The sequence below is a fragment of the Eubalaena glacialis genome, chromosome 5 (genome assembly GCF_028564815.1).
Source record: "Eubalaena glacialis isolate mEubGla1 chromosome 5, mEubGla1.1.hap2.+ XY, whole genome shotgun sequence".
NCBI classification, from domain to species: Eukaryota; Metazoa; Chordata; class Mammalia; order Artiodactyla; family Balaenidae; genus Eubalaena; species Eubalaena glacialis.
Window position 1 is genome coordinate 121579997 of NC_083720.1, and position 65857 is coordinate 121645853.

At 39.4% G+C, this 65857-nt stretch overlaps 1 protein-coding gene across 1 annotated transcript; it reads left to right on the forward strand.

Annotated features, from left to right (window-relative positions):
• Positions 1 to 23147: 23147 nt before the first annotated feature.
• OTUD4 (OTU deubiquitinase 4) lies at positions 23148 to 60703 on the forward strand. Its single transcript, XM_061192568.1, has 21 exons — positions 23148 to 23411; positions 27655 to 27738; positions 30573 to 30623; positions 35994 to 36040; positions 36740 to 36812; positions 37947 to 38028; positions 40067 to 40199; positions 42709 to 42766; positions 43017 to 43134; positions 43229 to 43293; positions 45769 to 45863; positions 46927 to 47027; positions 47125 to 47311; positions 51179 to 51341; positions 53626 to 53749; positions 54050 to 54105; positions 54628 to 54702; positions 55655 to 55793; positions 56303 to 56563; positions 57652 to 57692; positions 59175 to 60703. The coding sequence occupies exons 1-21, from the start codon at positions 23253 to 23255 to the stop codon at positions 60384 to 60386; spliced, it is 3324 nt and encodes a 1107-aa protein (XP_061048551.1). The 5' UTR covers positions 23148 to 23252; the 3' UTR covers positions 60387 to 60703.
• The last annotated feature ends 5154 nt before the right edge of the window (positions 60704 to 65857 follow it).

Consider the following 65857-nt stretch of genomic DNA (forward strand, 5'->3'; position numbering starts at 1 on the left):
AAACTCTTTAAAAGAGTTTCATGACCAGCACAAATGGCCTAGGAATTGAGCATACTAATACAAAGAGGAAATGTTTAAAGTTAAGACCCAAATTACTGGTCTGAAGGTCAAGTAAAAGATCTCAAAGCATAGAACAAAAATAAAAGAGATGGAAATCATTAGGGAAATGATGAGATTTGAAAGATAGGTCCAGAAGACCCAACATATGAATAATAGGTATTCCATAGGGGAATAAAAGGAAGTAATAGAATAAATAGAAAAAAGGGAATAATTAAATCTAACGAGGAAAGTTTCCTTGAGCCAAAGAAAGACATGCAGACTGAAAGGGCTCACTGAATTCCAGATGGTTTTAATAAGAAGAGATACATTCCTAGGCATATTCTGGTAGACCTGAAACTCCAAAAATTTAAGAAAATCATAAGCGCTTCCAGTCAGAAAAAATATTTTACTTACAAAGAAAGACAAACTGCTATCTGACTTCAAATCTGTAACATCAGAGGCTAGCAATTAGTAGAATACCATCTACACATTTTTGTATAAAGAACTGAAACTCTGCAGTACTTTACATTGATCAAAAAAAATTGGCTAACTGGGAAAGAAAGTTATAATCAAAGATTCCGAGAATATATCACTCCTGTAGTCAATCTGAGAAAAATACTTGAGAAATAACTCTAACAAAACAATATGCAAATCAGAACAGAGGGCCTCAAGATGGGTGCTGAGCAAAAAGGAAAAAAGACCACGCAGTACACACAGATAGTTGCATTCATAAGGGAAGAATCATGGAACCAGAAGCCTCAGGAGTACAGATCCATGGATAGCCCATCCATTCTAGGGCAGTGCAGAGACTTCTGGTTGAATCAACCTGTGGGAGAGGGACCCCCATCCTTGGGTTATGAGACTTTCAAGCTGCATTATTAGGGAAGCATCAGCCTTTTACCCAACCACTGGGCATGATCAGAGCCTGGGACAATACAGCAGTATGAAACTTGGTTCTAGCTCTATCCGGCTGGTTCAGCATAGTTCCCTTATCTCCTGACATGAAGTGGGGAGTAAAGTCCAAGCCTTGAAGTTCTATGATGTGGTGAGTTGGTTGCGTGACTCAGCCCCTTAACATTCACAGTTGGGGCAGCAGCATTCCACTTCTTGGTGTGATCAGGATGAGGGAGCCCGGGTCCAACCCTTGTCATTAGCCAGGGCCTTTATTCACTAAGCTGTAATCAGTTTCAGTGCAACTTTGCAGAAAGCCAACTCTTTTACTGGAAGACCATTCTGCAAGGGAATCTGTCTTGTACAGGTTAATCCTTGCCTCTTTGTGCCTCCCCCAATAATTACAATCCCCAAGTTTGACCTCTGTGCTTCATTCTCCCAACACTCTGTTTCAACCATTGGGGTAGAGAGGCTGGTCATTGACTTTGTAGGAGACACTAGAGGTAACTAGAATGACCTAGTGTGAACCCCAGAGTACAGATGATGTGTGCTCAAAGTAGAAAGAGGAGGTCATTTGTGAGAACAGCCTGAGAGGTACACATGGTCCAGGGTGGAATATAAAATAAGGCCAGCATTTGTGGCTGCAGTTCAGGGGTAGAGAAGAAGCTAAACAGGACCTAGGACCTTGCTTTCAAGACTTCCAGCGAGAGAGCATCCCATGTGAGCTGCAGAGAGAAACAGCCATCCTGCATGGCTTAATTACCAATTTTTTCCTGCCTTTCATCTATCATCATTGCTTCCTAGCCCATAACTAGAGTCAGATGCCATCATGCCCAAGGGAGGAAATAGCAAGGTCTGTCTGATCCAGGAGGAGATAGAGCTAATATAAAACAACTCAATAAAGTCTGGACTATTATGGAATAAAGGCTTTAGTCCCCCAATCAGGTAAAGAATCCCAACCAGTCAAGGTGAGGGATGAGAACAAGAGGATTATAAAATGGATGGTGAAGGAAGTAATAAATATCACCCTTGACCTTGTGATAGTTACAGAAATAGTGATTGTAGCAGTTATGCCTTTTTAAAACACACACACACACACACACACACACTTGCATAAGATATATAGATATATATACATGTACATAATCTGTATGTATATACATACACCAGATTTTTTCTTTATCTTTCAGATTTTTCCCCTTTCTCTTCCCCACTACATTGAATGAGAGTCCGTAGTGCTTAACTTTGCAATTGAGTTCATAGGACACCAGGGCCACATGGAGCCACACCCAGGGAGGATTGCATATCACCTGGAGAACCTTGAGATGGACACAATGGCTGATAGGACTATGTGTCTTCTGAAGATGTCAGTATCCTTGCTTGCTTGATGGATAGTGGCCTCATGTTAGGCAGAATCAGGAAGTTGCTCTTGAGTTGGTCTAAGGGTAAGAATGGATGCTGAATAGCCAAAAAGCTAAACGCTGGAATCCATTCTCTACCCTTCCTGTGCTCTCCTCTACATCAGAGGGAATTACATCTCCCAGTTCCTTTTTCCCTAGCTTCTGGGTAGGTTCAGCTGATAAGAGGCCCTGGCAAAAGATTGGAGTAGAGGATGGGAAAAGGCAAATTATTTATAACTCTGTCTCAGGCAGCACCTGTAGGGGTGGTTGCGTCACATTCTTGGTGTCAGTTTCTGCCAGGCAGACCATCCTCCCAGCTCTGTGGGAACAGGCCACCCACTCTATCCCATTTTCTAGACTTTAGTAAGTCTGCCTCCTCTGGTTGTATTCCTGATCTAGGCTGGTTGTAGCGTCCTGTGTTGCTAATGCCTGGGTTGCCTCGGTGTCCTATGCTTGCCTTTTCAGCTTTTCCATCACGTGTCTGTGACCATATCATTCTCTGAATTAAAATTCCCTCTGTGAAAGACCTTGAATGGTGTCTGTTTTCTTGCCTGGACTCGGATAGAAACAATATGTATATTTCGTTATAAACTACCTCAAGCTCTTCGGGATGTAAATAGGAGTTTAAAAAAAGATATTAATATCATCTAAATACTTGAAAATTTATCACAATGATCTCTTTCAAAAGTCACAGTTATTCATTTTATAAAATGTAGAAGAAAAAAAACTTTGTCCTTTTGTAAATAACAAAGCTCTTTAATGTAGATGGTGTTATTTTTTACATGAATATTTGAATATTGTTGAGTATTTTTCTTGTAATACGGCAAAGAAATGACCTTTTAAATTTCAGTCTTTTGATTTACTCAATGAATGTAGATAATCTTTTGTTGGAGGAAAGTCTACAAACCTACCCAAAGAAGTCTATTTCCCAAATTTTACATTTGACCAATCCCTCAATATATTTTTCCAGGCATTTAGTTTTTTCCCTTTAAAATTGTATGTGAAGTTGCAAATAATCCAGATGGTACTGATTTGTTTATATATAAGTAATCAGCATTGTTTGGTATAAAACATTTGAAGTCCTATGATACTTTTCAAATACCTTTATCCTTTGAAGACCAAAGTTGAATACTTCCAACGCTAAATGAAACTTGAACCACACAAGACTCAAGTCCAATGAACCTAAGAAATTTTAAGTTTGTACAAACCCAAAGCTAACTGATGTTTTCACATCTGGCTCTTGATACCAAGCCACCAAAGAAGAGTGGTGTTTTTTTAAATGGTTAATTCTACCCTTGTTGAAAGTTCCTATTTAATCACAAATTATATTTAATGACTTATTATTTTGACCAGATGGCTTCAAGATTACACTATATTGGCTTGCAAGAATGCGGCCAGTATATTTGGCCTTTATTCTGGAACAATGTTTTTTTCACTGATCAAATGACACAACCAGTTGCCAAATAATGCCTATACATTTTTTTCTACTTATCCAATTTTAGTGAGTTGATGTACAGCCAAAGGTCTTTGACGAGTTTTAGTATACTGAAAGAAATTAAGACCAACAGCGTGGCAGAGTGATTAAACGCAAGCTTTTGAGTCAGTAAGACTTGGGTGTGGATCGTAGCTGTGTTACATCAGTGTTCTCCTCTGTAACATGAAGATAAGAAGGGTAGCCATCTCATGGAGTTGTGAAAATTAAATGAGAACACATATGTGAAGGGCTGAGTACCCTGCCTGGCACATAGCATATGTTCAATCAGCCAGTATTATTTTAATACATTTTCCAGAACATACTTTTTCCATGTTAGAAAATCTTTTTATACAAAATGAAAGGCAGAGATGTTAAGACATTTCTGAATGTGAGTAGAACCAATGAAACTTTTGTAGGTCAGTGAACAGTTTTGTTCACCTGTGTATATATATGTATATATGTATATGTGTATATATGTATATATACATGTTTGTTTTATTTAAATTTACTTATTTTTCAAATAACGCATTTGCATGGTTCAAATTTCAAATTTCAAAAGGTACTAAAAGGTATACAGTGAAAGGACTCCCTCCCATCCCTGTACCCCCAGTTACCGAGTTCCACTCCTTGTGAGGAAACCAATGTTAGCACTTTCTGGTGAATCCATCCAAAGATATGTTATACATATACAAACAAATAAGTATGAATGTTACCCTTCCCTCGCACACAAACAGTAGCATACTATACACTGTACTTGTTATTTTTCCTTCACAGTATAGCTTGTATATCATTCCATATCAATATGGCTGCATAGTATTCCATACTTTATTTTAACCAGTGCACTATTAATGGAAATGCCATCTGTTTTCAGGCTTTTGCTATCACAAATAATGTTACTATAAATAACCTCATGTATGCATTATTTAGCATATATGTATATGCTATACATATATCTGCAGGATAAATACCTGCTGGGTCAAAGAGTATGTATAATTGTAATTTTGATGATGATCTGCAAATTGTTCCCATAGACGTTACACCATTTTATAACCAACTAACAATGTATGTGGACATTTAAAAATCTATTTTCATTATAAACCAATGTTACTTCAATAAATAAAAACTAAAAAATAAAATTTTAAAACTCCATTTTCAGGGCTAGTAACAGACCAAAGATTCACCTAGCTCAACAGTCCATGAATCTACATACATTTTGAGTTTGACATCCTTTTTTTTTTTTTAGTGATAAGCTCCAGGCAGAAGCATATCTCCGGGAGATTTCTTTTTGTTTCCATGGTGACACTTACATACTTAGAAACCTCAAATTATTGTTCCTAGGTTACAACAGTAAAAACTCTGGATTAAAACGTTCTGCCCACTCCATGTTTTAAATAGGAAAGAGATAAGAAAAATCCACACAGGGAAACAGTGGTACACACACTGCTTCATGGGTCTGGGGATTGTTCGATTTAGACATTTTCTTAGTGTCTATTGCGGGTATATTTTTCTGCTCTCTGAGGCTCTCTTCAATGTTCCCCTCCAGCTTTTGAGAAAGAGACTGATTTGTTTTCTTTATTGGCAGAACATGGAGAGAAGGTAGGGTGGGGGAGGGGAAGTTATAGATTTGCCCTTAATTTTCAGCCCCTCCGAGCAGAAAAGTTTTCTACTTTCTGGTGTGGCCCTTGATGACTTAAATGCATTTGAATTTCTTTCTTGCTACTAAGAGTTAAGATTGTAATAAAGAGTGTTTGCCAAGGACAAAAATGTATCTGCTTGTCTGAATTTCTTTTTCATTTCAGCAGCAATCAGAAAAAAAGAATTCAACTGAGCTATTGGAAAATCTCACAGGACAGAAGTGAACACACGTACAATTCCTTAGTGTTATCAGTCACAGGGGAAAAGTCCCTCTAAGATGTCCTTCAGAAACATCAGAGAGGTATGTAAGTGTGTGTTCCTGTCACTTGGGGTCCATATGTGAAAATCCGCCCAGTTGCAGAAAGGTTTTGATTGAATGTGCGTGTTTGCAACACTGAGCCGTCCACCCATGAATGCGTGCCCATCTGTAGATTAACTGTTTTCTGCATGTGGGCCAAATCATAGGAATGTATCTAAAACAAAAGGCTGCTAAGGGTTTAAGCTTTCACTAGAATCTCCTTTAACAGTGTTGATTCTAAAGTCAGATTCAACATTAAGTGAGGCCTGATTTAATTGGTCCAGCTTTATGATGCTTTTCAGAGGGAAAATTTTATCCTTGCTCCTTCTTAATTGGTACAAAATTAGCCTTTGAATTCTGGATGACTTGTAATTTCAGTTAAAAGAGAGAGAAAAATAAAAGCAAAACTTAGTCTATTGTGTGATAATAACACAGATCAGTTACTTGCCACACTTGAGAACAAAAACTTGACTGATATAACAAATGTTTTGCTTTTCTTCTATCTGTTTTGACATCATAAATAGAGCTACCGAAACATTTTCTGACTGCAAGTAGTCAATACAGCTCCACCAATCTTTTCAAGCTTCTCTCCAGGAACAGATGTAGAACTGAAATGTGAACTACAGCAAATGAATTGCAATTACTTTATTTACATCAACAATAGTCCTTTTTAAAAAACTAGCAATAAAAACTCCAGCAAGTACATTTTTATGGGTAATTGCTCAAAGTAACTTAGGAAAAAAGGGAATTAGTTGGGTCGACTTACCAAAAAAACTCTTTAAAAGTAATTTTGACTATGACTTTAATAAACCCACACCCCAAGATGTGCTAATTATTGAGAAAATGCTGCTCTGTGTATCTTAATCAATGTGTAAACTTAATTTGATATAAAAATTGAAATGGTCTCCTATATAAAAAGAACAATTTAAACAAAAATAAGAGAAGGCAATTTGATCAGGGGATATTAAGGCTAGGCCAACTACAGGCCTATTTGTGTCTGTTTTATAATTTTCTCAGAAGAATAAAACTAGCTGTAAATCGCCACTAGTTTTATTTCAAGACTGTGGTCAGGGTTTCTCTTTACTGCAAAATAGAGTAACATCCAAGGTAAATCAGGCTGATGAAACCACATTCCTAACACTGCCCCATCCCATTGTGTGTACAACATTAAACTGGCAGGTAAATCTTGAGTAGTTCAGAAATTTTAAAGGAAAAAAAGAGTTGTCTTTATGATGTCCAACATTTAGTAATGATTATTTGAGGATTCTCAGGATTACCCTGAGAATACACTTAAACCGTTATTCTTCCTAAACCATTTCCTATAGCTAAAGGTAAAAGTATATGCAATATACATTTAGAGGTCTTTCTTTTAAAATATAGAGAATATACATTACAGGTGAAGCAACACAGCATAGTGGATGAAACTTGGAGTCGATTAAGACCTGGTGAACCTTAACTCTGTCAAGTTAATTTACCTTCAGTATTCTCAGAGTTAAAATGGAAATAATAATACTTCCGAGTGTTTCAACTAAATAAGATAATGTAACAAAACATAGTTTCTTAAATATAACAGAGTCTTAATAGAATCTAACATAATGCACGTGTCTTACTCTGTCTGACTTTATTTCACTAAGCATGATACCCTCCAGGTCCATCCATGCTCTTGCAAATGGCAAAACTTCATTTGATAACAAATATTGTATGTTGTCACATATATGTGGAATCTAAAAAATAAAGCAAATTAGTGAATATAACAAAAAAGAAACAAACTCACAGATATAGAGAAAAAACTAGTGGTTACCAGTGGGGAGAGGGGTGGGAGGAGGGCCAAGATAGGGGTAAGGGATTAAGAGGTACAAACTACTAGGTATAAGATAAATAAGTTAAAAGGCTATATTATACAACACAGGGAATATAGACAATATTTTATAATAACTGTAAATGAAGTATAATCTATAAAAATATTGAATCACTATGTTGTACACCTGAAACTAATATAATATTATAAATCAACTGTATCTCAATAATATATATATCTATAAATAAAACATGTAAATTTTTAAAATAAATAGAGACTACCGTTATCACAGTATGCTATTTGAATATTTCCTACACACTGTTTACCATAATATATAGTTAAACAAGACCCCAAAAGGGAAACAGATAACCACATTTATAGCCCCAGGGAATTCCCATCCATCAGCTAATCAGCAAACCATGTGCATGGCACTGTAAAAGATGTGAAGATTACCATCTAACTGGTAAGAACAGAATGTATATACACAAATATGGCCTTATGTACTATTAGCTAAATGTTAAGTTGTACCATATGGGCAGTTAGGGAAAAAGCACAGTATAAAGTAGTTAGCACAGTAAATAGTACAGATAAAGTACGCTGAAGGAATTAAAGAATGGAAGTAAGAATGTAGTCAGGGGTCTTCAGGAAAGATAACACTTTAGAATTCTTAATTAAAAGTGATGGAAACCTAACTCAAAGTAGCTTAGTGAAAAAATGAACTGGTTGTTTCAACTAACTAAATTGTGGGAAGGACATGGGCACACTTGTGCCTCTGATAATACAAAACCCAAGCACTCTAACTCCAACAATTTTTTTTTCTCTTTCCTCCTATTGTTGCTTTTTTTTTTTCTGTATATCAACTTCATTTTCTTAGATTGACTTTTTCCACAAAGCTGGACCCATAGTTACCACTAGCTCCCAGTTTACATCTTCCTAGCTTGGCCAGAGAGGAAATGACTTCTTTAACTTCCAATCCAGAAAAATCCTAAGCAAAGTCTCTGACTCATGTCCTGTGCCCAATCCTATAACAGGGTGGGTACTTGCAGCCTCCAATAGAATCACACATTTAGAAGAGTCAGTGGGAATGGAAGGGAGCAGACCCATCAAAGAAATGACTGCATTTTCCAAAATGAGAGGGCAGCAGTGCAGGACAGACAGGACAACAGATGTGCAACACAAAACCTGAGGTTTAAAAGCTAGCTAATGTGGAATCTAGAAAAATGGTATAGATGATCTTATTTGCAAAGTAGAAATAGAGACACAGACGTAGATAAAAAACGTATGGATACCAAGGGGGAAAGAGGGGAGGGTGGGATGAATTGGGAGATTGGGATTGACATATATACACTACCGTGTATAAAACACATAACTAATGAGAACCTACTGTACAGCACAGGGAACTCTACTTGGTGCTCTCTGGTGACCTAAATGGGAAGAAAATTAAAAAATACAGGATATATGTATACGTACGGCTGATTCACTTTGCTGTGTAGCAGAAACTGACACAGCAGTGTAGAGCAACTCTACTCCAATAAAAAATAAAACAACAGTAAAATGTGATGGCTTTTCAAAGATACTAGGAACTAATTTTATCATTGAATTAACAGCTACCATCTCATGAGCATTTAAGCACTAATTTAAATATGTATATAAAAGAAACTTAAACGGAATGTTAAAAAAAAAAGCTAGCTAAGTCTATAATTGTCTAATCAAAGCAGGAATGGGATAGGACAAGGGCTAAAAATCTACACTAACATGAATCAAGCCTTTTAAAAACTTCACTTCCCCCTCTAATATGTATTTATGCTGTGATTCCTGAGTTTCACTAGTCATAGAAGATGCTTGATATTTGCGTAGTTTTTTTTTTTTTTACTTTTTTATTTATTTATTTATTTTTGGCTGCGTTGGGTCTTCATTGGTGCGCGTGATCTTTCTCTAGTTGCGGCGAGTGGGGTCTACTCTTTGTTGCGGTGTGCGGGCGTCTCATTGTGGTGGCTTCTCTTATTGCAGAGCACAGGGCTTAGGCATGTGGGCTTCAGTAGTTGTGGCATGTGGGCTCAGTAGTTGTGGCACACGGGCTTACTTGCTCCACAGCATGTGGAATCTTCCCAGACCAGGGCTTGAACCCGTGTCCCCTGCATTGGCAGGCAGATTCTTAACCACTGCGCCACCAGGGAAGCCCATTTGCTTGGTTTTGTATTGGTAACAGATGGAATGAGGCAAAGCATAGCAAATGAGGATGCATCATCAGAGTCCAATCAGGGGAGAGAAACCACATAGTAATCTGAACAGGGAAAGCTCAACATAAAGAATTATTAAATATAACGAGATTGGAGTAAAAAGGGATTGACTGGTAAGAAGTAAAGAGAACTGTAAAGGATACGCGAATAGCAGATTTAGGAAGCGGTCACTCCCCACAAGGCTGAGCTACGGCACCAAGGAAGGGACCCCTTAGTGCGGACATCCGGAGCTCATTGGAAATAGCATGGCCTTTGCTCACCAGATGGCAAAGTTTCCAGTGGTGCCATACTGGTGAAACTTGCTGGAAACCTACCCCCAGAATTGCTGGGAGAACTTGTTCATGGGGAAACACCTTGGCTCCAGCACTCTGCTGTGAAGTCACCCAAGAGGTGTCATGAGAAGCTGCTCATAGGGAGGTGCCATATGCTAAGGGTCCTGGGTGCTGCTAACCACTGCAAGAGCCTGAAGAGAAGACTGGACTTCAACCAGCAAGAGAAACTCCTTTCTCCTCCAGCGTTCTCCCAACCCCCTCTATTGACAAAGCTTAGCATCATGCCAATCGACAAAGGAGGAAGTCCAGCTTCATTATCATAGAGCAGGCAATGAAAGGTGAACTTGGAACTGAGAGACAATGAATCAGTAACTGGCACAGGGTATTTATGGGATTTTCCTAAATACCCATCTTGAAGAAATACCATCAACCTTATTCTGCTGTACTCAAATACACCTTAGCCAGAGCAGGAGGAGGGCATATAGTGTCTCAGGAGGCTCTGCAAATTCTCCAGATGAAAGGAGACTACTTAACAATGTAACAATGTAACAATCACAAGAAGAGATTTTTGGTTCAGAATAGATGACTGATGATGGGAATTTGGTAGTCTCTTACTTTGATCTGGGGAATGGCATGGAAATATATTACTAAGTGACCTTTAGCTCTACAGATGCAATGGAAACTACGTACAGCTAAAGTTAATTTTACTTTTATAAAAATATGTGACATACGTTAAGAAAAAGAAACTCAAATATTTATTTTATATGGGAATTCATTCACTGGTAGAAGAGGCTATACAGGTGGTGTTTAGGCATGTTGAAAAACAAATATGGCATGTTCATACTGAGAGACTTCAAAATTTAATTAGGAAGATGATATGGGTTGAACTAACTAAGGAGCAAAACTTACCAGTTTTTCTTTTCTTTTTCAGTTCAGCCTTTCCATATCTTTGCAAAGGAAGTGTTGGATGCCCTTACATGGTACAGCTAGCAGAGCTTAGTATTGTATCAGTCAGGAAAAGAAAGATAAAAGAAAAAAGCAAAACACTAGGTATTTTAACAGGGGAGATACCCAGAGCTGACAGCAGAAGCAACAGCTGCCTCTAGATCTGGGGAAACGGAAGGAAGGCTATTGGGATTATCATTCGCCTCCTGGGAGGAAGGGCCCTTCTAGAACTGGGTATCCATCTGCCTCTGAGAAGTGCAGGCTGCCTGGATACCTGGAGGTCGGGGGGGGGGGGGGGGGCGGGGGAGGGAGGGAGAAGCTGGGGGTCTTAAAGAAGCTGGGTCAACACAGGCAGGAACAGAAACCTGGAAAGAAGTCCCTCTCTCTTTCTCTGAACTTCTAGTCTCCTTCTAGTGCCTCTTACTGGCAGAATTTAACAGCCAGCCGGCAAAGGAGTCTGGGAAATGTAATTCACAAAGTTCCAGTCCCGGCGTCAATACAGAAGCTATAAAAGGGTCAGTTTGGGATTGAGGGCCTATAGCTAAATAATCAGTCCCGTGAGCTAGCTAAAGGGCATCATTTAAGAATTTTTTTCTTCTTTTATGTTTTGTCTTTTCATATTATAGGGAGGGAAAGAGTGGCCATCACTACATGTCACAGTGGAGCGGGGAATGTGGCTTTTTCTTAGTTCAGCGCCCTCGTTACTCTGGTAGGTGTCCGAAGGCCCTACTGGGACCTTAACAAAACTTAAGCCATTGAGCGAAACCTCTGTACTCAGCTGGTAGTCAGCTGTCAAGCTGGGGGTCTGCCAGCATGCCTGCCAAGGGAGTTGGTGTGTGTAGGGGCCTGGAGTTAACCTCTGTGAAGGCTGGGGGAGCTGGCCAGCCAGTAAGGCCTCCCAGTAATCCTTAGTCCATTCATCTGGCATTTTTTGGGCATGAGGCTCCTACTTTCTCTGACATTTTTTCCTACGTTTATATCCCAAGAATCAGCCCCTATTTCACCTCTCTCCACATGCTGTCAGCCCTATACATATATTTTCTTTTTATATAGTGGCACACAAATCAAATGTCCTATTCTTAAATTTCCTTCACAACAGACCTTGATAGCCTGTTAAAACCCATGCTTAGCTCAATAGTCTATGGGCTAGTGATGAGTCTTTACACAGATTAGGGAAATACTTTATTTGTTCTCAGGAGTGGCAGTGGAAGTGCCTTCTTCCCTAGAATGTGTTTATTGCAAAGAAAGAAAACATATTAAAACAAGTAGAAAGTTCATACCCTGCTACATTTTTCTCATTCTACTGGCATTAAGTTTTAATTTTTCTTGCCACTCTATTTTCCTCTTTTACATCTTAGATTAACTATGGATAAGATTTTCATAAAAACAGATAATTAAAAGACTGAAAGTGTTATTAGTAAAGTTACAGATGTTTTTCCTGGAAGAATAATACCCAATATGCTTATTATATTATGAAACTAATCAGACTAAATATTTTAACTGTTTTTGCTAATTGAGGAAAAGGAAAACAACACTAATTGAATTGATTGAAAACATAGTAGATTTTGGCACAAGAAAATGTACTCACTTTATAAAACTGAACCTTGTAGTAGACTTGAAGGCAAATAGTAAAATGCATTCATTTTTGGCTTTTTAAGTTTATTTCAGATACTTGCAGTCCATTTTATTTACTTTTTATAACAGCTCTACTGAAGTGTAATTCACATGCCATAAAATTCACTCTTTTAAAGTGCACAATTTCATGGTTTTTAGTATAGTCAGAGAGTTGTGCAACCATTACCAAGATCTAATTTTAGAACAGCTCCATCCCCCCTCAAAAATTGTATGTATTAGCAGTTACTCCCCATTTTTTCCATCCCACAGGCTGGGTCAACCATAAATCTGCTTTCTGTCTCTATGAATATGCTTATACTGGACATTTCGTATAAATGGAATTATACATGTGGACTTTTGTGACCGGCTTTCTTCATTTACCATAATGTTTTCAAGGTTCATTCATTTTGTAGTGTATATCAGTACTTCTTTCATTTTTATTTCTGAATGCTATTCCATTAAAGGGCTATACCATATTTTATTTACCCGTCCATCATTTGATGAGCATTTGGGTTGTTTCTACTTTTTGGCTATTATGAGTAATGTTGCTGTGAACGTTAGAATACAAGTTTTTGTGTGGACATGTGTTTTTGTGGTTTTTTTTAACATCTTTATTGGAGTATAATTGCTTTACAGTGTTGTGTTAGTTTCTGCTGTATAACAAAGTGAGTCAGCTATATGCATATGTATATCCCCATATCCCCTCCCTCTTGCGTCTCCCTCCCACCCTCCTTATCCCACCCCTTTAGGTGGTCGCAAAGCACCAAGCTGATCTCCCTGTACTAGGCAGCTGCTTCCCACTAGCTATCTATTTTACATTTGGTAGTGTATGTATGTCCATGCCACTCTCTCACTTCGTCCCAGCTTACCTTTCCCCCTCCCCGTTTTAATTTTTTTGAACATGTACCTTAGACTAGAATTGCTAGATCATATGGTAACTCTATGTTTAACATTTCGAGAAACTGGCAAACTGTTTTTCCAAAGTGGCTGCACCATTTTACAATCCCTTCAGCAATGTGTGAGGGTCCCAATTTCTTCACAACCTCACCAAAATTTGTTGTCTGTCTTTTTTGATTGTAACCATCCTAGTGGGTGTGCAGGGGTATCTCATTGTGCTTTTGATTTACATAACCATAATTAACGAAGAGCATTTTTTTCATGTGCTTATTGGTCATTTGTATATTTTTTGGAGAAACAAATAGGGATTATGTTCAATCTGTAGATTTGTGTAGAATGGCCGTCTTAACATTATTAAGTCTTCTGATCCATGAATATGCAATGTCTGTCCATGTATTTATGTCTTCTTTAATGTCTTTCAACAAGCAATGCAGTTTTGCCCAAGTTCTTGAACTTCTTTTGTTAATTTATTACTGAGATTTTACTCTTTGTGATGCCATTGTATACAGAGTTGTTTTCTTAATGTCATTTTTAGATTGTCCATTGCTATTGTGTAGAAACACAATTTTTTTATTGATCTTGTATCCCACAACCTTGCTGAACTTGTTCACTAATTCTTAAAGTTTTCTGGTGGATTCCATTTTATTTTTTCAGTGAAAATGTATCTTTGCTACGTGTTTCATATATGTACTTCCTTTACTTTTAGAAAAACTTTTCTCTTCATGTATGATTCTATTGTCAGCTTTTGTTTAAACTCTTGCTCCTCTGATAGTACCCCTCTATTTTTGTAACTTGTAAATTTAGCCACTGCAAAGATTTGCTGAACAAACCTTCAAATAAAAGTATATTCACACAAGCAGATTAATAAACCTAGATCAGCATATAAAAGTAATGAGACAAACAGTTTCTCAAAATTAGAATGTTTATGAAGAATGATCTTTGTATATATCAGTTTGTGGTTGTCCATTGCCACATGGTGGGAAGAAGGCACAGGGCATTTTCTAAAGGTTAGATTGACTATCTCAACAAGACATGAGAGATCAAGATACAGAGATGAATGGGATCAGAGAATCTCCAGTAGGAGTCAAGATAGTGCTGCAGACGGCATCAAAATCAGGGCAATCTAGACTTATTTTGTGATCCTAACTGAAAAAAAAAATCTATAAAAACACTCATTATGTTGTTTTGTATTTGTTTTTAAATGATCACTTCAGACTTCTGTTATTCCACTCAAGATGGAATAACAGGGAATTTATTTACCGTCCCTCCTGAAATAACCAAAAATGCAGGCAAAATATATGAAACAATGGTTTTCAAGACAATGGATGTTAGAAAACAAAGGATAGTGATCACTGAAAGATGGGAAACAGATGTCGTGAGTCTATTACCCCAGCTTAATGTCTGGAGAGAGGTTTTAGGCCATGGTACAGAGAGAGAGAGAACCCAGGCAAAGTCTTACAAAGGGCAAGGTATGGGGAGAGGGGCATGGAGCTTCCACCCCCTCTGAGCGCCCCACTCTCCCCGAATCTCCCTGTGTTAACCAATCCAGAAGCTCTCCAAATCTTGTCCTTGTGGGATTTTATGGAGGCTTCATTACATAGGCACGATTGATTAAATCACTGGCCATCCGTGATTGAGCTCAACCTTCAGCCCCTCTCTCCTCTCAGGAAGCTGGGGTAGGACTAAAGGTTCCAACCCTTTATTCATAATTGGTTCCCCAGTCAACCAGCCCATCCTTAGGTTACCGAGGGGTTTTCCAAAAAAGCCGCCTGTGAACAAAGGGGCCTTTATCACTCTCTTCATTTAGGAAATTCCAAGAGCTTAGGAGCTCTGTGCCAGGAACTGAGAGGAACAAAGACTATATATATATATTTCTCATTATAAATCCCAATATCACAGGCAGTTTCTTATGAGGTTATACACACGCCTATCAAATGACCCAGCCATTAGGTAATTTGCCCAAGAGAAATAAAGAGTTCACAGCAGCTTTATTTTTAATAGCTTCAACTTGGAAATAACCCAAATGTCCATCAACAGGTGAATGGATAAACAATGTGTGTGTCCAGACAATGAAATGCCACTCAGGAATGAAAAGAAATGAACTATTGACACATGAATGGATCAATCTCAAGAAAAATATGCTGAGTGAACAAAGTCAGACAAAAAAGAGTTCATTTAGAAAGAGTTCCATTCATATAAAATACTAGAAAATGCAAACTAATCTCCAGTTTCTGTTATGAACTGAATTGGATCCCCCCAAAATTATCTGTTAAAGTCCTAACCTTCAGTACCTCAGAATGTAACTGTTTTGGAAAATAGTGTTTTAAGGGGGTAATTTAAAATAAGGTCATGAGGGTGAGCTCTAATCCAATCTAACTGGCGTCCTTTTTTTTTTTTTTTTTTGGCATCCTTTAAAGAAGACATTTCTACTCAGATGAATACAGAGAGAAAACCATGTGAAGTCATATGGAAAAGATGTCCATCTACAAGCTGAGGAGAGATTACTCAAAGAAATCAATTTTGAGGACACCTTGATCTTGAACTTCTACACTTCAGAATTGTGATAAAATGAATTTCTGTTGTTTAAGCCACCCAGTCTGTGGTATTTTATTATAGCAGCCCTAGCAAACTAATACCGTGACAGAAAACAGCAGTAGTTACATGATGAATTGAGGGTTGGGGAGGGATGGGGTAAAGAGATTATATAATAAAAGGGAATAGGAAACTTAGTGGGGTAATGGATATGTTCATTATCTTGATTGTGGTGATGGTTTCATAGATACAGACATACGTCAAGACTTATCAAATTGTACACTTTAAATATGTACATTTTATTGTGTGTCATTTACATTCTCAATAAAGCTATTAAAATTATTTCACTTAATTTTTACAGTGCTCTTCCATATCTATGTTAGTTTTATGTTCCACATCTATGGAACAGTAGTATGTTCCACATCTATGTTAGTTTTAATTATGATGGTACACTTTTGTATTTTAATTAACAGTGCCTTATTATATGTTCTTACTTTAATTTTAAAGTATTGGTATTTTATATTGCAGTCATCTTAAGCAGTATAATTTTGTCTTTATATGTCTTTGTCTAATGGTATTACAGGCATACCTCATTTTACTGTGCTTTCCTTTATTGCGCTTTACAGATATTGTGTTTTTCACAAATCAAAAATTTGTGGCAACCCAACATTGAGCAAGTTTTTTGGCGTCATTTTTCCAACAATATTTGCTCACTTCATGTCTCTGTGACACATTTTCATAATTCTCACAATATTTCAAATATTTTTGAGGCATGACCCTCCAGCAAAAACTGATTACAACTGACTGAAGGCTCAGGTGATGGTTAGCAGTTTTTAGCAATAAAGTTTTTTTTTTTTTAATTATTTATTTATTTTTGGCTGTGTTGGGTCTTCGTTTCTGTGCGAGGGCTTTTCTTTCTAGTTGCGGCAAGCGGGGGCCACTTTTCATCGCAGTGCGCGGGCCTCTCACTATCGCGGCCTCTCTTGTTGCGGAGCACAGGCTCCAGACGCACAGGCTCAGTAGTTGTGACGCACGGGCTTAGTTGCTCCGTGGCATGTGGGATCTTCCCAGACCAGGGATTGAACCCGTGTCCCCTGCATTGGCAGATGGATTCTTAACCACTGCGCCACCAGGGAAGTCCCCTGTTTGTGCATATTAAAATGTAGTTAATCAATTTGCTAGTGTTGAACATTTACATTCTCTTCAATTCTTTGTTTATAAAGAAAAATATGATGTATAACCTGACACACAGTCTTGGCCAAATATTTATGCCACAACTACAGGTTCCATAATTATACATCTTCATTCTAAATATTTTTCTCATCGAGAGATTTATTGGAAATACATGAAAATATTAAATGAATATTTATTGAATTGCTAATCTGAATACACAAAAGCAAATACATTCTTAGTCACTTGGGAAATACAAGATAATATTAAATTCTATAAACCTACAAAGAGTTTACAATCCCACACTGGGGAGCTAAAGTCAATTCCTTGTAAGGCAACTTTGTGAGTTTTCTCAGGGTGGGAATCAAGAGATGGTAGTGGAAGCAGAGGTAAAAGGCTGGAAATCTGTGGGGTTTATTTGCAGAGATGGCGGATTCTGACTAGCTGTTTGTATAAGAGCCTTAGTCTACTGTGAGATTTTTAGCCTTTCAAGTTTGGGCATGGCAATGTGCTGACCTCACAAGGAAGTGACAGCTGCTAAGAGAAACTAAACTATAGTTTGATTCCACTTACTTAGTTCATCCCCTGAAGCCCACGAGAGTTTCAAAATGAGGAGGTAGCCAACAGTGCCAACGTAGCAGCTGAAGGAGAATGCAGATTGGTGATGAAGAAAGTCATTGGTTGAAATAACATCAGAAAACCTTTATGGAAGTCTTTCAACATTTGGGATTCCCAAATTTTCAGGAAAAAAATTTTTTTCTGAACTTTCCAGAAAAAAAAAATGTTCTGTGCAACTAAGGATGTAACTCTTGTACATAAATTCTATTTGGCCCCAAATACCACTACCTATTTAACATTGAAAGAAAAATATGCTAGAATACATAGATTAAGTAATTGTAACAAGAACAACAACAAAAAATGGTTGGTTAAATAAGTTTATTTTTCTCTCACAAAATAGTCCAAGCCTCCATTGCCTTGAAGCATTCAGGGACCCTGTTTCCTTCATCTCCTTGCTCTGTCCTCTTAGGGTGTTGTCTTTGTAACCAATGCTGGCTTTGTTTCAACCATGTTTTCTAATGAGCCCAAAGGAAGCAGGAAAGAGTATTGAGGGCAGGAGGCTTCGTCTTTAAGGAGATGACCTGGAAGTTAAACTCATCAATTTTTTTTAAAATTTTTATTTTTTTAAATTAATTAATTAATTAATTTTTGGTTGCTTTGGGTCTTTGTTGCTGTGCGCGGGCTTTCTCTAGTTGCCGCGAGCGGGGGCTATTATTCATTGCTGCGGTGCACGGGCTTCTCATTGCGGGGGCTTCTCTTGTTGTGGAGCATGAGCTCTAGTCTAGGCACGCGGGCTTCAGTAGTTGTGGCACGTGGCCTCAGTAGTTCTGGCTCGCGGGCTCTAGAGCGCAGGCTCAGTAGTTATGGCGCACGGGCTTAGTTGCTCCACGGCACATGGGATCTTCCCAGACCAGGGATCAAACCTGTGTCCCCTGCATTGGCAGGCAGATTCTTAATCACTGCACCACCAGGGAAGTCCCAAACTCATCAGTTCTGCTCACATCTCATTGGCCTACAATAGTCACATGGTCACATTTAGTTCCAAGGTAGGCTGGGAAATGTGTGCATGGCCATCCAGCTAATATTCAGGAGAAATAAAATGCAAAGTGGAGGACAGTTAGCAGTCTCTAGCACATAGGATCTGAAAGAAATAGGTCTTTCTTCATAAAATAGGTTTCTTGTGGGATTTAATTACTTTAATTTTTATAGAAAACAAACCAAAATGCTATGGGACAATGAAGCCCGGACATTTTAGGTTTTTCTATTTTTGTAAAGGATTTTATAAATTAAAAAAAATTCCACTTACTGGCAACTTTACTTAGAGAAATAGTAAAACCACTAAGGATATTAAATTAGTGGTTATTTTCATGAATTATTGACATACGTTCTATGTCTACCTAGTAAAGAGAAACAATGGAGTGTTTTATCTGTATTACTTACTAATTGCTGTATAACCAATTATTCCAAAATTTAGGAGCTTAACACAACAAACATTTATTATCTCACATAGTTTCTGAGGTCAAGAATCTCAGAATCTCAGAATTAAGAATCTCAGACCTGGGGAATTCCCTGGTGGTCCAGTGGTTAGGACTCCATGCTTTCACTGGCGGGTCCCGGGTTCAATCTCCGGTCAGGGAAAAAAAAAAAAGCATCTCAGACTTTGGCTGGACGGTTCCGGCTCGGGGTTTCTCATGAGGTTGCAGTCGTCTGAAAGCTTGACTGGGTTGGAGGACTCACTTCAAAGGTGACTCACATGGCAGTTGGCTGAGGCTCCAGTTCCCCACCAAGAGAACTTCTCCGTAAGTCTGTCCAGGACCCATAGCAACCAGCTTCCACCAGAGTCCCCCACAAGAGAGGGAGTGTAAGAGAACACCAAAATGCCAAAAGGGTCTCTTATTACCTAATTTCAGCCGTGATGTACCATCACTTTTGCTCTACTCTATTGATCAAGCAGACCAATCTTGCTATAAGGTGGAGGCAATTATACAGGAGTGTGAATACCAGGAGGTAGGGATCATTGGGGGCCATCTTTGAGGCTGGCTACCATAACACCTAACCTGTTATTGGAAAAAAAACTGCGGAAAATCTACCATTTTTTAGAACAAAAAAATTCCACCGGATACAATTATCTCCAAAGTGTGTCAGAGCAAACAAACGGACTTGAGGTATTTAACTGTGTACAAGAAAAAAAGTCGACACATTTGCATGAGATGACTTTAATTCCGTTAGGTTCTAAGGAGCATTGAATCCTTCAGGTTATATTTGATTAAAATGTCTGTTCTTCACTTTTGCTAATCAGAAATGGCTTCCTCAGAGCGAACATTGTCAATCAGATGTGGTTTCTTGAAAAGTTTCAGAGGTTAATGTCAACAAGTGAATTTGAAAGCAAGTGAATTTCTGTAAGTATTGGTCCAGTTTAAAGTCATAGGATCCTTTAACATTGCCTAAACAGTGAGCTATATTTGGGGATTTGGCATACAGAGGGTCTGTCTTGGATCAGGTCTCAAAATACCTAAAGGATTTCCTTAAACAGGCCCAGGGTCGGATACAACAGGTGTTTTACTTCTAATTTTGGAACCCAAAGCAGCCAGTTTGGAGTGAGGCTGTTCTGCACTCATTCAGTAAGAGTGAGGATAATAAGTAATTTTGCCAAGACCTCATGTGTAGAAAAGACTGGAAATGTGTTATTCTTCTAATACTTCTGATAACAAACCACATTTTTACAAGATAACAAAGAATTGCGATGAATTCTGATAAAGGCCTCTGTTTTCTTAGTATTTAATAATTCATTTTAAAAAATATCAAAAGTCAACTTTAGTGCCAACCAGAATACTTAAATGATCATATCCATTTGATTATACTATTATCAGTGAATTACATTTTTGCAATGGAAAATAGAGACATTGTAGTGTTTATGATGTATTTGGTTTCCTTTTCAAAGTATTTCAAAGGAATTTGGGGGCTTTAGAAAATGGTGATGTTACGTACGTTATTAAAAATATATGTATGTAAGCACATTTAAATAAGATTAAAATATAGATAAGGCTTAAAATGGAAAATATGCTTGAAACACTGTTAGCCACTCAAAATGAAATTATTGTGCATATAAAAAGTGAGCAAAGCTTTTTGAATGACTTCTAAAAAAATTAGAGCAAATGTAATCATGAACATTTCAATTACAAAGTAAGGTTTGATAAATTTTCAAACGTGAAGCCCCTGGAAATATGTTTCTAATATATCCTCAAGATAATTAGCAATGCAATCTTAGCATGCTAGACACAGTAGATTTCCCATAAATACATATTGAATATGAGATAAGCTTCAGAATTCTTATTGAAGGAATAGTAACATAAATATTAGGAAAGGCATAGTTTTCTTTTGGCATATCAGAAAGTCTATTGCTTATTAATACTACAGAATCTACTCATTTTAAGAATTCAATATTTAAGCTCTATAGTTTAGATATTACTTTACTTTCAATTCCTCTGTGGGTTTATAAGGCAAGCCATATTTAAAAAAAAAAGAAAAGCAAGCCATGTTGTAGGTAGTAGCAATACTGCATAATTCTTTTTGAGTGGAATGAGAAGTATATGCAATGTATATATTTCTAAAGAAAGAAAAGCAACAGGTTTGATTTGAAACTAGATTTTTCTAAAAGTGATTCTGAAGTGTTTATTTCTCTACAAAACGTACAAAATTTAATAATGGGACAAGAAAATTCATTTAGAATACTTCTTTTGTATTCTCTAATACAAAAAATTGGATATTGAATCTTTAAACCTTAAGAAATCAAATTTAGAAGTTCAAAGGAAAGTGAATATGGGAGTCATTGTTTGCACCAAGTACCGAAAACAAATTTCTAAAATAGAACGTTCAGTAATTTGCACTGGGCTCTCACCATCTGGCCTGCCTTGCCCCCATTCCAGAGTCTGACCACATGTCTAAACCTACAGAAACTCTCCAGTCCCCCCAGCCCCATCCTGGCGCACCATGGCCTCAAGGCTGGAGTAGATTTTATGGTTAACCATGTCTTTAAATGATTAGGACACCAGATGCTGTTGTACTTCAGTAAAAATAAAATTCTGGTGTCACAAAAACATGCTGGATAAATTCTAGGTTCCAAAGCATAAATTGTCATTCAACTTCGTAGGGTGGGAAGTTGAACGGGAATCCTCCAGCAAGCACTGCTGGAACCCAGGGCAAGTCCAGCACGTTATCAAGCAATTACGAGATGAATTTTTCAAGAAAAAATATCTAAGTTTTTCCGGCCGGCGACCATCTCTTTGTGCCGGGGTGGGCAGCTACAGTGGCACGGTGAACCAAAATGTCTGTGGCAAAGGCATCATCTTGCTATAGTGCACGAGCTGTACATCTAATCTCTAATAGGAATCAGCAGGCCACGGTTGATTTATGCACAGCCTGTGTCGCCCCGCACGGTGCCAGTTCCAGGAACCGTCGCCAATTAGCTCTATTTTCTGTTTAAGCCCTTAAAGCCACCTCCATGGAAACGCCAGGAGAAAAGGCCGGGGGGAGGGGAGCAGACAGGTGCGCCCTCTGTTTGGAAATACACAAAGGGCCGACCCAGCAGCCTCAGTGTCCCTGGTAACTCCACGCACGCAGGGCGCGCACACTTCCTGCGGCCCCGCGGCGCAGTGGGCGGCCGGCCGGGCGGGGCGGTGCGCGCAGGTTGCTGCGCGTCGGCTGGCTGAGACCCTCGGCCTGCTCGCGGACGCTGTGCCCGGGAAACGCGAAGCCGCCTCCGGGCGGCGGCGGCGGCAGCGCCCGCGCTGTAGGGACTTGTAGTCCCCGTGCCTCCCGGGCGCCTCCCCCGGGTAGGCCGGCCGCGCGTCCCCGCCCGCCGCAGGCCGACTTCCTGCCGCTGTCCAAACTACACCTCCCGCCGTCCTCTCCGCTGTCTGGCCGAAAGCGAAAACAAAATCTGGGCTGCGAGGGTGCTGCCCTCCGCTGGGCGCCCCCGCCCGCTCCCCGCCCCTCCGGCGCCCTCCTGCGAGGTGCGGAGACGAAAGGCCGCGTCTTTCTCTTTCGGCTTCCTCGGCTCCCGGTGTTGGGGCCGCAGGCCTCGCTTCACCTGAGCCGGCCCCGCGCGCGCTCGGGTGCGGGGCTTTCCTCGCCTCCGCCGGGTCGGGACAAGGAAACTTGGGGGGGCGGCGACCCCCGGGCGCAGTTGCTGAGCCGGGCGGCGAGGCCGCCGGGAAGTGACTCCTCGCTCTCGGGTTTTCGTGAATTTCCCCCCCGTTGCCCCTGGGCGCGTGGGCCCTCGGGAGGTGGCCGCGTGCGCCTGGCCATGCATTAAGCAGGGCTCCCCTATGCGCGCGGACCGCTGCCTCGGGCCGCCGCCTGCAGCCGCCGCCGCGTGCCCAGCCCGAGCCCGAGCCGCCGCCCGTCCCAGGCCCGGGCGTCGAGGAGCCGGCGGCGCGGCCATGTGGGGCTAGCCCGCGCCGCGCCGGGCCTGCAGCGCGACCGGCAACATGGAGGCGGCCGTCGGCGCCCCAGACGGCGGCGACCAGGGCGGCGCGGCGCCCCGGGAGGACGCGACGCCCATGGACGCCTATCTGCGGAAACTGGGCTTGTATCGGAAACTGGTAGCCAAGGACGGGTCGTGCCTGTTCCGGGCCGTGGCGGAGCAGGTAATGGGGCGGGGGCCGGGCGGGGGGAGGCGGCGGGGCCGGGTGGGAAGCGGCGGGCGGGCCGGGCCGCCTACCTCCCGGGTTGCGCGTGGCCCCGCAGTCGTCACAGCGGCCCATTGTCGCGCCGGAACCGGACGCTGCCCTGGGTCTGGAAGCTCTAAATCGAAACTTAAAAACCTGTAAATTATCTGGGTGTTGTCCCTCCTGGCGAAGAGGTAATGAGTTGAGGCCAGCCCGTGAGGCCTGCGGAGAGCCTTGTACCCTTGCTTGATGGCTGGCGACTGGGCGAAATGTTCTTTTCCCCTCCTCTTGGTTTTATAAGCACAGCGTTCCCACCAGTAAACCGAATGTTTCCTAGAGGAGGTGGTGCACCAGACTTGACTCGCGGAACATGATTTTTTTTTCCTGTTGCTGGACTTTGGAACGGGGGGTAGCCAAGCCCGCCGATGTCCGCCTGAATCAGAAGGGGGAAAATGTACAGTTTGGGAAAGCCAGACTTTGGAAAACGTAGAATGTTTGCAAAGAATTGTCTTTGAGCAGATTTCACTCTTTTTTTTAATGCTCTGCAAGGCAGTGTAGGAGTACTAAAAATAAGTGACTTTTAAAAAAAGTTTGTTTTGGAGTTGGTGGTAGGAAGGAAGGGTATATCTGGGGTTCTTTAGGCCCTTGGCCGAATTTTTCCCCCTTAATGGTCAAAATCACTTCCTAACACAGTTCTTGGGAGGATGTTTCTGATTTTTTTTTTTTTTTTTTTGTAAGAGAGCTTATTCCTTGTTAAATAATACTGTAGTTGGTAGGTATGCAGTCACCAAAACCCATCTTGTATTGAAAAATAGCTGTTGAAATAGTTGGACAAAAGTTTCACATTACTGCCCTGGTGTGTATTTCCTACCGTTCACAGTTTGCTTTCCTTTGGCCTAAGGTCCACCCCTCCCGTCTCCTCCCCGCCTTTGGAGTTTTTCTGTTTCTCTTTCTCTCACCTTTTTTGAATGCTAAGTAGCTTTCAAAATTTCTATTTGTGAGTAAATGTTTTACTTAACATCTATAGACCAGTCTATTCTTATTTTTTTCAACATCCAAAGGCCAGCGATTTATTTTCCAAAGGCCCTCGTTTTCACATTAGTAGCATAACATCTTTTTTTTTTTAAACAAGAAATTGATTTAGCAAAGGTCCAAACCTTGCATTTTGTTGCAGGCATTGTCATTCAAACATTCTTCGCAAAGCTTCCCAAATCGAGCTCTTTTTTAGTTCAATAGATGTCTCTTACTTTTAGAATTTTAGGATGTTCTAATGTTGCTTTGGGATTTGTTCACACAAACACATCCCAGTCTTTACTATCAGTAGGTAAACAGTCTGTCCCATTCGTGAGTTTCCTGGATCTCCATCTGTCCTGCTTCCTCTGCCTCAGCCTCCCTGGACTCCTTAGCACCTCCAGAAGCAGAAGGAAGAGGTGGAAGTGAATTCAGTCCGTATTGATACATATTGTTAGCTCTAGCAAGAATTCGGTAAGGAAGGAGGTGGAAACAAATAGAAATAAGGGAAGTATGGTGCTTATTTGGAGTTGGATTATCTACATCCTAGTTTATGTTGAAGCAGAAAGGTGTGTCTGGTTTCGGTACTACATGCTGTAGATAATTGGCAAACTTGATTGTACAGAATCTCTATTTTTAAGTAGAAAGGAACAAGAGCTAGCTGGTTACACTAAGAACTCATTGCTAACATCAGCTAACACATTTTATTGTATCTTATTGTGATGGGATTTAAGTTAGGCATAAGGGACTATCCCTTCCAAGTAGGTGATTCTGACTTTTAGTATACTGAGCTTTTAGAAAGCTTAATACTGTGACTCTTGGGGGCAGCTCAGTTGTTCAGTAGACAGGACCAAAGGTAATAATAGCCTTCATGGCCAAAGGCAGTGTGTGCGTTGCAGGGGGAGGCAGAGGACAGTAACAGCAGCCTCAGGCTGCCCATTAAAAATGTGTGCAGAGGATTTACTTTTTTGCCAACGATTTCTCCAATAATATCAAAATAATTATAATTTCTAACAAGGAGTCACAGTAAGTAATCTAAATGGCGGCCTTTGGCGGGGGGAGTGGAGAGGGAGAGACTTGAATTAGCAGGAGTCTTTCCCTCCAAATTACCTGATTTAGATAGGCCCTTCCCTTTTTACAGTTCTGGACGTGGGCCTACAGGAGGCCTGACCTGAATCAGCTCTGTGGCCCTAGAGCTAAAAATAGGGCGCTCTTAGAGGACTTGGAGAAGCAGTGTGTCTTGGCCTTTCTCACTGTTTATCACCGGCTGCCCTAAGTAAAGATTGGAAAGCCTCCTATTTCCAGCTTATTTTCATGTGTATAATGATTTGCAAAGATATTTGTCATACCATTTGAATTCTTCTTGAGTGTCCTTGAACTTGCACAGTATTATGCTTTTCAAACAGTTGTCATTTAACCTTGCTTCTCTTAACAGTGCTTGGCTTTGTAAAGCCCCGGCACCCCGCACTTTACCGGAAGTTGCTGAGAGTTTTGCTTCTGAGTAACAGGTTCAGATTTCATGTGCTAATAAAATCTTTGTTAAAAGAGGAGAAAAAACAAGAGATATGCCTGTCATTGTTTTTGATGGAAAATAAGCTTTATTCACTTATGTCTGCCACCTGTTGCTAGGTAAATGGCTTTAAGACTGGCTCCACTTTACTAGTGGCAGGAAAGCCCTATCGGATGACACTGTGGTTTCCTCAGACTAATACGTTGATTCATAATAGTGTCTAGCATAGCTTCTGTGAAGGAAGTGTTGCTAAATGTCATTTGTTGAATTGGCAAAAAAATTGTGTGGTGGTTGTTTTTTCTACTACTCAAATCTATTACTATTTGGGCAGTCCTTCAGTGCTGGAAGCTTAGAATATGTAAGGATGCTTTTTTGTAGTACCTAAGACAACAATGTCGGCATACTCTGTTAAGCTGAAAACCAGCTAGTATGCTGAAGACAAATTCATTGCTCACCTCAGCTAGTGCATCTTCAGTGTGTCTCAGTGTGCAGGGACCTGCTAGCTGTCTAAACAGTTGTGCCTTTGGTTCTGTGGGTATACATGAGCCCTGGCTGTTGCCCACAGTGACCTGTAGAATGTGCAGCTGGAGCTTCCCTTTTCCTGAATGCTCTGCTCGCCCTGAACGTAAGGGAGAATCACTCCATTGGAACTATAACTCTTAAAGTTACTTTATAATAATAGAAATTCTCAAGACGCCTTGACAGTAGTTTGAGATGTGATTATTTTATACGTCAGCTTTTTTTTCTCCTACCTTGACCTTGTGGAGTACCAGGAACACCTTCGTTTGAGACACCTAGTAATAGAAAAAAAAATAATCTACTCTTTTTAGCATGGTAGTTAAAGTATTGGAGACTAGCCAAAGGGTTTCAAACCAAAGCTTTAGACTTTTAGTAAGAGACAAAATGCCAGTAAGTTATTCTTTTGTTGAACTAGTTGTTTAACAGAAGAAAACAGGCTACAAAATGGGAGGATTTGGATCATCTTTGTAGTATGACTTATTTCAGGTGGTGCTTTAAGATTTGGGGCAAAAGGGCAAGTTTCAAGGCTGTTGAGATGACAGCACACAGGGGCACGTTTGCATCCTGTGTGTTGCTCCCGGGATGTCCTTTCAAGAATCATGTAAGCCTGACAGCTAAAGGATTTAAGAATGAGCGCCTTAATTTTTCTGAAACCACGGTGGACTTAAATTTATACATAAGACAAATAGTTCAAAATTACCGGGAAAAAGAAATTTATCTCTTATGGGCATAAAGCCTCAAAGACGATTTTTGTTGAAGTTGCCTGTTTGTTCTCTTTTGCCACAAGCATAGGATGAGGCTAAGCACTGCACTGCAGGAATTCTGTTAGCCTTGCTTTGTGAAGAGCAAAGTTATAGTAGAGGGCTGGCCGGGAGAGGAAAGTGTCTTAAGTTTACAAAGATTTCCCCAAAGGAGTGATTTCAGTGACTTAAAGGAGAAATGGTAATAAGCTCTTTATAGAGTGACATCTGGCTTAAGAAGTACTGCTGTTTGTATGTGTCGTGTCATTTGTCTGGTTAGTGGAAGAGGTGGGAATGAATAAAGAGCTAGAAATGATAGAAAGGGAAAGGGAGACTGATGTCTGCTGGTTGTGAGGTTATGTTGGGTGTGAAAGAAGGCACTAGGTCGTAGCTTGAATCTTCTAACAAAGTGCTTGATCGTGTACTGCTCTTTCCTTTGCAGGTGCTGCACTCTCAGTCTCGCCATGTTGAAGTCAGAATGGCCTGTATTCATTATCTTCGAGAGAACCGAGAGAAATTTGAAGCGGTAATTCGTAATTTTAAACGTGTAATGGTGTCTTGACTTATATTTACATTTTAGCCTTTAGAATGGTCTAGTGGGAATTTCACGGGTTGGATCTTAATGCAGGTTTTGAAAATAACCCTTATAAAAAAAAGAACTGCTGGGCTTCCCTGGTGACACAGTGGTTAAGAATCCGCCTGCCAAGGCAGGGGGCACGGGTTCGAGCCCTGGTCCGGGAAGATCCCACATGCCGTGGAGCAACTAAGCCCGTGCGCCACAACTACTGAGCCCTCGTGCCACAACTACTGAAGCCCGCGTGCCTAGAGCCCGTGCTGCACCACAAGAAAGGCCACCGCAATGAGAAGCCCGCAAACCACAACGAAGAGTAGCCCCCGCTCACTGCAACTAGAGAAAGCCCGCACGCAGCAACGAAGACCCAATGCAGCCAAAAATAAAAAATAAATTAACAAAAAAAACAACTGCTTATTTGAATTCAAATCCAGTTACAGCTGTGATTTTTTTTTTTTTAAGGCCATTTTGTGGTATTCATTTATTCAGACATTTAGAAAGCTTCTGTGACAGATGGGTCACTGAGCTGTGGAGGCTGGAAGGATGACTTGGGCAGGACCCTTGCGTATTACGAGTGAGCTTTGCTGTGATCAGGGAGTAGGGTGTTGTGGTTAACAGTTTTCTGTGATTGGTGACCCCATGTGAATTGTAAAAATTGCACACTTAGGGTATAAGAAATACGCTGAGCATAGCTAGAGTTGAGCCTTTGATTTTATCAGGAGGCATTTATAAATTTTTAATTTTCAGTGTTCATCATTGTGAACTACCTATCAGAACATTGTAATTATGTAAATAATGATTAGTAGTTAATAGAATGTAGTATAGTTAATTAGTAGTTAACAGAATATCAACTTACTGTGATTTTCTCAGTAGTGTGTAGTAGGCTGTGAAATAATGCCACAGTGACCTATTTTCATTTTACATTGAAAGCCTTATAGGATTTACGCGTTATTGGTTTTATGACCTAGAATTATCATCTGACAACTTTCAATGGTATTTTCCCCCCGTTGACTGCCAGAAGAACATTGACACTTTGCATATAACTCAATTCCAAGACTTAATAGGTAAATAGTGTTTAGATGTGTTCTTGGGTTGGAGTTCCTATTTTCAAGCAAAATTTTATTACTGGTGACATTTTTCTGGGTGCCATGTTATAAGATGGACAGTAATATATTCCAGGAAGAAGAGGTACCTGCTTGATCAGGAGATTTGAAAACTTGTGTTATTAAAAAAAAGCCGGTAGTGTGGAGGCTAGATAAGAGAGTATTATGGCAGGGGAGTGGAGTGGTCCTTGAGTATTTGAAGAAATTACAGGTGAATTAGTTATTACGGTTATTGGCTACGGTTGACAACAGTGGAAATTGCTGACATTGGTTGAGCATTTACTGTGTGCCAGCAGGCATTGTTTTAAGTGCTTTGCATATATTTATTTAGCTCTACAGTCTCAGGAGGTGTGATCTGAGGTTGAAAGTTCCAAGGGGGAAAGTTTTGCTTTCCTTATAATGAATACCTCTAACAGTTTCTATTGGCCAGAATTGGAAAAGACTCTCATGGGAAGAAGGGTGTGCCTTTTTACTGACCATGGTTAGTTGGGGCCTAGATGAATACTTTCTGATTAGAAAGGAGAATCTCAGATTGGATGCAGGCTTGTGTCAGAACACGGCTTAGGTCTTTTGCAACTTTAAATGGTTCTGTGGGGTGGTTTTATTTTTTTTAAGTCTATAGATAATCAACGAATACACAACAGTAGCCTCTGATTGGTGGGATATTTGAAATATGTGGCTATTTTATTACAAGTCTGTGTTGAAACTTAGGATACTTTTTGGAAATTTGACAGTATACAATCTATAAAGGAATTAATCTCCGTCTTAAAAAAATCCATGGGCATTTAAAAGATTTTTATAGACCGGGGAGTGTATTTTAATGGTTTTAAGTGTATCACTTTGTTGAATTAACTAATTTAAATAAAATTGAATTTGGTGTCTCAGACAAATGTCTTTTTAGATCTTTCAGTTAGTGGAATCGCTATGAGAAAAGCAAAAAACATTATTATATAGCTTGAATAAACTCAATTTTTTTTATATGTTAAAGGAACAATGAAGCAGGCCATATTAGAAAAATCTTGTTGATTCTTCAAAAGATCTTTAGCATTATTAGTTCTCGTCCTTGTTTTTAGTAGAACTGACCTAAGAGAGAATGAATATTCATAGCTATTAGTAAACTAATATTTCTTAGCTAGTGCATCTGTCTTTAATTCTCTTCTAAGCATTGGCCATTACCAGGTTAGTCTTTAAGTGCTGCTTTTATCATGTAATTTCTCTGTTTACAGTGTCACCTGCTGGGACCTTGAACTGTCTTCTCCCTCAGTCTGATAGTCCTGCCTGGGCTCCAGGCCCTCTGTGAATAGGTGTGCAGTTGAGTTCCTCTCTCACTGCGCTCACCGCACCGAGTGGCCCTGCCCCTGCTGGCCAGGTGGCTCCTGTCTTCCCAGCACAGTGCTGTCCAGCACTTCCTCAAGACGCTGTCCCTGTGCCCAGCCACATCCTGTCCAGGAAATGTTTCCGGACAGTGTTTCCTTCTTTAAATTCTTTTGTATGTTTATGATATTTTCTTAATGATTTGTATATATTTTCATAATTAGATTTTATCTGTGCATGTGTGTATTTATAATCTATATATTTTAGTATTACTGATGTATCCAAGGTTTGTGTAAAAATTCAGTAATTCACAGTGAAGAGATTAACTTTTGCTTCGATGTATTTGTAATAGACTTTTTTCTCTTTTTGCAGTTTATAGAAGGGTCATTTGAAGAATATTTAAAACGTTTGGAAAACCCACAGGTATGCAGTAATCTTCTGACGTATTTCTGTTTTTTATATGTTAAATAATGTATTCAAAATTCATTACGAGAGATTAATATTACAGTGTATGGAGGGGTTTCCTTATAAACATTTACTATCTTAGGTGCACGTTTTATGCAGCATTTAATTGGAAGACAGTTGGAGCTGTGTACTGTGCACTGCTGCCTCACTAAAGACAGTCGGGCTATCTTTATCTGTCATAACAGCATAAAAGACCTAAAATAACAGTGCTGATGATTTCCAGGGTGCTGTGTTGGTATGTGTATGGGGCTTGGTGGACAGGGCAATATTTGATTGCTTCCTTAGGCAACTGAGAAGACAGTTTCTTTTATGGAGGTTCCATTCCCCATAACATGGTCAGTGTGAGAAGCAGGGAGAGACTGTGGCGAGTAAAAGGACGGTACTTCCCCACCAAGTCCCATTGCCAGCACTTTCTCAGTCATTTGGAAGTTAAAAGAATTTTTCTTTTCTTTTTTTTTCTGCTGTCAAAACTGATGTTCTTTGTGTAAAAATCCAAATGTTAATGGCACGCCATGTAGATTGTTCCCTCCTCCCCGGAGGTAATCACTGTTAAGTTTAAAATGACATTAGCAAAGGAAAAAGCTAAGAGAAGGAGTCAGGTAGGGAGGAAAGGGAATAATAACATAGGAATAGGGTGTTTGATCAATGTTTGGTGTCTCCCTTCAATTCCCTAACCCTAATTTGAGTGCTTGTTGTGGGCCAAGAATGGCCAAGCACCTGGGAGGCAGAGGTAACTGGGATTTGGATGCTGTTCTCAGGAGTTTCCCTATAGTAGGGAAGAACATCTAACACCAGTGAGAAGGTGTATGTGTCGTAAGAAGTACAGGTATGATGCTATAGGCATTCAGTTTTATTCCTAGCTGGGTAGGCAAAGCAGGAGTTTGAGAGTAAGAGGGCATTTGAACTCTGAAGAGCTTCTGGATAAGAAATGCCTAGGGTGAAGGGCATTTCCAGGTAGTGAAAATTGTGCGCAAGACAGATAAAGAAAGCAGTTGGGTTTGTGTGGAGCACGGAGCACACGAAGGTGGGAGGTGGTGAGAAATGTCCGAGGGCAGGCTGTGGTGAGCTCATGGGAGAGCGTCAGTGCCAGCCTCATTAGCTTGGAGCTGATACTTGAGGCCAGCATTTCTCAAAGCATCGCCTACAGGCCATTGCATCAGGAAAAATGCAGATCCCTGGCCTCTATTCCAGACCCAAATAGAAGTCTCTGCGCCTGGGGCCTGGGAATCTGGCATTGGGAAGTTTTTCAAGTTTTTTGAGGCAGGAAGTGAGTTATGTTTTGTTCACTGCTTTGAAGTGAGAATAGTGCCTCGTGTTTTTGTTAACTGGATGGATGGATGGATGAAAGAATCTTGTGTAAAGGTAGTTTGGAGGTGGATGAGACCAGAGGCAGGAAGACTAGTTCCAGTGGTTTTGAAAAAATTGTTTAATACACGGAGAAGTGGGCACACTATAGTAAGTGTTAAAAAAGGAAAATAAGTATGGTGTTACTCCAGTTTTGGTGACAAATACCCTCTGAAGATCTTTTCTCTAAATCCACTCATGACTACATTTTTATTTCCATGATTTTGAAACTGAGTTTTGCCCACAAAAATGGACACAAATTCATTTTCCTGAAGTTTGTAGTTTTTTTCCTCTTAGTTTATAAGCCTCCTTGAAGGCAAGAATTATATATTTTGTTGCTTTTGGACTTCCCGTGGTTACCTGTCAATTTGGGGTGCCTAATTGATCAGTTTGTGTGTGTTGAGTGCATGTTAAAGCCGTATTGCATTATATGTAACAGGTAGGAAAAATTAAACACCAGAATGTTAACAGTTCTCTCTAGGTAGTAGTAATACTGGTGATTTTTGTTTCCTTTGTAGAAGATGAAGGAAACAACAAAGACCGTTTATTAATTTTTAATCAGAAAAAACCCCACAGTGTCATTTTATAGTAATCTTTGTGCAGCAGTTCAGGCTCTTGGGCTATGAGGGTCTGAGAAAGGATAGCAGAGACATAGTGGGAGTGGAGAGAAGGGGACAGAGGGAGGAAATGAGGCAGTGTGAACTGAACTGAGACTGATGGGGGGGGTCTGCAGGAGGGGGGAGGGCAGGTTGCTGTGGTTTTGAGCACGTGGGACAGGTGTCTCCTTCCCAGGGTGCTGGCCAGCCAGATTTGTTACCCTTTTAGGGCACCCCTCCCCAATCCGGTCAAACCTCCAGGTGTTTCGGGTACCTGCCGAACAGGACAGTCGTTTGTTCTTCGTTATTAGCAATAAATATTTGTCTTCCTTTGTTTCTCTTTCTCCTGATATATGGAATGTATGAAATGAAAAGAGAAATATAGTTGATGGATAAACTCCATTGCTTCATCCAATTCTCAGAGAAAGCATCTTTCTCCTTTTACTTAAAAATACCAGTGGAACATTTTGAAAAATGCCTCAAACTTTTTGCAAGAATATATTTTTGTCAGCTTTACGTAGGTGAAATTGACATACTATAAATTTTTAAGCTTATAATTTGATGAAATTTGACAGATGTATACAGTTGTGTGACCGCCCACAGACATCGTATAGGACGTTTCCATCACTCCACAAAGTTTCTCATGCCCTTCTGCACTTAATCCCCCCCTCCCCCATATCCACTGATGTATTAAGTTTTGCCTTTTCTAGACGAAAAAAAATGGAATGATATAGTTTATAGTCTTCTATGGCTGGCTTCTTTCACTTAGCGTAATGGAAACATTTTGAGATTCATCCATGTTGTGTGTATCGGTAGTTCCTTTTTATTGCCGAGTGGTCATTCTCTGTATGGATGTACTGCAGTTAGTTTAGCAGTTTACCAGTTGATGGATACTTGAGTTCTTTCCAGTTTGCGGCTGTTATGATTAAAGCTGCTAAGAATATTTGCTTGCAAGTCTTTCTGTGGGCATATGTTTTCTTTTCTCTTGGATTAATACTACTGGGAGTGGAATTGCTGGATCATATGGTAAATTTATGTTTAACTTAATGAGAAATTGCCAATCTGTTTCCAAAGTGGCTATGCCATTTTGCTTTCTCATTAGCAATATATGAGAATGCCAGTTGCTCTACATCTTCCTCAACACTCAGTATGCTCAGCCTTTTAAACTGTAGCTGTGTTGGTGGTTGTATAGTGGTATCTCATTGTGATCTTAACTTGGATTTCTCTAGTAATGTTGAGAATCTTTTCATGTGTTTATTTGCCATCCATATATCTTTGTTGGTGAAATGTCTATTCATAGATTTTGTCTTTTTTTTTTTTATTACATTGGTTTTTTAAGAGTACTTTATAATTATAAGAGTACTTTATATTGAATATAAATTCTGTACTGGATATATATTCTTCAGTATTTTCTTCCAGTTTGTATCTTGTCTTTTAGTGTTCTTAAGAGTGTCTTTTGGGGAACAAAAGTTTGCTTTGAGGACTATTTAAGAACATTTAAATTAGTTTTTTTGATATAGTGTAGTTCTTTAGTTAAAGTAGATTTTGTAGACACGCTGTGCTCTTACCCACAATGAGGAAGTAGATTAAACATCATACAGAGTGCTGAGTAAATAAAATTATGGCCTTAAGGTAGAAGACACTGATAGAACATAGATTTTTTTTTTTTTAATAATTAAAAATTGACCCTGGTTAGGGAAGACAAGAAGACACGATAGACAAGAAGATATATCATATATCGCATATGATAGATATGTGTACTTAACCAGACTACAACAGAATTTATTCTGAAGATTAAGTATTTATAAAATGATACATTATTTGAGAGGTGGTATTTTGTTGACACTAGTAGAATAATTTTCCATTTTCTAAAGTGGATATATGGATTCTGCATAAAGTAGATATAGCTTGTGTTTGTGATCTAAGCAGACTGGTTTCAGGGAAGGATTTCCCCTATACCAGAGGGTGTCTTTTGTAGCAGTTTATGAGAAGCTGGGATTGTTAGGCAGAAGCCTATTTTAAGAAGTCTGTTTTAATATATGGCACCCATTTCATTTTGAAAAACAGAGCCAACTTTTGAGAACTATTAAAGTGCAAAGTCTTTGGGGGAAAGATGATTCTTTTCTGAGAGATCAAACCATCCTCTTAAAATCTTTCCTTATCTCAAATTTGTTTTCTTTGAAGGAGAAAGTGGCAGCATTCATTTACCATAGCTCATTATTTTTAGTAACTCTTGGTATTAAGTCTTTACTAATTTCACAAGTAGTTTAGGAATACATTCTCAGGGTGAAAGATTTAATACAGAATGAAGAGTGAAAATCTTTACATTTCCCTCATCTTGAATTTCCTGTGTCTGCTGTCAACTTAGGATATATCCTTCCAGATGTCTTTCTATGAATATATATATTTTTTGTTTTGCACAATAGGATTATTTCACCAACTTACTTTTTACACATAATAATCTGAGTGATCTTTCCAAGTCAGTTCATCATTCTTTTTGATGATTGCATGATGTTTCCGTACATAGTTTGGATGAACCATAAAATTATTTAATTATTCCTTATCTATTAGTGGAATCTTGGGGCTATCTTTAAATTTTTTTAAACTATTACAAATAGCTATAGTGGACATCCTTGTTTATATACACTTTTGTGGACATATGAAATATTTCTTTAGGATAGATTTTTTTTTTTTTTCTTTTTGGCTGTGCTGTACAGCATGCAGGATCTTAGTTCCCCGACCAGGGATCGAACCTGTGCCCCCTGCAGTGGAAGCAGAGAGTCTTAACCACTGGACCGCCAGGGAACTCCCTAGGATAGATTTATACAAGTTGAATTGCTGGGTCAAAGAGTATATGGATATTTAAAATTTTGATATATACTGGCCCGTTGCTTCTGAAAAGCTTAAGGACTTAAAAGAGACTCCTTTAGTACTAGAACTTCTACCACATGTTAAAGTGATTGCTGGGACACTGCTTTCTTTGTACCTTCAATCATCCTGAAGAGACGGGACCTGCCCTTTTTCATCCTTCCTGATTCTTGAGTTCTCCTTCGAGTCCACATCCCGTTTTCCGGGCACGTGTCATGCGCTAGGCTCTGTCCTGGGTGCTAGGTTGGGGGGCAGAGGCTTTGCCTTAACAAGTTCTCAACTTAGAGATACTACTCCGTCATCTTGCCACATCAATAGGAACTCTTACTCTAGCTCTGTTACTAAGGATTTTTGCGACAGAAACTTGGGCTGCTTTTTAGTATATGTTATTATAGCATTCACAATACTAACAATATTAATGAGCTTTTCTAGCTAATTGGGTGTATCGTATAAAGATACGTATTAAGGTATTGTAAAAAGTAGGAGACATTTATGTGCCAACTTTTTTTGTTCAATACAGGAATGGGTTGGACAAGTGGAAATAAGTGCCCTTTCTCTTATGTACAGGTGAGCACTGTAATGACGTAGGTAAACAAAAATAAAGCCTTTGGGAAATTAACATGTTCCATTGTAGTCAAGTTGTTAAAATAGCAAAGCAGTTTTATGCCTTGGTTGTGAAAGCATCTTTTCTAATGTTTTGCTTTTTTAATTGCATTAGTTAGATTTTGACATTTAGGTATCAATGTATAGAGATTTTAATTTTCCAAATATTTTTGGAATGGAATATAAAAATTTTTCCAGGCCTATAAACTATATCACTTATCAGCCTTCTAGAGAAATGATTTCCTACTGTCAAGGCTGGTAGCACTGAATGGCCCCTAGAACAAAGGCAAAACACTATATTGTCAATTTTACAACTTTTGCCCATTAGTGGAGCAGGTGAATGCTCTATTTTTTCTTTTTGAAATGTCCTTATAAATATCATCTTCACAATTCCTCTGGTTTTGAGGTCTACTTTTAGAATTATATCTGAAGTTGCATATATGCAAATTACATTTAAAATTTTATTTTTTTACGAGGATACTTTTATATAAGTATGTCACAGCTTAGTTATTCCATTACTATCTTTTGTTCACTGCTCTATTTCCAGTGCCTAGAATATTGCTTGGTGTATACTGGGCTCTTGAGTGAATGAATGAATGAGTGATTAAATCTCAATTCATGAAATATATTTCATCAGAAGTAATTTCTACATGTTATTTTCAGGAAAGATTTTATAATTTACCGGGAACCAAATGTTTCTCCTTCACAAGTAACTGAAAATAATTTTCCTGAAAAGGTAAGAATTTTTCTAAGTGTTTCTAAAGGATTTAAGTAAAAGAACCACTCAGTTGCCATCTTGACTGCCTAAGCTATAATTTTTAAGTGACTTTTTGAGTTTTTTTAAGTTCCTATTAATCATCCATGAGTTACATTATTTTGTATTTGTTTTTTCCCACAAATCACTATGTTGAACTCTTATCATAACATTTTACTAGAGAAAAAAAATTGAGATAGTAGTGTATGTGATTAATTAGACTATTACTATTTTACATCAGTGTAAACATTAAATAGAAATATAACTTGTGAAAATGAGTTCTGCGATTGCATCCACAAATACTTTGGTAATTGTGATGTATTTCCCATTGTAAAGATAATTTACTGGCTAAGGTGCTATTATTTAGTCACAAAGCAGAAACAACTGAAAAATGATGTGAAGCCTAGAAACGGGAAAAAAACATGATTCATTATTAGAGAACCTTGTTTTGGTATCATCCAGGCCAAGTTGAAGTGTCTTATCACCATGCAAATGGGGGTAAGGGGGCAGGTAACTGAGTGAAATAGACCTTTATAAGGACTTGCAGGTTTCCAAGGTGCTTGGCTCTGGATCTGGCCTTTCCAGTATAATTTTTGGAATATGACATAATCTAAGCAAAATCAGTGTGTATTTCTCTTAGCATAAGTGATTGACTTATGCTAATACACATAAGACTTACATATACACATACAGTACACATAAGTGATTGACTATTTAGAAGGTACTTAAAACTGTAAAGCAGAAAAAATTTACCTTTGATTCTGCTTCTTAGAGGTAAGCATTATTAAAGTAAGGTTTTAGAATATTTTCTTACAGTCTTATAACCCTCATCTTTAGGTAGTTGAAATCATGTTGTTTTCATATATTGTGTGTGATTTTTGTGATCCCATAAGCATTTCCCCAAGTCACTAGGAACTTTTGATTCATTGGCTGTGTAACATTTCAGCATATGGATGTACCATAGTTGACCACATTGGAGCTTTAGGTTACTTCTAAAATATTCACTTCCTACTAGGAAATTTATTTACTAGTAATTCAGAGATATTAGAGATGTAAGTTGCTGTGTAAATGTCATATATGAAGGGCTGAAAAGTGTATTTTATTTTTCCCTTTCAGGTATTACTGTGTTTTTCAAATGGAAATCATTATGATATTGTCTATCCCATAAAGTATAAAGAGAGCTCTGCTGTGTGTCAGTGTAAGTAATCACCCTTGTGCTTATGTAGGAAATTTTCTTCCTAAGCATTATAGTCTTAATGCAAACAAGTCAGGGCAAATACACTGTTTTGTTGTAAAAATATATTTCTGAGAGCCTTAGGTTACCAAAAATGTTAATACTATAATAAAAACTTATTTTAGTAGGAAAAAAAAGGCACTAGTATAGATTAGAGTTTGGCTTGTAAATACAAAGTTATTTTTTTCTTGCAGTAATTAATTTCAGTAATAAGGATTTGTATGTGTTTTTAAAGCTGTTAGTGTATAGCTTGAAAATCTAAATGACAGAGGAAATCAAGTATTTGATCGTATTTGGCTCTAGACCTGGGTTTCTTGACCTTGGCACTCTTAATATTTTGGGCCGGATAATTCTTTGTTTGGGGGGTTGTTCTGTGCCTTATAGGATGTTTAGTAGTATCTACTCTGTAGATGCCAGTAGCGCTCTCTCTCCCATGTGACAAGCAGAAATGTCTCCGGATTTTGCCAAGTATTTCCTGGGAGGATAAAATACCCCTTCCTTCCCCAGTTGAGCATTACTGCTGTGGTAGCTCCTTCCTGCCTTCTTACTTTATCTCCTTTATCATCTATTATGACAAAGTGCACATGACTCATACAAAGCAGTGGTGCTGGGCATGTGATGGGCATTTTTCCTCTGTTCTTTAGCTGGAGGTGACCAGTAAAGACATGTGTAATATAAAATTTTAAATTGACCTATTTGAGATATGGGAGTCTAGCTGTCTGTATCCTGGGCTATGTCCTCCGCCTGTCCCAGCTAGTCAAAATCTGGACATTTCAGCGTTGGGAAGGACAGCTCACGGCGCCTACCTTTCCTGTACTTCTCAGAACCTGCGGTTCGGATGATGTTGGGATGGATGCAAGGTGGTCTGTGAGAAAGGGGGTCTCTTGGGGACTCGCTTAGGGGGTGGGCACCATTGTCGATGAATTCTTCGTGGACTTGTTTGGGTAAGGTTCACTGTAATTAAACCAAGTGAGAGTCCTGAACTGCCACGTGTAGGTTTTGAATGTTTGGTAATATGTATTTCTATGTTTTCTGGAGTTTGTGTTTTTTTTCTTCTTTTTTTAAAGCAAAGAAGTTGTCTAAATACGCTTCAGTGGCTGCTGAGAATACATTTTACAACGGTTTCTTTTTAGTCCATTATGAAAAGATATCTTCTTTCTAGCAATCTTAATGTTCCTTAGGTTTTCCATCCAAGCCTCTTTAGGTTGGGCAGGTTGTGTGACATCTCTAGTTCTCAGTTTCTTCATGTGTACAGTTAGAATAAGAACATTTCACTGTGCTGGCATTAAATGTGAAGGTGGTGTGTAAAGGCTTAGCACAGTGTGTGGCATGTAGTCATTGCTCACTGTGCGTGCTTAATTTTATCATACTTGGTTCAAAGTTGTGATACCTTTTTGTGTTATTGTTAGTTTTAAAAATGTCAGTATATTATATAATGATTTTTGAACTAATTAACTGCAAAGACAGACATCTAGTTCCTCTCTATCTAGGTAACTTTCTGATTAAATTGTGTTATTGCTCATAAGGTGTTACAGGTATTTAGTCAGGATTTGGAAGCCCGGGCAATCTCAATGTTATGTTAAAACGTAAAGTGAGGGGACTTCCCTGGTGGCGCAGTGGCTAAGAATCCGCCTGCCAATGCAGGGGACACGGGTTCGAGCCCTGGTCCGGGAAGATCCCACATGCCGCGGAGCAACTAAGCCCGTGCACCACAACTACTGAGCCTAGGCTCTAGAGCCCGTGAGCCACAACTACTGAGCCCACGTGCCACCACTACTGAAGCCCGCGCCCCTAGAGCCCGTGCTGTGCAACAAGAGAAGCCACCGCAATGAAAAGCCTGCCTGCCGCAACGAAGAGTAGCCCCCTCTCACCGCAACTAGAGAAAGCCCGCGCGCAGCGATGAAGACCCAACGCAGCCAAAAATAAATTAATAAAATAAATTAAAAAAAAAAAAAGTAAAGTGAGTTAATATTGTGTAACATCTCTCTTTTGTTAATTGCAGCTCTGCTTTATGAATTGTTGTATGAGAAGGTATTTAAAACTGATGTTAGTAAAATCTTGATGGGACTAGACACCTCTGAAGTAGCTGAGGAAAACAACAGTGAAATATCAGATTCAGAGGATGACAGTTGCAAGTAAGAGTGAATTTCAGTCCTAAAGTATCTTTGTAGTGCCATACAAAGAAACAGTTCAGTAAATGTTTCTGCATGGAGTAGCCTCACATATTGAGGTATTATGGTATTCCTAAAATACAGCAATACAGAAACTTACGCAGTAAGTTTCTTTTTTCCTGCCACTACTTTTATCTCATTTCTATTATAGGACTGTTTGTTTTGAAAGTTGATTTTGTTTGTTTCTTTGTTTGTTTTTGCTAAGCATCTATTTCTGTGTAATCGTGATGCACATATCTCTGAAATAGATTTGGTCCTGCCTATATGTGTGTATATTCTAAAATTTTAAGGTTAACCTGTCAATTGCTTACCTATCCAGTGATGAAAACGGCCATTTTGATTTCCTTGACTTTCTTTTACTGTCTTCTTTCTTAGATAATGCCGCCTCCTTTTCTTTTTATATAATAAAAATCCCAAGTTGGGGTATAAGTATGTGAACAGCTCTGGATAATGCCTTTGTTTATGTTGCAAATAAACACCTTTTAACTTAGAGTCTGCAGCTTATTTTTCTTTTCCACTTAAGACATATAGGGTAGTGGTTAAGAGCTTGGGCTGTGGACATCCTAACCTGGTTTCATTCCTGGCTTCCTGCCAACTAACTGAACTTGGGGCAAGTTACTTAAATTCACTGAGAAGCCTCAATTCTATAGATATAAAATGAGGATATATCAGTATTTCTTTAAAGTGGAGAATTTATAAGAATTAAGTGAGGTAACAGGTAGAATGCACAGCCTAGTTCCTAGGTATAGTGTCCAACGTATATTAGTTTTTATCAATGATGTTAAGAAGTTTACTCTGTATTTTATAAGAACCGACCTATTTCATTCTTGGTGAAGCTAAAAGTATATCATTCCTTTTGTATGAGAGTATGAAAGTACCCTTCTTGGTGTCACATACTATGAAACTAGAGAAAAATGTAATTAAGCCTCAGGATATCTAATTCTTTATTAAATACTTAAATATATCTCTATTTGTAATTCCCAGCATTTCTTGAATTAAATTGTAGATCCTGATTGAAAATTTGGTTGACTACCATTTTTACATAAGAAATGAGTCAGATTAAAATCTGGGTCTGCCATTGTAAATTTAATCCTAGAATAGACTAACTAACTTTGCACAGATGGAGATTCTGTTGCATGGTTTTCTCCAGGTGCCTAGTATGATTAAGGCATGTCATTGAGCATAGGGGAATTTTGCGGGAGAGTGAATAACTAACTTGTAGCTTATTAACTTTACTTGGTGTGTGGGGACTTCCAGCAGATGCCCTTTGGTTGCTGCTGCAGTTTTAGCAACAGCTGGGTCTGGGATGGCAGCTGGCAGGTGAAGTAGGCGAAGTGTGGAGTAGAGGCTAGTAAGCTGGAGAAGTTTACCAGGGATGGTGTGCTCATTGTAATGATCAGTTTTCCTTTTTATACTATATTATTGAAGCCCTTGGAACATGGAAGCCTTTCTAATTAATTTTTTCTTGCATTATTAGGATTTCCTTTTACTTGTGTCATGTCTGGCTTAGGGAGGACCAAGCTTCATTTAGGGAAGAATGCTACATAATCATGGCAAGATAGATAGGCATAGTGTGTAATATGCTCCTGTGCCTGGATCTTTTCACATTCATGTTGATCAATCCTGAAGTATTAGAAATTAGGGTGCTTTTTTAGTCCAGACTCTACAAATACTTGGGGTCTCTTAAATATTGCTGCATTTAAGGGTATATAGATTTGGAGATTGTCCTAAAGACTAGAGATTGATTTATTAAGGAGGAGGAATTATACGACAGAAGAGTACAGGTAGCCTCTCACCTCATCACCCACTCAACTTGCCGTCAACTTGTCCAGCCTCTTGCCTACCCCCGGGTCTTTGCACTTGCTGTCCCTTCTGCTTGCAATACTAAATAGCCGTATGGTTTGCTGTCTCATCACATTTAATTCTTTATTCAAAAAGACATCTTCCTTCATCCCATTTTTTATTATTTGATCTTAGGTCTCAAAACTAATTTTTTCCTACCTATTTTTCCCCCCAAAGCACTTAGCATTTAACATACTGATTACTTATTTAGTTGGTGTGTACTCTTACCTGATCGTATATCTTGTTGTAGCGGAGTATTTTGTTTAATGGAGCCTCATCTATATTTTGAAAGGAAATTTTTACATTAAATGTTTTTATGAACTCAATTATTCTACCAACCCAAATTTCATAGTTTATTTCTGTTTCTCTGTGCTTGATGATTGAGTCAGTAAGAATTACTGATAAAAACCTTTGACCTATATACATACACACATACACACATGTACATATATACATATATACATGTATATGTATATATGCACAGTTATACTAAAACTTGTTTGAGCTCCTTGGAATATATAGAGGTTTGACTTTTTGGAATATAACTGAGATTTTATATGACATTAGAACAAGTTAATTTCATGCAAACATTTTTGTACTCCTAATGATGGCTGTATTTCTTCCTTTGTAGGAGTAAAACTACCACTGTTAATGATGTGAATGGATTTAAATCTTTGTCAAGTGATCAGGTATTTTTATTTAATGGTTTTTAACTGCCTCTTCAATATAAGAAAGTATATGAATTTATAGTCTTAATTTTTTTTCTCTTTTCTGGTACATTTTCAATAGAGTCAGGATCATCTACTAGTAAGACATTTTTTGGTGACCTCTTAAATTTTTAAAGTTTTCTTCTTCATTTGATTTTACTTTTATACATATCTCAAACATGTTTTAAAAGCATTTCTGTGTTGATTGGACTTCCTGACTTTGTTTATTTAGCACCCGAAAAGCAATGGGAACTCTCCTAGCCTTCCTTTGTCTAGAAAGGTTCTTAAGTCACTCAGTCCAGCAGTCTATAGAAATGTGGAATATGAAATTTGGCTGAAGTCTAAACAAGGTGAGTTAAAAAATCTGTGTATTTTCCATAAATTTGCTTTGAGGCCCTTGAAAATGATTATGTCAACTTGATATAATGCTGATATTCTTTACAGCTCAACAAAAACATGATTATTCCATTGCTGCTGGCTTACAGTATGAAGTTGGAGACAAATGCCAAGTAAGTGATTATGTAGAGGAAGAGAAGATTTTACTTGAAATCTTATTTATTGTAATAGGAATCAAGAAAACAGCTCAAGTTTGGATGTGTTGTTAATTTGGGATTTCAGAATATATTGTGTGTACATTTTAATAGTTATAAATATTTAGCTTTTGAATACATTACCAAAGTCAAATATATCTAAAACCATGGCGTCCCATCACATGATCTTTAAAACAATTTAGTCTTTGATATTACTTGCTTCAAAAAAGTAACAGTAACGTTTTAGATTTTTAGATATTTTCATTATAGTTGACAAATAATTTATTGAAATTGATTCAAACTTGACATTATAGGCCAATTTGGTTTATGGAAGGCATCCTGGAAGATTCTGATAATACACAGTTTTTTGTTGGATTGAGATAAGAAAGTGAACAGTAAGAGAAGTTTTTGCCATTTACTTTGAATAAGCTGCTGCTTTGGGCTTAAAACTGTTGATTGTTAAGGGGGACAGTTGTGTTAGATCAGTGTTTCTTACGTGGAGTGATTTTGCACCCCTACCTCCCATTTAACAATGTCTGCAGACATTCTTATTGTTACAGCAGGGAAGGTGCGACTGGTATCTAGTGGGTGGGGGCCAGGCATGGTGCCAGACGTCCTAGAACACACAGGATGGCACCCCCAGCAAAGAATCATCTGGTCCCAAGTGTTAATAATGCCAAGACTGGAGAAACCTTTATGAAAAAATATTACTCTTTCTAAAACAAAAACAACCCACACACACCAAAAATAATTGTTATTTGGAAGATAGTTTTCATCAAAAATGGTCTTCATCAAAAAGTGTTGCCTTTTTAAAACTATTTTAAAATAGCCATTGACTAACATTTCTTCTTGACTTGTGGAGGAAACACTTGTTTCCTTGGTGATAAAGTGGTTTGTGAAAAGTGTCTGGGGGACCAGGATTATTTCTGGAGGTCAGTGACAGACTTTACCTTAAGAACTTTTAATAGTGTTCTGATTTGGGGGTATTTTGAAAGGAGAGGAAGAAGAGGATACGATTCATTTAGGTTCTTCCTTACAGCGTTGTCAGAAATGTGCCCTAATCACAGAACAGAATTGGGGAATCTTTTACTATAGAGATTTGGGGAACTTGGAACAGAACAAAAGAGAAGAGCAAAGCCAGGGCTTAGGGCACTCCCTCCCTCCCTAACCCCACTCAGTAGAGAAGAGAAGATTGCTTGTTTTATGCTGCATCGCTAAAATTATGTTACTTGTTATTTTAAATCAAGCGTATTTGCCTTGAGATTTCAGTTGCTTTTGTAAAGCAGATGCTGTTGATAAGGTAGATGGTAAAGCAGGTACTTGTTTTAATTTTTTCCTTTTTAGAGTACTTTCTTTCTATTTCTACCACTTGACTATTTCACTTGGATAAAATTTAATTGAAATTTATTACGGAAACTGCTGTGACTCAAAGGTGACTGTTATTTACTCAAGCAAGCTTGTAAATGTAGTTTAAACTTTTAATAAAAACTAACTTTAGAAAAATATTTTTTATTCTTAAACTCTGGAAGAGAGGAAAGCAGTGTCCTGCTGTGACTGAAGGACGAAACCTCGGCTTGAGGACTCTGATCCACAGTTGGCCATTCCTCTGCGTCTGGGTGTGGAGGGCTGACTATACTGTGCCATTTTACATAAGGGAGTCGAGCATCCAGGGGTTCTGGAACCCATCCCCCGCCGATGCCGAGGGCCTACTGTACCGATAAAAAAGGAGGAGGTGGCTTCACGCAGGGCCGTGTCCGTCAGGCTCCCAGTGCAGTGGTTAGCAGTGCCCTGTGCCTCCTGCCGTTTGACTGCAGGAGGAGACCTAAAGGCTTATCCTCCTGTTAGGATTTGCTGTTGTGTAATAACCAATTGTATGTCAGAGAAGAGATGACGGATCTGTTTTTAGGGAGAAAAAGGCCACATGTACACGTGACAATTTTTTAAATATTGGAAAAGTGATAAGACAATAGTGATTTTAATAATAGTTGTCCTCCTTTGTTGAGTGGTTGCTGTGTGCAGGCTGGTGTCCTTTATATATATCATGTGTACCTCATTCCACCTCCATGCGTCCTATGATGTAGGTACTATAATTAGCCCCATCTTACATATGAGGACACTGAAGCATGAGATAAGTCACTTGCCCAAGGTCATATTGCTGGTTAGTAGAAAAGCGGGGCCTGGAATCCTGGTGTCTGTGGTGCCACAGCCCTGCCTTCAGAACCAAGACAATTTAGAAAAAACTTGGAAGAGTAAACAAAGAAAAGTATTTTGGATGGAGGTACATAGGTCTGGGAGGTCAGAGAAAATATTATTGTGTACCTTTTGAACTTTGTTTTGTTTTTAACTATATATGTTCATTTTCTCTTTAGTTGAAAATGAAATAACAGTTTAAAAACTGATAGTTGATGCGAAAGAATCAGGTGACTGATTTTTCTTTGCGGAATCGTTCAACAGGTTAGGTTGGATCACAATGGAAAATTTTCTAATGCAGACTTTCAAGGGGTTCACTCTGAGAACGGGCCAGTTTTGGTCGAAGAACTTGGAAAGAAGTATGTACTGCTCTTCAGCTAAGGTGTTCATTCACCGTCTCTTCCACTTAGCCTAATGTAATCGTGAGCATTTCTAAATGTCCCTGTGTATTTGCAAATTCAGTTAAATGTATTGCCTGTGTGTAGAGAAATATATTTGTCTAGATCTTGTAGAAAAATAGTTTGAGTTCAAATTTAGTGTTATCCGTGTTAAGGTATTTTAAATAAAAAATATTTGTTTTGTTGCTTCCTGTTCAAAATGTGCCATTCTTCACTAAGGCAATTTGGAAAATTAACTATTGTAGCTGTGAAGTGGGGACTTTGGAGGACAGGGACCACATTCATTTCTAATTTCATTCATTGCTGCCTTGCATGCAGTCTTCAGTAAATGATTGTCTGATGGAGGAGTGAAATACTTGCTATTATACAGTGTTAACTTTAGAGCAACTTTTGTTTCAGTTGCTGCTGCCTTTATTAGAGGAAAAGGTAGTAAATCACACCTAAACTTTACTGTGGAAAACGTCAAACATACACATACGTGAGGAGGATAGTCCAGTGAACCCCAATGTAACTATCACCCTATTTTAACAACTAACAGCAGGGTTGGCAGTCTTTTCTAATCTCTTCTCCCTAACGCCTTTAAAAAAGATGCGAGTGGAATTGGAATATTTGAAAGCAAATCCCAAACGTCACACCATTTCTCATAGACACATAGATGCCTCTGTGTGTCTCTAACACAGTGAAGACTCCTCCCTTCCCCATCCTTAGCTACAGTACTTTCATCACATCTCACAGAGTAATAGTCTTTCCTTCTTAATCTAATCTTTTGCTTAGGTCATGATTACGACCTTTTAGTCTTCTGTCCTTGTAGGTTAGAAAATGTGCTTTTGATTTATGTCATCTTATTTGATTCGAGTTACATCTGGGTTGCTAAATGCTCTGTACTTTAATGTGTTTTTAATATAAGAACTAAACCTGGGAATTCTTAGGTAAACTGAAAGTAAAATATTTATGCAGAATACTTAAGTGGATAGCCTTGGGGGAGCACGATAAATTACTGCAAGTCTTTTCCTTCCTTTTAAAGACTCTCCCCGAAGAACCTCAGACCGCCTTCCTCAGAAAGCTGGAACACGGTGGCAGGGAAGAAGATGAAAAAACCTCCTTCCGGACAGAATTTCCATTGTGGTAGGAGCACGCCAGGTTACCCTTTCTTTGGGGAGGGGACGGTGCTTGGGGGTGTCCATAGTGGGAAGATTACGAGGCAGTTTGGCTCTTGCCACAGACGCGGACTACAGAGGGCCCAAGGCCCCGGCGAAGCCAGGCAAAGCCCCGCCCGCGCTGCCACCTCGCCTGCAGCACCCTCCGGGGCTGAGGCAGCGCGCGCCCCCCGGCCACTCTGCAGCGCCGCAGTCTCAGAAGCCCTCCGGTGAGCACAGAAGTCTGAGCAGGACACCCACGCAGGCCACGAGGTAACCGTCCCGAAGGCAGGAGAGCTAGAAACTAAGCGAGAAGCATCTCTTTTGCTCTCTGTGTCACGTGCTTTTAAAAAGTTACAGTTTTTGTTCGTATACTTGTCTACAGCGTGACATTAAAAGCATTGTTGATAGAATAACGTGAGGATTTCAGTTCTTTATAACTCTGTTTAAACAAATCAAAGTAATTTGGTAGGGTCAGACATCTTTGTTTGTGAATAACTTTTTTCAAATGATTTAGATCGTAACCTGGCACCTCGGAGTTTTCCGGTAGCTTGTAATGTGTTAAATACTGAATTCCAAACTGCAGCCCTAATTCCTTGCAGGGTGAGGGTAGCCCCCTTCATATAGGAACTTAAATCAACCAGGATGGTCAGCTTACTTTGTTCCGACAAGTTTGGATTGTTTGTTGTAATGTGTCTAATACTGAACAGGTTGCTGTGATCATGAATTACCAGCATTCTGACTGAATATGCAGAGGCAGATGAACTTCAGGGTCATAGTTCCCTGTGCCGTGGATTTAAATTTTTCCCTAATCTGCCCTTCCTTGGAGTAGCTTATGGAGCTATGGAGTAGTTTATATTCTTTGGAGGAGCTTTATTTGAGAAGGTGTGTCTTAAGTGGAGGCTGTCCTCTTCCTGTGAACTTGGCCACGTCTCCGGTGGGTGCTTGTGGCTCACCGTCCCCATCCAAGCTTGATCTCCCCGATCATCTGAACAGCTGTAGCATCCGCTTATGTGCTTGCTAAGCTCTGGTCTTCAGTTTCTTTATTTTTGGCATTTGGGCATTCCCCTTTCTTGGGAACGTACTTAACATTTTGTCATTAAAGACAGTTTATGTAACATCTTTAAGACAGAGTTGTAGGTTCTTAGGCTGACATGGTACCAATGCTGTGTAGTTTCCTGGGGCTGTGGTAGCATAGTACCACAGACTGGCTTAAAGCCACAGCAGTGTATTCTCTTACAGTCCTGGAGGTTGCAAGTCTGAAATCAAGGTATCAGTAGGGCCGTGCCCTCTCTGAAGGCTCTAGGGGAGAGTCTGTCCCAGGCCTCTCCTACTTCTGGTGTTGTCCACAGTCCTTCGCCTTCCTCGGCTTGTAGATGTATCACTCCAGTCTCTGCCTGCATCATCACGTGGTGTTCTCCCTGGGTGTCTGTGTCTCTTCTAGTAAGGAACCAGTTATAGTGGGTTTAGGGCCCACCCTACTCCGCTATGATCTCATCTTAATGGGATTACTTCTGCAGAAACCCTATTTATAAAGGTCACATGCACAGATACGAGGGGTCAGGACTTGAACGTATCTTTTTTGGGAGACGCAGTTCAATTCATAACAAATACCAGTACTTCACATCCATTACAGTTTTCTTTTTAATTGAGCCAACTGTTCCGGATAGCAAATTAATTGATACTGTTCAAAATCCAAAACACTGAGAAGTTTGTTCTGATAATTCTCCTTCGTATCCCTGTTGTCCCAGTTGTCTAGCTTCCTCTGCAGAGGCATCCAGTGTTAACAGATTCTTGTGTATCCTTGAAGGGATGCTTATATGTGCGTAAAAAGTACATATGTATTCATAATCCAGTTATGCATAAGTTCTAATGAGAACAGATGATTAAAAATCAATCATAAGAAAGAATTCCCTCATCCCTCAAGGGTCGTCACTAGATATGCAACCCTGAGAAATGGCCTGGGTACAGAGTAATCGGGGCCGTGTGTTCTTGGCACAGCCAGCAACAATGTGCAGGGGCATTCGGGGCCCACGGTGGCTTAGCCTCCCCCAACAGATAGCACTTATGTCACTAAATCACCTAGTTGTGGCTGAAGTCTGATGTGCGGACATTGACCAGACTCTACTAGCATCTGGTGGTATCTTACCCAGTACAGACAAGGTACCTAAGAGGACTAACTTACTTTGAATATTAGCTTTGGAAACCTAAAAATGTGAAGTCAGTATAGGAAGGTCATGGACAGAAATGAGATTTTTTTTTTTTTAATAAAATTCTCATTTTTTAGTAGACTAGAAGAGCCTTTTTTTCTCTTGAACAGAGGATACTCTTTAATGTCTTAAAGTTTTAAAAAAAGAACATACACAGACTACCAAATGGCTAATTTAAATACACTTTTGTTTACCACAAACTGAAGTTTTATCCAGTGTGTTTCTAGTGTTTTGTCCAGTCTCTTAGGAATTAGAATGATCAGACGGACGCGGTCCTTTTCTTGTTTATGTGTTAGCTGCCTATTACTTGGTGTATAAAACAGTCGATGGCAGAAGGCAGTGGAGAGTACATAGACATAAAGCTTTGGAGAATTTTTGGCACTGTGATTGATTATGTACGAACGTAGTTGTACTTGCAGTTAGTAAGCCTTGTAGCCTGTGGGAGTGAGAATGAATTTTACTAGTGTCTTAAATTTAGAGACTGCTGATGGTTGAATATTTAAAGTAAGATTCTAAAAAATTCTAGTCAAAATTTAGAATTTTATAGCTAACACTCCAGTTGATTTAAGTCCATTAGAATTTCGACTTCATTTCTAATATTTAACACATTAGTTTGGAATTCTCATTATAGAATAAAAAGAGCAGTGATGTTGGGCATGAGACCTTCATGACCGCTCGCTTTTTAAATTTCTTTCTCATTGATATTGTCTCTTCCTTTGGAGAAAACAAAACAAAGTGTAACAAAAGCCAAGCAGGATTGCCATGTATGCTTTCATTATGCAGGTGCCGAAAATGATAGACGTGTCCGTGCTGAATATTTCCCCTCCCGCTAGGCTCAGGAGGGGAAAGGTTCTCTGTGGCGCGTGAGGGTGAGATGTGGGCTTCGGGTGATGGGGCGCAGAGGTTAGGGAGTATTGACTTTCTGGGGACTCCTGGCACTAGCTGAGTCATCTTTGGAGTCTTTCACCACTGGGGTTTGAGAAGGACTGGTCTAAGATTGAGGGTGCAGGTTTGCTCCCCTGTTTTTTTCCCTAATACTCTGGGGTTGACGTGTGCCCCATTGGAATTAGGATGTGATTTTAAGTGGGACTGAGGACATGAAATGGCCGTTCTTTATTTCAGAGGTCGGAGAATCAGATGGTATCAGCTGTGTCCTTCCCGCTCTTTTTAGGGAGCTGCATCTCTTCAATATATTTTCCCTGTTGGCTTTGGGTTTTCATTTCCCGCTGTGGTGGAACTATTAGACAAAGTGTAGAAATAGTATTTATATTGCTTATAATAATTTTAATTCATATAAAAATGTTAGGGTTATGTTATAGGCTACTAGACTCTATTCATGAATTTTTTTGTCTCCTTTGACCAAACTTATTGAAATGACAGCAGTCTTATCGTAGTTAGTATCTAGCCTGGTGCATTTTTTTCTTCTTTTCACCTTTCATCCTCCCTTGGTAGTGTCATTAAAAAGCAGGAAGATGGTCATGGTGTCTCTTTGAACGTTGTCCTTTACTTAGAACAGAAAATTAGAGTGCTTTTGAGGCCTAAACTAGTAACTTTCCCTTTCCTTTGAAAGAGAATTCTTATGAAAGTATTGGAATATGGCGTAAAGAAATATACAGTGCTTACATTTATGCCCTGATGAAAAGAAAAAATCTCAGTGATTCCTGTATCACTTAGAAGTGAGTTATATTTTTCTTTTCTTTCCACCCTATTTTAAGTTTGTCTTCTTGACTCTGAAATGTAGCCTAATGCTCCAGGGACTTCTGTTTCCTAAACATTTATTAATCAGGCAGCTAAAAGTTCTGTAATGTCACAGTGTAGCTAAACTGGTCAAATATTTGAATTGCTAAAAGCGTTGTTTTATATTATTTTAGGTACTCAGTACATTTTGTCTTTTTTTTTTTTTTCATGACAAGAATGTTTTATTTGACAGGAAACCTGATCGTGAGAGAGCTGAGGATTTCGATGCCACGACTCGAGAATCTAACTATTTCGGCCTCTCTCCAGAAGAGCGCAGAGAGAAGCAAGCTATAGAAGAATCTCGTTTACTCTATGAGATTCAGAACAGGGATGAACAGGCTTTCCCAGCCCTTTCCGTATGTATATAAAAAGGGATTTTAAAAGTTATCCTTCAGAAGTCTTCCTTAATATAGTTTTTGTATTAAGCCATAGTTTTAAATGGTAGACTAATAGTTTTTAAACTGAAAGATACCTTGGTGATTATGCAGCTACCCCTCCTTTTCATCTTCATGATTAAGGTGAGGTCTAAAGATATTTCTAGTTGGTGGCAGAGTTGAGGCAAGTAATAAATTGGTTATCTCACTTTAAGTTTAGTATTCTCTTTTTTTTAAAATTTATTTTATTTTTGGCTGCGTTGGGTCATTGTTGCTGCACGTGGGCTTTCTCTAGTTGCGGTGAGCGGGGGCAACTCTTTGTTTCTGTGTGGTGGCTTCTCTTGTTGCGGAGCACAGGCTCTAGGCACACAGGCTTCAGTAGTTGTGGCTTGCGGGCTCAATAGTTGTGGCTCGCGAGCTTAGTTGCTCTGCGACATGTGGGAATCTTCCTGGCCCAGGGCTTGAACCCGTGTCCCCTGCATTGGCAGGCGGATTCTTAACCACTGCGCCACCAGAGAAGCCCTAGTATTTTCTTTTGAACCGAAACTCGTTTGTTTTTGCTAGCGAAAACCAGTAACTTTCCCTAAGCAGTAGAGGTTCATGATTCAGTTAACGAGATACATCTGTAAAACCGGGAAACTCTTTTCGGTGTTCCTTATTAAACATACCAGGACAAGATAAACCTAGTACATACAAATAAGAGCTGTTGTTCAGAGTGGTCACTGTTGGAGGTGGTAGTACATGCAGCCCTGTGGCTTTGCCCTTGCTCCCTGTGTCAGACGCTGGGCTGTGATGGATGCTTCTCTGATGAGACAAATGTTCCCTACCTTTAAGTTTCTTACTTCTTTTGGGTCAGAAGGGAAAACAGTTCTTGTGTAGAGTGAAGTAAATGCTGTGTGAGGAGGGCTCATTGGCAGCACAGGGCAAGGGTTAGCTACTTGAGTTTGGGGGCACTGGGCGCCCTGTGCCTATGGTCTGAAATATCGGTAAGTGATACCAAATGACCTGTGATGGAGAGTGGTGGTTGGAACACTTTCTTAACAGTGGGTTAAACAAACAAAATGGAATGTTACAGGATGCTACCCAATATATGTATCATATATATGATACATATATTGGCGTATATATATATATATATATATATCTCAATATGTATAATATGTATACAGATATATATATTTATACCAGTATAAAACATTAAAGCCCCACACACTCAATTTTTTGTACTCTGGCCTCCATGGGATCCTTCAGAGGTATGAGATGCTCAGTTGAAAACAGCTGACCTGGAACAGTATGTATATAGTTCAGTCTGGCACAGGGATTGGAGTTTAGGAATTACTGGAAGAAATGCCCAAATTCATATGTGAATTAGGCATGGTCTTTAGTCTCAGTATATTTATCTCTGTGATATGTTATTTTTCTATAATATTTAGAAAACAAAAAACTACAAATCATTTAAGCTTCTACTCACAGCTTTTTGTCCTCTTTTCAGTTAGTGAATGGGGAGAAACAACTACTGTAATGTGGGAATAGATTGTGAAATGTTTTGATTGTTAAAATGGGGTCTTTGTACTCATTGTCTTTAAACAGGCATTTGATCTTGTCTTGGACTTGATAGCGACTCAGGTTTGTCTTGTAGAAAACGCCTGCCACAGAGGGCTGAGGTCCTCTTCTCAGCCGTGTGCAGCATTTACTCACAGATGCTAGAAGAGGAGAGACCTTCAGTGGTGATTTAGCTGAGAAGCCAGACTTACTCCAATCCCCATGTTTCACCAGTTAGAAGTTGGAGCTCACGTGGAGCTTGGGTGATTTGCTGACAGTAGCATGTCAGTGGTAAGCGTCCTAGTGTACTGTATCTGCCCGTTTGCACTTGGGTGTTTCTCCCCCACCAAGGGCTGTGGCTCAGCTATGGCTGCTTTTGAAGGTTGGTATGAAGGGTGCTATTCTTTGTGCAGAGAATGGAAGTATAAGTTGCAAAGTGAAGGTTTGGTCAGGGTGGCTTCCTGAAATATGGGCATACGAAGAAGTCGTTGTACTAATTTAGGCCAAAGCGTCTGATTACCTTATTAGTAAGCCGATTACTATAGAGTATGTAATATGAACCCTAGGTCCTATTTTTTTGTAGTTTGGGAAGTATAAAGATACAGGGGTATGAATTTTGAGAGTTTTAGTTAGATGTATGAAGAGTAAGGTTAATTAGAAGATTTTGTTCATATATTTGTGAGTAAATCTCTAACCCAAAGTGTTGGGTTTTGTTTATTTTAAGAGCTCATCAGTCAGCCAGTCAGCTTCTCAGGGTAGCAACCCCGGCGTCCAGAGAAAATCATCACATGGAAGCGATAGAAAAGGAAGCAGGCGGAGAATGGACACCGAAGAAAGAAAAGATAAAGGTATGTTATTTCATCATTTGAAAGCAGATGCGAGAGATCTGTTTCTGGCTTAAAGTCAGACATGGGGAAAAGAACTTACTTTTTAAATGATTAAGCAATGTACTGTCACGTCTCACTGTTGTAGAGAATCATTGACTCAAGCTAAATAAAGCACATTGTGTTATTCTGAGAACTCTATTATCCACTGACTAAACATGGTTCAAATGGTACTTTTGGCTTTCTCTGTCTTCACGTTTTATTGTTGTGTCTTCACACCTACCTAGCAAATGATGCCATCTTTTTTATTCTGATCTGTTATAGACTCTGTCCATGGACATATTCCCTTGGATAAAAAGCCCGAGCCAGGCACACTGGAGGTAAACGTTTTAAATACTAATTGCGTCTCTTTCTTTTTCCTTAACATTGTGATAGTGTAGAAGGAGATGGAGATGATTTCATCATTTTATAACAAAGTGTTAGGGAAGTAGAAAAGCAGAAGAAAATTGAGAAAAAATTAGAGTGCTTGAGGAGAATTCACTCACAAATTATAACCGTTTCTTCAAGGGTACCTTATGATGACCTATCTGAATTGGTGGAACATAGCTTAGCTTTTACTTTCCATTACTCTATAGTCGATTGAGATTTGTAAGGGAAAAGTGCTGTTTTGAAACCATGCCCCCGATAAAAACTGCCCAGTAGTCTGATGTGATGAAGATGTGGAAGCAAAATCCCCTACCTGTTGGAGCCCAGGTACAATGGAAAAGAGTAGTTGGTCGTCAGAGGGTTCAGGCAGGTGCGAGTAGGGTGGGCTGTAAAGGCGGCCATGTTACCCCAGAATGTGGGTCTTTGAAATGCAAAAGTATGCTTTTTTTTTTTTTTTTTTTTTGGTGCTTCCAAAGAATATTAGCAATGATAAATGTTCAAGAATTACATCACCGTCAAAGAAATTAGAGTGCCCACCTCCTACAGAACAAGTAAGTACATTGTAGCATTTGACATTGAATGCTCCATTCCCTGGGTTTCTTAACTCTTACTGTCATCATTAAAAAACAGAAAATACAGGAAATGGGAGAATTTACTCTATCTAGTATCATAATTTGGAATACAATTATGATTTTTCTCTCATTCTGTTCTTGGTTAGTCTAGAATGTTCTCAAGTTTTAATGGAATGTTATTTTTATAATCACCATTGTCTGGACATAGAAGCCATTCTTCTGAATTGATTTTGAATAAGTTTGTATCTGGCACCTTGTGTTGCCTTTGGTGAGTTGGCTTGAAAATGAGATTTTTGAAAGGAAATTATGAATTTCTGTTTTATTTCAAAACTTTAAAAAAGAGTTAGACAACTCTGCATGCTTAACAGTTATTTCATAGAAGGGAGGGAATGTAATGATTGAAGAGATTAGAAAAATATACATCTAAAGTGCAATACCACCAATTTACAGATTTAATGATGAAGGAACCTGAGTTCTAGCAGATTATTTTGGTTCTTGATCTAATACAGGAGTAGAGAAAGTTCTTATCCTTTGCCTTTCAGTTAACATCCTTCATGTCAGGTAGAAAGTGTACAGTTTTATGCTAAGTCTTTGTGTGAGGAGCTTCTAAACTCATGAATTTCAGGGTGATTTCAATGATTTTGCTTTCTTGCCTTAAGAGCATTGTGTTCAAGTTGCTTTGTAGTTTGTTTCTAACCCTGCCATTGACTTCTCTGACTTTTGGTGGGCAATCACTGGTTAGGATCACATTTGTTAGTATGGAATTTTCAGCTACTGTGTTTTTTTCTTTCATTTCTAAGACCAGAAGAAAGACCATGTATGTAGAAACCACAGTTGTGTGTAAAAGGCAGGCAACTCAAGGTACCTGTGGTGGTTGAATTAGTGTTAAGCAAAATGAACTCTCGTCTTTTTCCACCCCCTCTTCTTGAAGAAGCCAGCAGAACATGTGTGTCTGTCCAATCCAGCTCCCCTTCTAGTGTCTCCAGAGGTACATCTAACTCCTGCCGTGCCTTCTTTACCAGCCACTGTGCCAGCCTGGCCAAGTGAACCTACAACTTTTGGACCAACAGGTTAGATAAAAATTTTAAAAGTTCGGTGAATCAACCAGCAAAAGCCTTCCAGGTCTTGAAATTCTTGAGTGTGAGCTTGACCTCCGAGCAGGATTAGGCGTGTGGAGCCTCCCAGAGCACTGCTCTGCTCCCAGCTGCCTGCGGTGCTCGTTTGAGGTGCGCCCTCACAGTCTCGGGAGCAGGTGTGTGAGCTCTGCTTGCCCAGTGCTGGCAGCACAGTGTTCACCCCCGTGGGCCAGCTCTCTGCCAGGCTCCGTGTCTTGTTCATAAGAGCTGTTATTAGAAGATACTGACTCAAAGCTTGTTTTCTGGGCGCTTATTTCCTCCTTTGTGTCCGGGAGAGTGTTTGGTTGACGTTAGTACTTCTTTAGATTGCTTAAACACACACCGTTTTACTAGCTATACAGTTTTATAGCATTCTTCGCCTTTTAGCTTAATGTAAACTTATATTTGTAGAGAATTATTTTTACCTCTTTATAGCTTTTGATTCCTTTCCCTTTCTTTTGTAGGTGTCCCTGCTCAAATTCCTGTCTTGTCAGTGACACAGACTCTGACCACTGGACCTGATTCTGTTGTGTCCCAAGCTCATTTAACACCCTCTCCAGTTCCTGTGTCAATACAGGCCGTTAACCAGCCCTTGATGCCTTTGCCTCAGACACTGAGCCTTTACCAAGACCCACTCTATCCTGGGTTTCCTTGTAACGAAAAGGGAGATCGAGCCATTGCACCACCTTATTCACTGTGTCACACTGGGGAGGACCTGCCTAAAGGTGAGCTCCTTCTCCGCGTTCAAGTTGATTTTATTTATTAAGTACTGATACAGGTTCAGTGAGAAATGTAAGTAGAGGACAGAGGTCATGTTGCTGAGTAAGCCAGAGGACTTGCTTGGGGAGGACAGCAGAGGCTCAGCTGTTAGTCACTCATCACTCCTGTTTCAGCTTCTGTTTGATTGGTGTGTGTTTTTATATGTTTAGTAATATATAAACTATTATTTATAGCAGCAGCCCCTCCCCTTACTCCCCTGCCCCTGTCATTTTTTCAAAAACAGTCTGAAACCATTTTGAATTAAATCTCCATAGTGTTACTAACCAGATAACTAAACAGTACTGAGTTTCCACATCAGTGGTTTGGTGTTTGGAATGACTCATATTACTTCATCCATGAAAAAACTGGAGAGGAGAATGAATAGAATACATAATAGCTGTCATTATAGTACTGCATGCAATAGTATATATTTTTTAAGGAATTCTTTTTAAATTCGTCTTTTTTTTTTTAAGAAAGTTTAGTTTGCAAGATTTCCTATTTGAAAAACTGAAGGAGTAATGTAGTGACTCTCTGTGCTCTTTACTTGGATTTTTGTGGATGATTTTCTTTTATTAGTCAGTGGTTTGATGTTTGTCTGTGGGTAACCGGCTAATGTCAAATGAATACCTGAGCTAGTATTATCCTACTAATCTTGTTAATGATTTAGGTTTATGTTGATTTTTTTACTCCTACCCCCAACTTTTTAATTTCATAATATTTTAAACCCCACAGAGAAGTTTAAAAAAGAAATGCAGTGAGCACCTGAGTTTTCTTTGCACAGATTTAAGTTTAGTCATAAAAATCTCAATTTAAGCCATTTTGGGGCATGGATGTTAGACTAGATAAAGCATGTTGACTCTGGAATTACCCTGCAGTAACAGAGTCTGGTGTTGGTTATATTACAATTTTTAATATATGTTTTAGATCACAGGCTAGAGAAAAACAATCCAAGTAGGCAAAATTGTCCTTAGAACTATATGTCATTTGAGGATAATGAACAAAAGCTTTTTGTGAATGTATAATTTTAGTGAGTGATGATGTTACTTATTTTCAGATAAGAACATTCTTCGATTCTTCTTCAATCTTGGTGTAAAGGTATTTACATTTTATCATTTTGAAGTTATTTTAAGTTATTTAAGTTAATACTGTTTTAAATTATTACCATTTAAATAATCTTAACTCTTATCCTGTTGGTCAATAACCTAAGGTTTACTAAATCTCACTATTTTAAGAAGTGGCATTTTCAGTACCATACAGTTTGTTTTTGATGGTGATTGAGGCTCCAGTATTTGCTTGCTTCTCCTTTTAATTGGCAGTGGTTTAACCCTGTGAGTATATTCGGGAAACAGCCTAGTGAAAGTGCTCCCCTGAGGAATTAGGTGGAAGGTCTGGGTTTGAAGTTCTGCTCCTGCACTCTTTATCTGTATGGCCCCGGGCAAGTCATTGAGGGTGTCTGAGCCCAGCTGTTCTCATTTATGGAATGGGGATGATGCTCTTCTTCTGTCTGCCTCAGTTGCTTGAAAGGCGGAGAGGAGGCCACCCGTGGAAGGTGGAGCTCCCTAGCAGAGCAGAGCTCCCCGTGGGAGGTGATCAGCCTGGAGACGGCTTGTCTCAGAAAGAGCTGGAGAACTCTTTTCTCGTCAGTGCTGTGTTGTCTGCTGTCTTGGATTCGTTTCTGTGGGTTCTAGACTGTTAATACATGAAATGAAGTGCCCTACCGTGTGGGGCCTACGGACCCGTTCATAAAAGGAGACTTGATTAATTTCTCCATCTGCTGCATTCATGCGTAGTTTATATTTATATAAACTATATAAATAAATATAAATAAATATATTTATATTTATCTAGTTAACGTTGGCTATAGCTGATTGGTTAATTAGCCAGTTGTCTGGTAAATTTTTCTTCGTGTTTTAGTGTTTAGCTGAACCTTTTGCAGGGGAAGGATTTGGAGTATTTCATTTTCGGTATTTATCCTTATCTGACTAGAGGTCTGACTTCAATCCTTGCAGTTGGATTGCTCTGGGATCTCCTCTGACTGTGGAGTCCAAATGTTGGGGGTCACCTACTTCTGTACCAGCGTTTTTATGGTAGAACACGTCTAGACTAGGTAACTAGTTGGCACGGGGTCACACATTGAGTTAGTGGTAGAGCCGGAACATGAATGAATGCAGGTCAAGCTAAACAGCCAGTGATCGAGAGACTGGAAGTTGGAGGCTCAAGTGCTTGATTGACGGTGGTTGTTTTTGAGATCTGTATCACCCCAGATTACTTCTGTGCAGTTAGATCTGAAGGATGGAATTAATGATCATGATAATCTGTAGGTGGGTTCATCACTCTGTCTCCTTTCAAACCTCTGTAGCGGGACTTGGAGTTGGTTTCAGGATAGGAACAAGGAATGGAGTCTCATAGCCGTGACTTAATTTTGTAATTCCTTTGCATGTTGTGTATCAGTGTGGTCTAGTATTTGGACTGCAGTTTATGGTCTTTGCAGGCATGAGAAACTTATCTTGAGCCCACTCTGAACTTCTCCCCGCCCCCTGTATTGTTTATCTTACTGGTTTTCTTTGTCTTTTGTAGGCGTATAGTTGCCCTATGTGGGCCCCACATTCTTACCTGTACCCTCTGCACCAGGCCTACCTGGCGGCCTGCAGGATGTACCCAAAGGTCCCTGTCCCTATGTGTCCTCAAAACCCTTGGTTCCAAGAAGGCCCTTCTGCCCCGAATGAAAGTGACTGTACCTGTCCGGACGCTCACTTCCCCGTGCAGCCTGAGGCCAGCGTTAACGGTCAGATGCCACAGGCAGAGACTGGACCGCCGACGTTCTCTTCAGCCCTGGTTATCCCTCCGTCTCAGGTGTCTGAAAGTCACGGACAGTTGTCTTATCAGGCCGACCTGGAATCTGAAAACTCTGGGCAGCTTCTTCACGCTGAATATGAAGAGTCGCTGAGCGGCAAGAACATGTTCCCGCAGCCATCTTTTGGGCCGAACCCATTCTTAGGCCCGGTTCCCATCGCACCTCCTTTCTTTCCTCACGTTTGGTATGGGTACCCTTTTCAGGGATTCATAGAAAATCCAGTAATGAGGCAGAATATTGTTCTGCCCTCTGATGAGAAAGGAGAATTGGATCTGCCCCTGGAAAATCTGGATCTTTCTAAAGAATGTGCTTCGGTTTCAGCAGCAGACGAGTTTCCCGAGGCTGGAGGTGAAGACACCCATCCTCTCCCTGAAGCCAGTGTGAGCGAGCACGAAGGCCAGGCGGAGCAGTCATCCCAGACACCTAAGGCAGATCTGGCACTGGCTCCCATCCCTCCTGTAGCAGAGGGAAAGGCTCATCTTCCCGCTCAGATTCTAAACAGAGAGAGAGAAACTGTGCCTGTTGAACTTGAGCCTAAAAGGACCATTCCGAGTCTGAAAGAAAAACCAGAAAAAGTGAAAGATCCTAAGGCTGCTGCCGACGCGGTCAGTGGGGCCAGCTCTGTGGACAGCAGGGTGCCGAGACCAAAAGAAGAGAGCTCAGAGGATGAAAGCGAGGTGTCTGACATCCTGAGAAGTGGTCGATCCAAGCAGTTCTATAATCAGACTTACGGAGGCAGGAAGTACAAAAGTGATTGGGGCTATTCCGGTAGGGGGGGCTACCCTCATGTGAGAGGGGAGGAGTCCTGGAAAGGGCAGCCAAGCAGGAGCCGAGATGAAGGTTATCAGTACCATCGGAATGCCAGAGGACGGCCCTACAGGGGGGATAGGAGGAGGTCAGGGGTGGGAGATGGCCATCGGGGACAGCACACTTGATGGTGTTGCGGCATTTTAGAGCAGAAGCCCTTTCTTAGGTGGAATGTTTCTGAAGTCTTTAAAAAAATACATTAAAATAAAAACCCAAATTGGAACTCTCTCCTCCCCTCCCCCTTTACCCTCACTCTCATTCTGGACAAGAGATTTTGGATATGCGTTTAAGGGGGCAGGTGAATTCCTGGTGTTGCCATTTTTCTTCATTCAAAATCTGTCTATTTATCGGGTGACTGCCCCCATAAAAAGTTAAGAAATAAGTTTGTTAAAGTATTTTTTATAAACAGCTTAATATAAAACATTATAGATTTAGTGTTTGATTTTTTTCCTTATATAAGTTTAATTTTCAAATGTTGGAAATGTGTGCTTTATAGTGTTTACTAAAGTGACAAAATACATCATTTGACACACTATAGATTCCAAAACATAACATTGCACCAAATAGAAATGTATATTTTATTATGCAATGCCTTAGTCATAAACTGGGCTCAAACAATTCTTAGCCTAAAACACTGTTGTCTTTTGAAATGCTTCCAACCCAAAGGCCTTTCATCTCAATATCTGTCAAACTTGAATAATGTCTTCTCTTTAATATTACACATAAGGCAGCCTATTAACCTGTGTCTTAGAAATGTTGTATATAGTTCTTTTAATATTCATAGGGTATATTTTTGAATTTTGGTGAGTATTTGTTGAACTTGAGATTGCATACAAGAATAGATGTTTAAGAAATAATAGGAAATCTAATGAAATGGCTGTTCCCACCAAGAATTCTTAGCACTGGTGTAAATATCATGGTGCCTACTCGAAAGAAATGTAGATGCTATGCATTTTGAAAATAATCTGCATCTGTTAAAACTGCAGAAGTTTTTTAATGCCACTTTAACACTAATGCACTGACAGATTTAAATATTTTGTGAGAAGAAATGTTAAAAATTTTTAGCTTGACAGGTTTCTATAGAGTTACTGTGTTTCATTTTTCCCTTTGCACCACACTGAGTTATGTGTACCACTTTACATTTGCATGTTCAATTTGTCACGGCTGGAACTATTGTACAAAAAAGGATGATTGTGACTTTGAGTTTTTTTCTAGAGGATGCTGCTAGACAGTGGATTTGTTTGCATTTAATAGCTCGTCACCCCTTCGGTCATGTGTCTCTGATTCTGCTTCCTTCCAGTCTCTTGCAGTATTCGCTAGACTTTCCCTTTGCATGTTGCACTCTGTTCCCATTTGGAGATGTGATTCTCTGAATTAACACAGTATTCATTCATCTGTGTTACTATGTAAAAATAACTGTAGCTTATATTTCTTATTTGTACATACCAATGTGAAGTTCTACCCTTTTTTATGTTCTGCTTTGATCAGGAAGTTTTGAGTGCTATGCAAATAATGTAGTAATTTCTCTTTGCATGCCATGTGTAATATACCTAGCCAAAAGTAGATTTTTTTTTAAAGCAATTACTTTAAAAGCAAATACAATTCACTTGAATTTGACAAACTGAAGCAGATGAGTTTTCTGGGTTCTCTGATAACCTACGGGAATGTTTGGATGCCAGCTAGGCTCAGTGAATCTCCACTGTACTGTAATAATGGTTATTTACCTCTGTGTTGTTTTAATTACCTAATGTCTTTGTAACTGCTGATTTGAGTAGTGATTAGTGTGTAGATGTTTTGTAACATAGGATTTTAGAGAGCACTTTGAAAGATAACATTTTATTATGATGGTGCTAGGTAAAAATTTGTAAAGACTGGGATGGTTGTGTGGAAAAAGAAAAACATTCTTGAGAGAACCTGTTGAAAGGAATTTCTGTTGTCACCTTCTAAGCTAGAACAACTGGGGAAGGTACTGCTCAAGCAATTTTTTTCTTAGTTAACATCAACAGTTGTTACGGAATGAGAAGATGAGAGGGTCCTCCACTTTTAGCTCATGCTTGTATATGTAGGATTAGCTTACCTGATAATTTTAATGAAAATTACATTAGATATAATGACCAGATTTAAAAGTTCAATGTAAGTTTGATCTCAGGAGTCCAAAAGAAATCGCTATTTCCTGTGTCCTTTGTTTTATTGACTGGGATTTGATCGTCCCAGTTTCTTCTCGAAATGTTTAAAAATTGGATAGGAAAGAATACTGTTGATTTCTTCATTGTCACTCTGTCTTACCTCAGTTGAGTAACAGAATACTCTATAGTTCCTGAAGGAAATGCCGATTTGCTTCCTGTTTCCCATACTTACCTCCAGGACATGATGGAAACAGTGCTGAAAGAGAACTTTAGCAGTTGGTACTTTACTCAGTGACCTCTGGAATAAGAATAAAAGAACTCTGACTTTTGATTATTAGTTTTGAAATTATCTGTCTTTACGTGAAGGTCAGTTTTGTTTTTTTCCTTTAGGTTTGTTATCAGTATATTAGTCCAGGGGTTTTGCCTTATGCTGAGGTCACACTAGGGCCAAGCAAGCTTTTGTCCTCCTTCGTTTTAACTGAGTCATACGGTATGTTGACATGAGATAAAATGTTTCAGAGAAAAGCAAAAGCTTAGAAGTGGGAATCATTTGTATTTTGAGTTGGAAATTATGGAACTTACTCTATTATACACATTTTGAAGAACAAATGTTTAGAATGACCAAAGCTCACCTGTTCTTTTCATTTTAGTTGCTTTTGCTAAACTTGATTCCAGCCCCTTTCCTTTTAGCATTGTGTATATTTCTCTTCTTCAGTTCCTCTCAGATAAATCTTCAGTTCTTGCTCCACGTACCCGTTGGTGGCAGGATGCTAGCATCTGTGTAGTCCTCGTCCTGTTTCCTGGTAACCTGTATGTTCATTTTCATGGCTGACCTAAGCTCAGACCCTGCCTTGGCCTGGCAGGAGTAGGTTTTCCCTACTGATACATTATCGTATTTGATGCAGACTGTATATATTCTTGCAGTGTGTTTCCTTTGTGACTCAAGGTTGAATAATGCCTGTGAACTGCAAACTTGCTTACGATTGACTTGGTGCAATAAAGTTCCTTTCTAACCATTTCTGGTTTAGAAGACATTCAGCCATCCTAGAAACTAGCAATATTTATTTATGCCTCATTTATTTTACCTTAGTCTTTCACTTATGGGTACTAAGCAAGGTCCATTTTAGTGTAGCTGAAGAGACTACATATTTGCATATTTGGCTACACTATTTCTGTTTACTGTACTTTGCTTCCTATTTAATGTCTAAATGCTATTGTGTCGTTTCCAATCTTAATGGCTCAGTTCCAGTATATCAGTTTCAAAGAACTAAGGTTTTGCTACTAGTGGCAGCCACTTACTCTCCCACTAATTGGGATTTCCCACTAATTTAGGTTTTCTTCTCCCCTGAAATACAAATTTTAGAAAAATCCTACAAGAGGGGTGGGTGCATGTCTTAATGCTGGGAAACAGCGACTTTGGGGTTGAATTTACTTGAATGGATTAAAAATTGCATTGTTACAGAGCTAGAAAAAAATTTATGTATGAAAAATGATAATAGCCTTACACTGAGTACAAATAATACTTAAAGCATGTGAAGATGTGATCATTTGTGATGTTACTTGTAAAAAAAAAGTATATATACATCTTTTGAAGTGTTGAAAGGAAAATAGTACTTTATATTCTTTATCATATCACTTTTTGTAAGTGTTGAATATATTCCTGTTTATTTTTCTATGTTCTGTTTTGTAGCCTTAAGAAGTGTTTCAAACATATCTGAATGTATAAAATAAGAGTAAATGCCCTTCATGATGTGATGCTGCATTATATATAAAACTGTGTGCATATATTAAATTTTGTCTCTTGATTCTGCTTGTGATTCTTTGGTTCTAGGGCTTTAACCAAGTAATATAGCATGTAAATCTTAAGAGGAGTTTAAGTAAACTCCTAAAATTAAGAGTTGTTTGCCCTGGTTCTTATCCAGTCAGAAAATCTAGTGTGCGTGCAATTAAATACCACCCGGGATTTATAATCTATGGGGTAAGTGCTGTTCTTTTCCCTACATTATATATATAGTAAAACGGGTCACGCAACTAGTAAGTGGTAGAATTTGGATTTGAACCTAGCCCTGAGTGGTTTGAGAGCTAGTCCTATCATTTTTCTCAGCAGTCATTAAATGAAATGGGGATGTGCAGAATATCTAAGAATAATTTATAGATTAAATGACTCAGTTTTTTTGTTAGATAAAACACTGAAAGTTTTATTTGAAAACTGAGGTAGCAAGTATACTTAAGTACTTTGAAAACCCAAGTTTCTTAAGGCTGTATTTCTTCATTAAGTCGCCTAAGAATATTGCTAGTCAATACTCGTTTAACCTACTATGGACTTTCTCATCTTAGAGTGGCTTTCTCAGGAAGCAGAGCCTGAAACAAAGGCTTCATTCAGCACAGGGTTTGAGAGAGAGGTGACTTAGGTGCAGGGGCAGCAAGCTGGGAAGGGGGATTCCAAGTCCTATAGGCCAGTTGTTTGGGGCTGCCTGAGAAGGTGAGTGAACTATCACAGAACCTTGGAGGGATCAGAGGGAGAAAGGACGGAGGAAAAGGGGGAAGCATTTCTCCGTTAGCCGTGTTGAGTGCCAGCACCTCTTCCCACGGAGTTGATCGGGAAGAAAGCAAGAAAGGTGTCTGTTGATGCTGGTTGAAGCCCTTGCAGAACTGGTCACTCGATGTGGATGGATAAGAAGGTGAGACCGGCTGACCAGTGGGCCACAAGAAGTGTCCCATGCCGGGTTTCTCTAAAAGTTTTCAGAGAAAAGCAGAATGGTCTGCTTTTCATTTTGAGTATATTTGTTTTACTTTCACTTGTTGACTCTTAAATGCAGGACTAGGGAATGATATGAGGATGTAAATAAACTGCAAAAGAGAAAGTAAACACAACTTCCCTTCACAGACCATAATTTATAAGCTCTTCCAAAAGTGAATCACGCACTCAGAATAGTGAAGCTACAGTTGTTGGTATGAACATCAAGTTAAGAGTTTTCTTCATTGATCCTCCGAGTTCAAAAAATTCTGTGTAGTAAGCTAGTTTCATTTAAAAAAAATAAATTTATCTATCTTTGGCTACGTTGGGTGTTCATTGCTGCGCGCGGGCTTTCTCTAGTTGCGGTGAGCAGGGTCTACTCTTCGTTGCAGTGCGCAGGCTTCTCATTGCGGTGGCTTCCCTTGTGGAGCACGGGCTCTAGGAGTGCAGGCTTCAGTAGTTGTGGCGCATGGGCTTATTAGTTGCTCCATGGCACGTGGGATCTTCCTCGACCAGGGCTCCAATCCGTGTCCCCTGCGTTGGCAGGTGGATTCTTAACTACTGCGCCACCAGGGAAGTCCACTAGTTTCTTTTACATGAAAACCTTGGTTTTGGATTAAACGCCTTCAGGTAGAGTAAGAAAGTAATGCTATGCCTATCTAGGGACGTGCCTGTTACTGTGTAACTTAGTTCTTTGCAATTTTCTAAGATGATACATTCAGAAATCAGGGGCCAA

Excerpts from the sequence above, each read along its gene's own strand:
- OTUD4 (XM_061192568.1), top strand. The coding sequence starts at position 23,253 with ATGGAGGCGGCCGTCGGCGCCCCAGACGGCGGCGACCAGGGCGGCGCG. Across the intron at positions 27,739-30,572 it reads ACCGAGAGAAATTTGAAGCG|TTTATAGAAGGGTCATTTGA; the intron begins GTAATTCGTAAT and ends CTCTTTTTGCAG. Across the intron at positions 53,750-54,049 it reads CGAAGAAAGAAAAGATAAAG|ACTCTGTCCATGGACATATT; the intron begins GTATGTTATTTC and ends GATCTGTTATAG.